The 71863-nt window shown below is 43.8% G+C and overlaps 4 protein-coding genes across 4 annotated transcripts; all 4 read left to right on the top strand.

The window, feature by feature from the left end:
• The first annotated feature begins 12415 nt into the window (after window positions 1–12415).
• LOC138766424 (olfactomedin-4-like) lies at window positions 12416–17881 on the top strand. Its single transcript, XM_069944019.1, has 5 exons — window positions 12416–12502; window positions 14149–14298; window positions 15010–15219; window positions 15542–15698; window positions 17052–17881. Exons 1-5 carry the CDS (start codon window positions 12416–12418, stop codon window positions 17879–17881), a joined length of 1434 nt encoding a protein of 477 aa, XP_069800120.1.
• Window positions 17882–26081: 8200 nt separating this feature from the next.
• On the top strand, window positions 26082–36567 carry LOC138766423 (olfactomedin-like). Its single transcript, XM_069944018.1, has 6 exons — window positions 26082–26092; window positions 30801–30924; window positions 32446–32598; window positions 33996–34211; window positions 34323–34473; window positions 35744–36567. Exons 1-6 carry the CDS (start codon window positions 26082–26084, stop codon window positions 36565–36567), a joined length of 1479 nt encoding a protein of 492 aa, XP_069800119.1.
• Window positions 36568–40620: 4053 nt separating this feature from the next.
• On the top strand, window positions 40621–56186 carry HNRNPUL1 (heterogeneous nuclear ribonucleoprotein U like 1). The gene is made up of 15 exons (XM_069943374.1): window positions 40621–40805; window positions 46017–46160; window positions 47882–48029; window positions 48187–48272; window positions 49795–49934; window positions 50027–50126; window positions 50999–51111; window positions 51548–51814; window positions 51895–52017; window positions 52310–52438; window positions 52527–52695; window positions 53487–53783; window positions 54121–54317; window positions 54412–54894; window positions 55928–56186. The coding sequence occupies exons 1-15, from the start codon at window positions 40730–40732 to the stop codon at window positions 56090–56092; spliced, it is 2637 nt and encodes an 878-aa protein (XP_069799475.1). The 5' UTR covers window positions 40621–40729; the 3' UTR covers window positions 56093–56186.
• Window positions 56187–62031: 5845 nt separating this feature from the next.
• On the top strand, window positions 62032–70249 carry CCDC97 (coiled-coil domain containing 97). Its single transcript, XM_069986737.1, has 5 exons — window positions 62032–62171; window positions 63765–64262; window positions 67778–68029; window positions 69138–69264; window positions 69627–70249. Exons 1-5 carry the CDS (start codon window positions 62081–62083, stop codon window positions 69778–69780), a joined length of 1122 nt encoding a protein of 373 aa, XP_069842838.1. The 5' UTR covers window positions 62032–62080; the 3' UTR covers window positions 69781–70249.
• Window positions 70250–71863: the final 1614 nt, after the last annotated feature.

The following is a 71863-nucleotide window of genomic DNA, read 5'->3' as shown; positions in this document are numbered from 1 at the left end:
CTAGCCAAATCCAACCTCTAAAATCCAAATGGCGCTCCTTCCCTTCGGAGGCTTGCCCTGCACCCACATGGCGCTTTATGTCCAGTGTGGGGTATTTACGGACTCGGGGGAAATTGCTCTACACATTTTGTGTTTTTTTTTCTCTTTTAACCCCTTGTGAAAATGATAAATTCAAGGCTAGACCAACATTATAGTGTAAAAAATTTAATATTTCATTTTCACGCCACATTGTTCCACATTTGTGCCCGTCACCAGTGGGGTCCATATGCTGACTACACCCCTTGTTACATTCCTTGAGGGGTGTAGTTTCCATAATAGGGTCACTTGTGGGGGGTTTAACTGTCTTGGCAACACAGGGGCTTTTTGAATGCAACATGGCCCCTCGAAATCCATTCCATCCAAATCCAGCCTTCAAAATCCAAATGGTGCTCCTTCCCTTTGGAGGCTTACCCTGCACCCGCATGGCGCTTTATGTCCACATGTGGGGTATTTCCGTACTCAGGGGAAATTGCTCTACACATTGTGTTTTTTTTTATCTTTTAACCCCTTGTGAAAATGAAAAAATCAAGACAAGATCAATGATTTAGAGTAAAAATTAAAAAAAAATTACACTAAATGTTGGTCTAGCCTTGATTTTTTTCCATTTCCACAAGGGGTTAAAAAAGAAAATGAACACAAAACGTGTAGGGTAGTTTCCCCTGAGTACGAAAATACCCCACATGTGGACATAATTTGCCATATGGGCACAGGGCAAGTCACCAAAAGGACAGAGCGCCATTTAGAGGCTGGAATGGGGGATGGAGGCCATGTCGCAATTACAAAGCTCCTGTGCTGCCAGAACAGTAGAAACCCCCGACAAGTGACCCAATTCTGGAAACTACACCCCATAAGGAATCTAACAAGGGGTGCAGTGAGCATATGGACCCCACTAGTGATGGGCACATGTGTAGAACATGTGCCGTGAAAATAAAAAATACCATTTTTTTCATTTTCACGTCCCAAATGTGGCCGTCACCAGGGGGCCATATACCCGCTGCCCCACTTTTTAGATTCCTTATGGGGTGTAGTTTCCAGAATGGGGTCACTTGTGGGGGGTTTCTACTGTCCTGGCCGCACAGAGGCTTTGTAATTGCATCATGGTATCCTCTAATGGGAATGGCGGCCATACCTATTTAGCTGGGGAAAAGGGACAATTCTAATTTATTTGGGGGTATTAGGCCAATTATTAGTTTATAAGGCCCCGTTCCCACTGAGCAAAGCTAGCGGAATTCCGCGACGGAATTGTCCGCCGCGGAATGCCGTTAGCCTCCCGCTCATAATGGGAGTCTATGGGAGGCGCGCGCTGCTGCTCTATACGCGCTGAAGAATGAACATGTTCATTCTTCAGCGCGGACAGGGCAGGAGCGCGCGCCTCCCATAGACTCCCATTATGAGCGGGAGGCTAACGGCATTCCGCGGCGGACAATTCCGTCGCGGAATTCCGCTAGCTTTGCTCAGTGGGAACGGGGCCTAAGGTTGGAAATGACAGGTGTCCATCAAATTCAACCTGTGTTGATCCAGACTAAGGCAAAAAACCCTCGTGAGGCAGACGACAGTAGCCTCATCACAGGGGAAAAATTCCTTCCCGACTCCATATTGGCGATCAGAATAATCCCCGGATCAACATGACCCCTGAAATAGGAATAAGGGACAGAATTTAGATAATGTAGAACCCCAGTGACGTGTGGTGCGCCTTGGAGCGATCCAGTATACAGAGGCCGGGGTGATCAGGACTGGTGTCACACTGGAAAATGTTGTCCTTCCTGATCCCCCTGTTACCCCACACTCTGCACTTCTTCTGGGGTCTCCCTTTCTCCAGTGTGGGGGACGTCACCTGGAAAATGTTGTCCTGGTGCGATACGGGGTCCTTCATATCCAGAAGCGCTGGGTCCGCTCCATGGCTGCTAAATATTAGGGCTCTATTACTACTTCTGATATGTTAGGATCGTGCCGCAAGCTACAGTAGCTCGGGCAGCGAGGGACCGGAAGAGGGGGTGCTGGTATAAAAGTTATCCCCGTACAGGTGGTGGTAACCTTTATCCAGCAGTGGGAAGATCAGTTCCCGAACGATCTTCCCACTAACTCCGAGGATGGGGGGGGGGGGCATCTGGGGGCTGGATTCGGGTGTCCCTTCCTTCATACACTCTAAGGGTACGTGCACACTGCGGAATCGCGAAGGATAACCCTTTGTGCATTCCGCAGTTGGCACCCGCCGGCGGACTGATGCAGGCGCACGTCTCCGTCCGTGTCGTAGACTCCATTCTATGCACGGGCGGATTCCGCTCTGCGTCCATCGTGTTGATGGAATGACGGATGATGGAATCCGCCCATGCATAGGATAGAGTCTATGACACGGGCGGAGACGCGCCCCTGCATCAGTCCGCCGGCGGGTGCCAGCTGCGGAATGCACGAAGGGTTATCCTTCGCCATTCCGCAGTGTGCACGTACCCTAAATCTGTAAGTGTACCCTGAGGTACTCTCACAGAGTTTGTAGAATTTCACGCCATACCGTCATCTCTTATTGGGACGGTACTGGCAGAAAAGACGTGTCTGGGGGGCAGCGTACGCTACGCTACTCCCAGACACGTCACTGGATAATGAGGAGGATGAGGATGAATGGAGGAACAAAGGACCCCCCATTCATCCTCACTGGCTGTTTCGGTGTCGGAGGCAATAATAATGTATGCGTCCGATACCGAAAACACCCTGGGGGCCATCTTTATATGGGGATTGGTATATGGGGTATATTGGGGTATGTAGTGGTGTAGTGTAAAACTTTATTCAATGTAGTGTGGTGTAATGTAGTGTTTTTTTACGTGTTTTTTACAGTAAGTATACAAAAAAAACCTACGCCAAAAATGGTGTTGCTGATAAATGCCGCACTTATGTTCGGCACTTATCAGCAGACCGTGTCAGTAGGATATAAAAAAAAACCACCCTACGCCAAAAAGGAGGAGTTGCTGATTAGCAGCGCACTTTCGTGCGATGCTGATCAACACTCAGCGGCGATAGGGTGCGGAAAATAGAAAAAAAAAAAATTGGGAAAAAAATTTTTTTTTTTACTACATTCTGAACATCCCTGTAGTGGCTGATACGTGTATTACACTTATCAGCCGCTAGGGGGCAGCAGAGCGCAAGATCCGAAAATAGACGACGCTGGAGCCGGAAAAATACGAAAAAAGATGACGCTGGAGCCGGAAAAAGCCGATCGGGACTCACGGAAGAAGCCGAAGTCCCGACAAGATGAAGAGGACGCCGGGAACCCGGAACAGGTGAGTAATGTACAAATACCTGCTCCGGACCCCTCAGCTACCTAGCTGAGGGGTCCGGAGCAGGTATTTATTACTTGTGGGGACTTTGATCGCCGTGAACGGCCGGCCGGCTGGCCGGCCGGCCGTTCACGGCGATCGGGACGGTGGTACCGTGACCACCATTACTTTTTACAGTAATGGCGGTCGGTGCCGTCCTCGGACAGCACTGACCGCCATTTTTTTCCGGGTCATCGGGCCACCGATGGCCCGGAAAGGTTCCGATCGCCGCTATGGGCTTATCAGCCAATAGCGGCGATCGTCGGCATGGGGGGGGTTAACAACCCTCCATGCCGACAGGGAGAGATGGCCTGCTATGTATTATAGCAGGCTATCTCCCCCGATCGGGACCCGGCCGGCCGCGGCGCCCGTTTAAAGGGCTGACGTACCGGTACGTCATGGGTCCTTAAGTGACAGTGATCCATGACGTGCCGGTACGTCATGGGTCCTTAAGAGGTTAAAGGGGTATTACCCCCAAAATTATTTTTGCATTAATACGTTAACCACCCGTAGCTTTCCATCTTTCCAATATAAAGTTATTACGGATTCTGCATAGTTTTGCTGTTATCCAGCTGCATTCACCTCCACGGATTGCATAGAATCATAAGACCTCAGTCCAACCCGACACGCTCCCTGCTCCTAGCCCCGACCCTCTGAGACGGCATCAAGTGTCCTCAGTCCCAGCACAGTGAAGTGACTGAGAACACTGATGGGGTGGCTGCTGTTAGAGAGGGAGACAGTGATCAGCTCAGCTGTCTCCCTCTCTAGCAGCAGCCACCCGGTCAACCCCAGCCCAGAGCTCACCCCCTGTGTCCAGAGCTTCCCGGCAGCACTCACCCGCAGCACACAGCCCCCTGGCCCACAACCAACCGACTCCCCCATCACCCGTGGCATCCCTTACTCACCCGAGGCATAGCCGCTGCACTCACCCGCGGAACACCCCCCCCCCCCCCCCGTGACAAGCTCCGCCCCCCGCAATCGCCTACTGCAAGCTCCACCGACCATCGCCCGCGGCAAGCTCCGCCCCCGCGATCGCCCGCGGCAAGCTCCGCCCCCATCGCCTGCGGCAAGCTCCGCCCCCAACAATCGCCCGCGGCAAGCTCCGCCCCCGCGATCGCCCGCGGCAAGCTCCGCCCCCCGCGATCGCCCGCGGCAAGCTCCGCCCCCCGCGAGTGCTTGCGGCAAGCTCCGCCCCCCATCGTCCGCGGCTCTGCTACACCGTCCCCCCCAACTCAGCTCTGCTACACCGTCACCGCCAACTCAGCTTTGCTACGCCGTCACCCCCAGCTCTGCTACACCGTCGCCCCCAACTCAGCTCTGCTACGCCATCACCGCCAACTCAGCTCTGCTACGCCGTCACCGTCAACTCAGCTCTGCTACGCCGTCACCGCCAACTCAGCTCTGCTACGCCGTTTTTTTTTTTAACAACTAACTTTGTGGGTTGCAGCTATACGGGGTTTACAGCACCCACCACAGCAGCAACAACTAGCGTCTCCTCTCAGTCACAGAACGGTAGCTGTTTCTGACTCTTCTCACTTTTCTCTGTCTTTTTTTTTACTTCCTATCTCTGCCTATCTCTCCATTTCTCTACCTCCCTGTAGCTATCTACTTGTTTGCCTATCTATCTATGTGCTTTCCCTCCGTAACTAGCACAGAGCTCCTCTCTCTCTGCAGTCTAGACACACAATGAGAAAGAGCATGGACGCTCAGGCACTTCCTGTTTCTGTAGTGACGTCACACACCTTGATATTTACATAAAAACAGGATACAAAGGATTATAGGAGTAATAATCCCTTGTATCCTGTTCTATTCTCTGATTAAAGTACAGTTTTGCGACGCTGTTGCGATTTTAACGAACTTCGTAACGAACTTTTTGAAAGTTCGGTTCGGTACCGAACTTTTTGCAAAGTTCGTAAAGAATCTGGTTCGTAACGGTTCGGTTCGCTCATCCCTACCCGTGATGTAGCTTTTAATTAACTCTTTGTTGTCCTGTTTTGGTTTCTTATTTTTCTCTCTCCATAGGAAAACAATGAAGACAGGGGAGAGAGCTTCAAACTGCTTTTTCATGATAAAAATGCATTTTTCGGCTAATAAACCCAATTACAAAGTTTCTTAAAATCACCTGTACTATTGATTTCTGCAAAAAAAAAATTCATGACAGTGACCCTTTAATCATTTTCTCTGTCTTTAGAACTGATTATAATTGCCAGGAAGCAGCTTGAGAGTGAACTTCTTGTTGACAGGGAGGGGTATAGTGAGAGTGAAGAGGAATGATCTCTGAAGCTGCTTGCTAGTAGTGATAATCAGTTATATGGACAGAGAAGGTAACTTTGTCCATCTGCACTTTAAGCACCATTCTGGTCTGGTCTCTGGATTAGGCATTGTGCCTCCATGTTAGTACTGCATTAGTTGCCAGAATGTTAAAGAGAAGAATAAAATAAGAACTCAATAACAAGGGGACACAATCAGAGGTTGGGGTAAATCAGGGGTAAATCATAAGCAGGGTCATTTCTGCCATGGGGCGAAATGAGTTCATTGCTCAGGTGGCACATTTTTTGGAGTGGCCATAAATTATACTGTCTGCCACTGACTTCATTGATGCCATGACCTGCAAATAATAGCTGGACACAGACATGAAATGCAAGGAAGTCAGGACTGCAAACACTTTGCAGGTATTGTTACATGTTTCAGACATCACTACACTACAAGCAGGGCTAGTGTTAGGGAGTGGGCAAAGAGGGCAATTCCCTGAGCAATTCCCCCATTCTTGCAAGGGCCCCCTGCAGCTGTTATATTGCCCCTCCCCCCTTTTGTCACGGCCCTTTACCTCAGTCTCTGGCTTCCAGTGTGGTTATCGCTTAATGTCTCATGTCAGGGGGTACAGGGCGGGTAGGAGAACTCTGCAGGCACCATGAGGCCCCCTGACCCCTTCCTGCTACTTACATCAGCCTATTTGTCGATAGATAGATAGATAGATAGATAGATAGATAGATAGATAGATAGATAGATAGAATGCTCAAAAATACGCAGCACTCCAAACCAGTCTTCCAAATCAATTCAGTAGTTTATTCTCCCATGTGCAAAAAAGAGCAACATTTCTGTTTGCTCAATGCAATTTGCAAATGTTTTTACAGATTTTGCATCACATCACCCCAATATGTATTTCATACTAGCTGATGATGTAGCAGAGCTGACGCGCGCCTGGTGTAGCTATGTGCTGCATAACGGGCATCTGTTTACCAGGGGGTGTGGGGTGTAGTATAGGTTTAGATTTCTGCTTGCTGACTGTGAATGAAAACATTCTAGTTTCATCCAGAATCTAAAAACATCTATAACACTTACGATATGCAAAACTGAGACACTGACAGGTACATATGCCTGCATTCACTGACAGCAAGCAGAGATAGAACTATAACTTCTCATATTACAGAAACCTAGGCTCAGGGACACATGTAAGTCTATGGAAGCAGCAAGGGTGCATGGTGATTGTGCAGATTATGTCTCCTGGGGGTCGGACTACCAAGACAATAGACAAGATAACCCGCCCCAGAGAGGAGATCACATGTCCTCAGACCACAAATGGAGAGGGGAAGAGGGAGCTGAGCGTGGTCTGAGTGGACAAAGAGTAGAGGATTTTAGACAACAAGTGTTGATAAGAATGAGGAAAAAAAGGGAAAGGGTGCAAAATAGGCTATAAATTAGACATAGGGTGGTATTGGGAAGAGAGATTGTTTAGAATATTGTTCTTGTTACCCGGATAACCCCTGTAAAGGTATTCACACCAGTAGTTTCAGGATAAAGAAACAGCCTCTACACTCCCCCCCCCCCCCCCATCTATCTCATAAAGAGGGGTTTATCAGGAGGCTTTGTAGAATAACGAATCCCTTAGTACTGATAGTTACGGATACGGGGGATACGGCACCATGGATGTTCGGTTATCCATATGGAGATAAAAAGGGATTCCCATAATCCTGATGACTGTCCCTTTCTAGCCATGAGTTTATTTACACCATCTTCTCAAAGGCACCAAAACATAAACTTCTATAGCATATGTCTCTCCCGATTAAAGGAGCAATATATCCACTACTAACTTGAATATGTGATGATCTGGTGATGTGACCATAGGACAATCCTATCACATTTGGGCACATCTTAGAAATGCTCAATTTTGGTGTGCGGAGTTACTGTAGGTCACTAATGTGGTTTTTCTTTTTTCTTTTTTTGACAATTTTTTAATGTGGCTTAATGGAAGGGCTGGAGAAAGGTTGTTTCGCTGAAACAGATTTTCTTTAATAAAGTGTCTTCATCAGTCGAGTGAATTGCATTGATGACTTTCCTATGTACATTTTGTTCTTGCACAGTTCTATGATTGTATTGATAGTATAGTGTTAATGAATCACTTTTCATGACACATCCGGGTAACTATACCGAGAACATGTACATTCTCTGGGAACAGCAACTTCCCCTCTATTCTGTTTCAGTGCATAAACTTAACAGTCACCAGTGTATAGATAATGTTAAATCATGATTACTCTCTTCTGTAAATCTCTAACTGAACCTCAGTCAAAGGACGCTATAACATGAAAATCAATAGCAATATATTAATATAACTTTTTTTTTTCCAGAGGCGAAACCTGCAGTTCCTGAGCCATAATACAAAATCTGTAATGGGGCCCCACCTACCATGTGCCACTTTTAATACTTGTGTCTTCTTATGTGTCAGGGTGGCCTTTGGGTCCCTTTAAGTACCAGGCCTAAGTGTAAATTTTTGCACCATTTTTGACCTAAGGAGTTGTGTGAGGGCTTGCACTATGATCTGTAGTTTTTATTGGTGTCCCATTTTTTACTTTTTGATAAGCTCTTATCCCATTTTTTCAGTTATCTGATATGATCAAAAATGAAGAATTTCGAACTTTGCCAATTGGGCCACTGTGCCAGCAAGGACATCTGTGAAAACGGTTTGGATGCTGCGTTTGCTATTGTTCACGGCATCCAAACAGTTAAATGTCCAGCATTGGGGTGATCTTGTGGGTTGGAAAAAGGCTGTTGTTCACAGAAATATAGAAATATTTATTATTTATATATTTATAGAAATATAAATCTTACCCAATGGATCATGATAAGACTCAATGATGGCCTAATCTCAAAAACTAAAAGCAGACAAAATATTCCAAGTACAATAAATAAAGCACATAAGTGTGCTATAATGTGTGACCCCTTCCTTGTCACACATTCTGGGCTTAATGCCCTGGTCATTTTTTTAGTTTTTTTTATGATTGCTTCCCAAGAGGTGTAACCTTTCTATTTTGCCATCAACATAGCCATATACAGGTTTATTTTTTGGGGGACATTTTTATCGGTACCATTTTGGGATATGTGTGACTTTTTACCTTTTTTTTGGGAGGGGGGGGGGGTAACAAAATACAGGAATGCTAGCATTTCTTTAGTGATTTTCCTTTTACCATGTTCACAGTTTTGGATAAATCATAAAATTATTTTATTTTATTTTATTTTTATTTTACTGTTTATAGTATGGGTTGATGTTTGATATTTTATTCTTTTTTTAACTTTTTTCATGTCCCACAAGGAGACTTTTACAGTGATGAGCAGATCATTACTGTATGAATTCAGCCTATCAGCAATGTGCTGACAAGCAGTGTACCCGGCCATGGATAAACAGGCATCCATGGCTGCCCTGGGGGCCTTCAAAAGGCTGCCGATGTATAATAACAAATATGAACAGGATATAAATAATAAGTGACTTAAAACTGAAAATGTTGGTTCCCTCAAAAATAATCTGGGTGTAATGTTTGAAGGGAATGAGGTAAAGGCCAATCTACTAAATACATCCCTTTCTACTGTATTCACAGAGGAGAATCCTTTAACAGATTACATACCTAGGGTTAATGTAAATCCTCCCATAAATCTAGCCTGCATAACACAACAAGAAGTTGGCAGACACCTTAAAAACATTAAAAACCATAAAACACCGGGCCCAGAGTGTATCCATCCTAGAGTTTTGCAGGAATTAAGCACTGTGTTACACAGACCCTTATTCCTAATATTTAAAGATTTTATGATGACAGGGACTGTTTCACATGACTGGCGCATAGCTAATGTGGTACCAATATTAAAGAAGGGGTCAAAGAGTGAGCCTGGAAACTATAGGCCTGTAAGTCTAACAGCTATAGTGGGTAAAGTATTTGAGGGATTTGTAAGAGATGCTAAATTAGAGTATGTTAATTAAAATAATTTTGAAACACAGCACCAGCATGGGTTTATGAGGGATCGGTCCTGTCAGACTAATCTGATCGGTTTCTACGAGTAGGTCATTTATACACTGGACGTCGTGTATCTGAACTTTTCAAAGGCATTTGATACTGTGCCGCATGAAAGGTTTGTCTATAAAATGAGGATGCTGGGACTAGGGGAAAACATATGCAAAAGGGAAAGTAACTGGTTGTGTGACAGAAAACAGAGGGTAGTCATTGATGAAACATATTCAGATTGGGTAACAGTTACTAGTGGGGTACGAGAGGGGTAAGTGTTGGGTCCACTTCTTTTTAATATGTTGATTTATGATCTTGTAGAGGGGCTACAGAGTAGAATCTCCATTTTTGCAGATGATACTAAACTGGGTAAAGTAATCAGCACAGAGGATGATAATATCATATTACAAAGGGATTCGTGTGGATAAATGTAAGGTTATACATTTGGGCCATAGAAATATTAAGAACAGTTATGTGCTAAATAATAATAAAACACCGGGTAAAACTGCTTCCGAAAAGAACCTGGGGGTATTGGTGGACAGTAAACTCAAATTTAGTGATCAGTGCCAGGCAGCAGCTGCCAAGGCTAATAAAATAATGGGATGCATCAGAAGAGGTATAGATGCTAAGGATGAGAACATAGTTTTGCCTCTTTATAAATCACTGGTCAGACCACACATGGAATACTGTGTACAGTTTTGGGCATCGGTATATAAGAAACTCACAGCTGAACTGGAGCGGGTAGAGGGGAGGGTTACAGGACCAAGAGAGGTTATCAAGCTTGGGGTTATTTAATTCAGAAAAAAGACGTCTTAGGGGCGATCTGATTACAATATACAAATATATGAACAGACAGTACAGAGATCTTTGTAGTGATCTTTTTTCTCCTAGGTCTGTAACCATGACAAGGGGGCATCCTCTACATCTAGAGGAAAGAAGGTTTCACCATCAGCATCAACGCAGATTCTTTACTGTACGAGCAGTGAGACTGTGGAATTCTCTGCCACATGATGTTGTCATGGCTGATTCATTAAATAAGTTTAAGGGAGGTTTGGATGCTTTTCTTGAACAATATAATATTATAATATAATAAATAATATAATATAAGTTAGGGCCATTAGATTGCTGGTCATACGCTGATCCAGGGATTATTCTGGTTGCCATTGGAGTCGGGAAGGAATTTTCTCCCTGTGATGGGGCAATTGTCATCTGCCTCATATGGGTTTCTGCACTCCTCTGGATCAAGACTGTGGGGTCTCTCAGAGTTTAACCTTATGGACTCTTGTCTTCTTTCAACCTTATTAACTATGTTACTATGAAAGAAGAACTTCTCGTAATTAAATATATATGCACTTTGTATATAAGACCGCCTTCTGCTCCACCAGCTTGGAGACCACCAGGTAGATTACTATGTATCCTAGGTCTCTGTCTCCAGGTCGAGTTCCCTCTGAAAATTCCCCCAAGTGAACGAGCGTTGTCAGTAAGATACGTCGGCACTTACAAGGTTTGTCTTACTGGGGATCAGTCCCTCTTCCTTTCTTCTTGGGGGTGACCCCATGGTTACCACACTTCTGAAGCTTAGCACTACATACTAGTGATCTCCACACTGAACTGAACTCAACTAGGTCGGAACCTAGACTCCAACTCTCCCAAACACACTTACTATGTTAGATACTGTCACATTATGCGGGTAGGGTTTTTTAAATTTTTACATTTAAAAATGTTTTAAATTTTTGTAACGTTAATTTGTTGGTATTTATACATAGGGTAAGAATAAGGACCAAATTATGAATATGTTCAAAATGGTTAACAGTTGGCTTAAATAGTAGTAAAGAGAATAAAGGTCATTCCTTGTTGAGTACCATATTGACATGGGAATCAGTTAGAAATGTAATCAGTCAAAATGTTCTATAGGATTACATTTCAATCACGCTATCTCCTATTTCCCACGTTCCTTCTCTAGGATTTCCCCATAGGTTATTACGTCTTCTCATATCTGTACCTGTACAACTGTTACAATGCAATTCATCAAAATTGATATTTTAACTTAGTTGCTTCTTTCATGTGGACCGCCATTATCAAAAATTTACTACGATATACTATACCAACTTCTAAGTCAACCTAATAGATGAAGAAATTAGAAATAGATTTATATATAAAGTTCCACCAAAAAAATTAATAAAAATTGGTGTATCAATGTCTGTATAGAGTCAACGCATTCGATAGATAGGTTATTATAAACCACCTAGATATGGATCACTCAAAATCTATGGGCTGAATGAATGGGCTCAATAACATGGTAAGATATATTATGAATGTCACAGTGGAACCCCAGACAATCAGGAGGTTATCCATATAGTGTACATAACAAAATATGTCCTCAACATAAGAATTAGTGTATTAAAACATTCTCTTTCCCAAGTCAATAAAATAAATAACCACAAAGGGTGAGACATTTGCCCCCACTGGAGGTCTTTATGTCTGCAAGAAAACTTTTAAATTCTTAAAAATAATTTTACTATATCTTACACTTTGATATTATGTCTGGGAAAAAATGCACATAAAAGGTTTGAATTGTTATCGTAAACCTAAAAAATTGCATACATCCTCCTTAAAACCTATAAATCTGTTATGAGACCAGTCATAAATAATATTGCAAGTACGTACGTCCTTTTTTATCTGCTTCCCAGAGTTTTCAGTACAATCATAAATCACAAAATCATTTATTGCATGTAAGTGGGTCGGGGTGCGGTGGGGTGGAGTACACACATCGGTGTATATATAGTGGGTTACCACAGGATGTTGAGTATAGAAGGCAAGAAGGACACCATGTTCATCTTCGTTATTTTGCTTCTTGGCTTCTGCCAAAACCATGCAGCCAGCCTGGTAAGTTCTACTGGATATTTCAAGATATTACTATTACTCTATATGTACTGTGCGTTCTCTTCACACATCTGATGCTATATTATGCTAATGCTATATAATGCATAAATAATATTGCTTTATCATGCTTAAAATGTATTATGTCCAATATATAATACACACAGTGCCCAAAACATGCTACATTATGACCAAATAATGAAACCATACCATGACATACCATGCTCAAATAATGATTTTGTAATATGCTCAATTATTCTTAGTTAAAGAGTCTATCCAGGCTTATAAAAACATGGCTGCCTCCTTCCAGCACCATTCCTGTCTTAAGTTTGTGTGGGGTTTGCCACTCAGTTTTATCAAAGTTAATAAGCCTAATTGCATACCACACCGAACTGGAGAGAAGCATGGTGTTGTTTCTGGAAGAAAGCGGACATGTTTTTATAACCCTGAATAACCCTTTAAACTTACTTATTCCTATAGGGATAAGCATCAGATCGCAGAGGGTCTGGACACTGAGACCTTCCTCCATGATCTCCAGAAAGGGATGTAATAAAACGGAGATACTTTATGTTAGGTAGGTAAATAAGACACCCTACCAAAATAAGACACCCCAACTACCATACCCTCTAGCCTAAAAAAAAGGCATTCCCCAGAAAATAAGGCACCCCCTACCCTAAACTAGGGCACCTCTCGAAAGTAAGGCCACCTGTTGCCACCCGCCCCCACCCAGGACTCCCCTCATGGGGCTACACTGCCGGAGCCGCAGGCAGCTTGGTCCATGGCCCGCAAGTCCCAACACACGCCTAAGCACACCCCCCGCACGCCCCAATGCACAATGCCGCACGTCACCACCCATGCCACCGCCACGTCCCAGGGAGTCCTGGGAAACATGGATACAGACATATGCAGTGTTCTTAGAATATACTATAAAGGAACATATGGAGATAGAAGAGCAAGATCCTCATGCGTGTGTGTGTGGTGTATGGTGAACATCATAAAGTTTAGGCTTTACTTACTAGCGCAGAGACAACTGAAACTTAGACTTAAAGAGGCTCTGTCACCCCCATGCCGGGGCAGAGCTCGGCCGACCCCCACTAGAGACCCTTATACTTACCCTGTGCACGAAGTCCCGCTCCTGGATCCGCTCCCGTTGCCGAGATATCACCGTCAGAAGCCCAGCGCACGCGCATTAGAGATGAGTCCGACGGCTCCATTCATTCTCTATATGCGTCAGACTCATCTCTGATGCGCGCGGTGGGCTTCCGACGGTAATATCTCGGCAATGGGAGCGGGTCCAGGAGCAGGACTTCTTGCACATGGTAAGTATAAGGGTCCGTAGTGGGGGCTCGGCCGGGCTTTGCCCCGGCATGGGGGGTGACAGGTTCCCTTTAAAGCCTGCAGAGCAGAAATCTGGTGACATGTACATAAATAGCCCAATGTAATATTGCGGTTTTTAATGTTTTAAGTTTTCGGAAATTTTGCAAAAACATTTACGCAAATAACTCAATGTGAAAGAAAACGCTACGATGTAAACCAGCAGAGGACTTTCCTATTTTCTGTTTCTTCAATTATTCTATTACAAAATACTGTGTGCATGCATTTGTATTATACCATAAAGTATTCAAAACACTACCATTGTCCCTTTTCCACAGACTCACACTTTCGAGGGTTCTACGGATGAGCTGGGAATTTGTCATTGCTCTGTTGTGCTCCCAGATTCTACATTCCCAGCAGATCGTTTTGAGATGTTAGAGATCTCCAACCGGAACCTGAGTATCACTGTTCAAAAGGAAATTACAAAGGTAAAGTAAGAAATTTTGGTACTACTCTCACTTTATCCTAATATTATGTCTGTATGGTTGACTACTATGGTTGTACTCCAAACTAGACAATTTATCATACCCCAAAATTATAAATCTTTTTTCTTTCCTTATCCATGTGCCTTACAAGGCTGTATGGTGAGCAAACAGGTTGCCCCCTGGTTTGTATCTCCTCTTCTAGCCATAGTGGCCTTTTAAGAGGGATTAGGTTACATGCTGTTTACACAAGTGTATAGAGAGGAAAGTAGTAAGGGGTAATGGAAGAAGAGTAAGTAGAGAGTGCAAGAAAAAAAAGATTGCTCAAGTATTATATTTCTTAGTGCTGTTCTGTTATGTCCTTCATGCTGCTTCTGTTGCTTCCTGGGGTATATTTTAAAGGACTATAAAGAAATAGAAGTACAGGAAGTGTTCATCCACTGGTCCTAGGGGTATAACCAAACCAGTAGAGCTGATCACTGGCCCATCTTTAATCTATAAAGAGCTTGCTTTTTTCATCAAATTATAATACTGAATGTAATAGGAATTATGTAAAATGTAGCCCTGCATACTTCTTCATTAACAGCGTTTTCGATTGTCCTTTCCTACTTTAGGACTGAACTTTGGCTTTGAACTTATAAGTTTGATATATTGATATATTGTTCCACAAAGTGCTCCCAAAAAATATTCATGACCTTATATAATATTATTCTACAGATCCAGCACTATGAGAGCACATTGATTATTTATATGGAGCAGCTGATTAATCTGACCAAACGTGTAGAGGTGCTGGAGATGGGAGGTAGCTACACCGAGCTGGACTTCGAGCTGGTGAAGTTGGAGATTAAAGAAATGGAGGCTCTTATACTACAGTTAAAGAATTCAATGAACAGTACCAACATTGTAGTGGAAACTCTGTACTTGGAGGTAAGGGAGATGTGGATAGGAGCAAATACATTACTTGAAGCTCCTGGACCACATTATAAAATCTGTAACTTCCACCTACCATGTACCATTTACTCTACTGCTGTCATCTCATACGTCAGTCTTAACTAATTCCCCACCAGCACACAGGCACGTTAGATTTATGTACAGGTAGATCCTAGTACCATGGCCCAACCCCCTCGGACCCCCTTCCTGCCACCTTGGTGAGTATGGCGATTACAATGTCTGGAGCGCTAGTGGTGGCAAGGTAACTACATGCCTTGGTAACAACGTAAGTCTCAGTGTAATGTGTAATCTGTTGCAGATACGTAACATTTCGATCATGGTGAACCAACTGGAGGTCTATGACAAGAACAATGTTCTAGTGATTAGAAGAGAAATTGCAGCACTGAAGAAACGGTTGGAGGATTGTGAAAAGAATGAAACAAGACCACAGCCTCCACTTCCTCCGACCAACTATGGTAAGTTGGAAAAAAAAAAGTTCACATTTGTGTTGGTTTTTGTGCCAGTGCCTTCCCTTATATTAATATTCCCAGTGTCTTCCCTGAAAGATGTACAACAACTGTTTGGCTCACAGTGGATTACCACAAGTAATTTTTATCCCCACTTTGAATTGAGCTACAATGTCCTCCACTATGGGGTACAGGTCCTCTGAATAGATAGTATCTTAGAAGCCATTCGATCTTTAGTTTAAAGGGAATGTGTCATCAGAAAATGACCTACTGTTTAAATACTATTATGTAAAACATATTTTTTTAAAGAATTTTTCTAGTTTTTTTCTAATTTTCCATTTTTTTATCTATATTATAAAATAATCCTGGAATCTTGCAGTTTTTATTCTCAGCACTGGGGTTAAAACTAAGCTGAGACTTTCTGTTGTGTCTGTGGTGATAAGTGGTGATAAGAGAAGGCTGATCTATAGAGCACTGCAGCGACATGTGACACCAGTAGATAAAGGAGATAATAGCAGCTCCCTCTGGAATAACCTCTTCATCACAAGGGGACAGAGTCTATCTATTGCCGTCTATGTCCATGAGTCTTGCTGTAAAGCATGTCAGTAAATGCTGTTAAAAACAGCTCAGGCAAGATGGCAGGCCCAATAACAATGTACAAAAAGGTTTTTTTTTAAATACAGTAAAAAAAAAAAGCAAATTAGAATACAAGAATAACTTCTAGTATCTGACTGTAATCAGTAAAAGAAAATCTAGGAGACACATTCCCTTTAAGCCTGAAGCCTTGAAGGGTCCTAAAATTGCAATGGGGCATGTTTAAAATGCCTCTGCCTGTAACTCCACACTTTTTTCCGCTCTTCCTCCTCTAAGCTAGGCATCTCACAGTTAAAATAAGCCTTCTTTTACTGCTGAGAGAGAGGCAAGTCCCTCCCTCAGACTAGAATGTTCCCAATGTAAGGGTCCACAGTGGAACACTGCATAGGTACTAAGAGATGTAAGGCAAATGGACCTTCACCAGGTCCCTGCTCTCTATTTAAACCTGATCGGCACCCCTCAATCACATCACAGGCAGTCCACCAGTCAGCTAGTGTTGCCCCATCCCGAAGGGTCTTAATGCTTATATGTCAGTCTCTTTATTATAATATATTTTGAGAACCTTGATTTAGCTTTGTCATTATAGGATATTCTGTGTAGATTGATTATAGAATAATGCTGTAACATAATAAAATGCGGAAAAAATAAAAGGGTTTGCATGCTTTCTGAATGCACAGTACACACATCACATTGACGACTCCCAATGCAATTTTGACCATTTTAGTTACTTTTATAAAATATCCCATGTATTTTTGATCCTTTGTGCAGGCAAATGTGACCATGGAGAAATAGTGAATATCAGCAAACCTTTTGTAGTTCAACTGAACTATCTGGGAGGCAGCTACCGAATGGGAGGTTGGGGAAGTGACACACGTCTAGGAGCCGACCAAGGTCGTCACTGGGTGGCTATGATCCAGACTGACAACAGAATGATTTACTCTATACGTATCTTCAACTCCTATGATGATCTCTTGATTTACAAAACTAAAGAGGAAAAGGAACTTAGAACAAGAAATGCCTATGGAGAATATTTTTACACCAACTGTGGGCAAGGAGGTGGCATGGCCGTGTACAACAATTCGCTGTACTATAACTGCTATAACACCCAGAATCTCTGTAAACTGAACATACAGACAGCCACAGTAGATCGTAAGGTTCTCCCTGATGCCGCCTACAACAATCGGTTTACATACTCATCCTCAGCTTGGCAGGATATAGACTTTGCAACTGATGAAGAGAGTCTTTGGGTCCTTTATACTACTGAAGCAGATGGTGGTAATATTCGCATTGGTAAACTTGATGACACTACTCTTGAGTTAGTACAAACATGGGCCACTACCCAGTTCAAACGTGGTGTTACCAATGCATTCATGGTGTGCGGAGTCTTATACGCCACTAGAACACTGAGTACAAGTAAAGAGGAGATCTTCTACATGTACGATACTAAAACAAGCAAAGAAGCCTACCTGAGCGTACCCTATGATAAAGTACAGGAGAATGTTCACAGTCTCAACTACAACCCTAACAATCACAAGCTCTACATGTTCAATGATGGCTACCTTGTCTCATATGATCTTACATTCAAGCCACTTAAATGAAACGGTTCTCAAATTTACTATCAAGAAATTGCTAGAACCGAACAAAATTCAAGAATATTTTGACCTGCTAATGATTATTGCTTAAAGGGATTTTCTAAAATTACAGAAATTGTTTTTTTTAATGCCAGAAATAGTGTTACTTCTTGCTCATAGACGGTGTCTGGTATCGCAGTTTATTCCTACTCTCTTGAATGGAGCTGGGCATCATTTCCAGACACTGACCGAGGAAAGAGTGGCACTGTTTCTGGGGGGAAAAAAAGCAAATTGTACATTCTTGGAGCTGACAGTGGTTGACAAACATAAAATTGCCTTTTTATTTCTCAGCCAAATGTCAAGGAGGTGGGGCCAAAATGCTCAAGTGCCACGGCATAACATACCTCCTTACTTGTCCTGACCCTACAGCTCCTTAGTAAAGAATGTACACATGGAGCTGACACATTCTCCATAAGTATATCATAGTAAAATCAACAATGTTGATCAATTCATATTTGATTCATATTTGCCAGTAACCTTTCGATTTTATTTCATGCAAATAAAGCTTCCTGTTATCCCAGTGTGGTGTGTGATGTTGTTTTCATATACACTAAAATGTATATTACTTAATCAAATGGGTAACTAACAGGAGGACTATAAGTAATTATTCAATTGCTCATACAGATCAGTGTAATGGATATACATAGACTGTACCAGCAGATCAGTAATGGCAGGCACTGAGGCCTAGCAGAGTTGGCGATCAGCCACTGCACCGCCAATGACATCTGTCAAAACTGTTTAGATTCCTGAATGCTACTGCTCACGGCATCTAACAAATAAATGACCAACATCAAAGTGATCTCTTATAGTCATTGCCCACAGGTGTCGGGCACATCATGGGCCCCGAAGGAGATGGAAGATTTGCAACAATGTTTTTATTGCTTCAATGTATCTGAAAGGAAAAATTGCAAATAGCGGTGTCTTTGCAAAACAATGGCCATTATTAATGTTCATGGTCATAAATAAAGCCTGTTGTTTTGCCACAACGGCCATCAATTGCCCATATTTTTAAATAGTGGGAATATAACCTGAAATGGGTTATCTAGGTTAGACAAAAATGTCTACTTTCTTCCAGAAACAGCATCACTCTTGTCCCCAGTTTGTGTGGTGTATTACAGCCCTGTTCCATTGAAGTGAATAGAGTCGAGTGGTAATACTACAGCAGCACGCCTTTTCCCTCTCACCCTGAGGAATACATTGGGATATCTCCCGTATATCCCGTAAATTGTGGTGAGCTAGAAACAGTGTAGGACTTATGATAACCTGAAAGTCTCAATACACATAGCACTTTGGGGCCCAATGGCTCTGGGAATACTAGAGGGCAATGACCTCAATAGACTTCTATATACAAGGAAACTATGGAAGATTGTCTCTTAAAGGTGTTAGTACGGATTGTGCTCACAAAAGGTGTCATGTTTTCCAGTTCATGATATAAACTCCCCGTCCGGCAGTGATTTCCTGCTAAGTGTCTCAATATATCTCAGGTAATCGTTGTTACATAACCACTGAACAATGGGATGTTTGGTCTACAGCTGAGGAATTATGTTACAGAATACATCCAGCTAATGAATCATGGATTGAGGGAATTCGAGGAAGTGAGATAGAGGGGTCGGGGTTTACAGAACTACACAATGACAAAAATAGGAGCCAGGTTATAAACAGAAAGTATTCATAAAAATGTTGCTAAAGAATCTATCATGTTCTAGTGGATTGGGCACAAATAAGGTGCCATCGATTGAAAGGAAGGATATAGCCACCATTGTAATATATCTAAAATCATAATAAAGCACTTTGCTAACAGTCTTGATAAAACATATCCCACAGTTTGTATTGTTCAGCTTGTTGTCTACAGACTATGCTTATTTTCATGCAGTGCAGTTATCTAAAAGCCTTACAATAAATAAAAACTCAGGTGCAAATGCAGATATCCCCATCCACTGCCTAACCTGCAGTTCATAAATTCATAATCTAAGGGTGGTATTACACGGAACGATTATCGCTCGAAAAATCGTTAAATCGTTCGAATTTGAACGATAATCATTTTGTGTATTAGCAGGCAATGATTAAACGACCAACGAGAAATCGTTGATCGTTTAATAGGATCCGGACCTATTTTTATCGTTTGATCGTTCGCTCATCGTTCGCACATCGTTCGCATATCGTTCGGTGGAAAAAGAATTCACAGCTGAAACGTACGCAATAGCGACGACTAAACGACCGCAAGAACGATCATAAATAACGATCATCGTTTCATGTACTTGGGCGAACGATTTCGGGTCGTTTGCCTTAGCAATCGTTTAACATCGTTAATCGTTAGTCGTCGGAAAATTGCTTGGTGTAATAGTACCCTAAGGCTCAGACAAAAAATTTGCACACTGTTTTTGTTTATTTTAGATGCCACAAAACGCCCAAAAAACTGCCAGCAGTTCTTTCCTGTTTTTTCCCCCCTTAATTTTGTGTAAGTTACTATACACGTTTTCATCCCTGACGTTTTAATGGGGTTGTTTTTTCGGCCCAATATGGTGAGCGTAATATTGGAACATGGTTTTAGTGAGAAAAGGAGAAGTCCAGGTAAAATTATTTTTTAACAAGGGCTGGGAAGGGGAAGAAAAAAGAAATAACATGCTCTTACCTCCCCTGCTCCAGTGCTGGTGGCCGCGTATTGCGGCTCCGGTCCCGGACGCTTTCTGGACTGAGCAGGGACCCGGGTCGTGAGGTCCGCTCAGCCAGCCAGTGACTGTAGTAGGGTCCAGCCTCAGCCACTGACTGGCTGAGCAGACCTCTAGGGTCACGACCCGGGTTCCAGAAGAACGCGGCTACCAGTGCTGGAGCAGGGAGGTAAGAGCAAGTTATTTCTTTGATCCTCCCCAGCAGTTAAAAAAATATCTTTGCCTGGACTTCTGCTTTAGCAAGATTATCTAGAATAAGATTTACGAGGCAATGAAGAAATAGGATATGAAGGGTACTGTAAGTTTTGAATGATCTAGTGAAATATCTTTATGACATATCAGAATGATTAGTGGTGGTCAGACCTCCAAGACCCCCACCTATCCTGAGAATTAGCGGACCATACCACAGTACTCTGTGCCCTTCTACATTTTCTCACATGAACAGAGCAACTTGTCTCATTGGTCTGTTTTAAGGTTATATGGAGCATTAAAGGGGTAGTGCGGCGGTAAAGAATTATTCACAGAATAACACACATTACAAAGTTATACAACTTTGTAATGTATGTTATGTCTGTGAATGGCCCCCTTCCCTGTGTTCCACCACCCCCGCCCGTGTACCCGGAAGTGTGGTGCATTATACATTACCTGATCCATGTCGAGGGCTGTCCGCCATTTTGTGCCAAACGTCATCTTCGGACGGACGGCCGAATCCCTGCCGCCGCCCCCCCCCTCCGCCGCGTCACAACTGTGCTCAGCCACGATTGGCTGAGCACAGTTATGCTCAGCCAATCGCGGCTGAGCATCGGGTGACGCTGCAGAGGGCGGCCGGCATTCGGAACAGTCGGAGCTGTTCGCTGGCCGGCCGAAGAAGATGTCACTGAGTGAAGATCGCACGTGACAGGTAATGTATAGCGCACCACACTTTCAGGTACACGGGTGGGGGTGGTGGGAAACGGGGAAGGGGGCCATTCACAGACATAACATACATTACAAAGTTGTATAACTTTGTAATGTGTGTTATTTTGTGAATAATTCTTTACCGCCGCACTACCCCTTTAATACTGTCAGGTGCATAGCCATGTCCATTATAACAAGTAATATAAAGTGGCCCAAATTAAAAATAAATATCAGCAAGCCTAATCCTCAATACGGAAAATAGGAGAATAGGGAAATTTGCAGAACAATGGCCATTGTCAATGATGGGGGTATAATGCAGTTCTTATAAGACCATGACATTATGTGCTATAATCCCTGACACTTGTCACCATACACCTGTAATCCTACTTTCTACAAACAGGTCATTGATACAGGCTTACTACACCCTGTAATCATCCCAAGAACATCTTTTGTGGATCAAGATAACATAGCACTAATAAAGCAGGGGGGTGGTCATCGGAGTGTGCTGGGGGCTCAGCGTCCACCTATATAATCCAGGCATTGTCAATCTAAAGCATTGTCCCTATCTCCTAAATGAAGATGTATCTCTGCCTCTTGACGCTGGTCCTGCTCCACTGTGCTGCTGGATTTGTAAGTATATGGAATCTTATTAAAGAAATGTTGGGCATTCACAAACTAACAATAGTCAGCTAGATATGTATACAGATATATATAGATACATATAGATAATATATGTATAATGTTACAACACATTGTGATGGCTATATATATGGCTATATAACAGAACAACAATATATTACAGAGCTGTTATGGGGCTTAAATAGGGGTGTCTCCATAGTCATATGCATAGGTTAAATAGCAGAATCCATCAGAGCCTTAAAGTGTATCGGTTACTTAAAATAAAATAAAAAATGACATGTTAAAAGTTGTGATTGGTTAGGGTTTGAGTGTTTAGACCCTGACAGATCGCTGAAAAGAGCAATGAGAGAAGCCCATGGCAAAGTACTTCTCTCCCAACTCTCATGTATAACCAGGCTGGTCCCATACACTAACATTGGAAATCCATCTTATGTTTTTATGTCATGCTAAAAAAAATTATAGTGAAAGTAGCCATTTAAAGGGGTACCCGGCGAAAATCTTTTTCTTTCAAATCAACTGGTTTCAGAAAGTTATATAGACTTGTTATTGACTTCTATTTAAAAATCTCCAGTCTTCCAGTACTTTTCGGCTGCTGTATGTCCTGCAGGAAGTGGTGTTTTCTTTTTAGTCTGACACAGTGCTCTGTTCTGTCACCTCTGTCCGAGACAGAAACTGTCCAGAGCAGGAGAGGTTTTCTATGGGGATTTGCTACTACTCTGGACAGTTTCTGGCATGGATATAGGTGGCAGCAGAGAGCACTGTGTCAAACTGGAAAAAATACACCACTTCCTGCAGGACATTCAGAAGCTGATAAGTACTGGAAGACATGATATTTTAATAGAAATAAATTACAAATCTATATACCTTTCTGAAACCAGTTGATTTGAAAAGATTTCCCCCGGAGTACCCCTTTGACAGGATGTATACAACCCACTGGAAATAACTAATTGTCATCTTTAAATTAAAATTGCCATTCTGGTCTCCTCAGTTTAGAATGGGTTAACAGAACACAACTAAACTAAATAGTTCAATTCTGAATTCTCTTCTAGTTAATTTCCTAGATTTTATTTTAGAGCACAGTTAACATATCTAATTCTGGTTATCTACAGCTACTAGGTAGCTTACTACATACTCTTATTATAGTCAAAGCATAGGTAGTATATGGTGAACGCTAAGCCTCGCTAGTGGTGATTTCAGGTGGTCAAAAGTTTATTATTTAAAGATAACCTGCCATTAGTTTCATGCTACCGAATCTGAGTCACTGGGGCAGTGGCTTCTCCCTGTTCGGTATAGGAAGAGATCTATCTATTAAGTGGTCTATAAGAGATCCATCAATGAAAATCAACATGAAAGTGAAGGCAGGTTCCCTATAAAGCGTAACTAAATTGTTACATAAAAAATTATTATAGTGCACCACTGTGCACAATAATCATTTCTCTAAATTACTTTTATTTTTAATTCAGCTTATAAACAGGCGTATAAAGTGTCCATTGTCTATGTTTCCAGATGCTCATAACTATGTATTAGAAGATAGGGTATCCTGCTCTGTCCCCATAGCACCCTGGGCAGAGAGAAGACACAGCACTGTTAAATCACATTCATTTCTATAGCACTGAGTCTGCCACTATGAGTGCTATTGAGATAGGGCAGGGCAAGCTGTCTCCTAATTCATAGCTATGAAAGTCTGTAAGCACAGACAGATTATTTACAAGATTAATTGAAATTGAAAGTAATTTAGAAAAATGATTATTGTGCACAGTGCTGCACTTTAACTATTTTTCATCTAACCTTATAGTTATGTTTTAACACCATAGGGCAAAAATAATGTTGACTATACATGGTTACTGATCACATTGCTAACAGTATACTAATTGATTGTGTTTGGACCATCCCATAATACTACTGACTTTATTAGAAATCCCCAGCAATATATGATACACCTTTAGCCATCTGGGGTTTCCTGAAGTGTGCTGACATACTCAGAACTGCTGTGTATTGTAGCATGTTCATGTAATGTGAGTAGGGAGATGTATATTTAGATACATGGGGGTATACATTGTCAGATATTCTTTGTATCCTACAAGATGTGAAAGTCAATGTACCACATTTGCAATGTTGGAGGACTATCATTTGCTGTTCTTGGACAAAATAAGTTGTATTGTGTTAAAAATCCTTTAAAGTGTCTCTGTCGTTAAATCAATAGTATGGGCGATTTTAAGCAACTTTGTTATTGGGTTTATTAGCCGAAAAATTAATTTTTATCATAAAAAAGCAGTTTGAAGCTCTCCCCCCCCCCCCCTGTCTTTATTGTTTTCCTATAGAGAGAGGGAAAGGATGCACCAAAACAGGACAACAAAGAGTTAATTTACAGCAACATCATAGGCTCTCTCTTCTGACAGTCAGCACTGACCTCTCTGACCTCTAAATAGCACTCTGTATAGCTCCCCGCTGAGTAATCCTTTGTTCTCTGTTCTCTGCTGCCAACATTTCTCCTCCGTCTCTCCTCCCCCCTCCCCTCTCAATAGCTCAGACAGGATCCGACTGATAAAAAAAACTGTCGAGATTTCCTGATTCTGAGCAGTGGATGACAGAAAGGAGGGAGGGGGGACCTAGGGAAAGTCTTTTTGAATGCAAATAATGGCATATTTGCCTAATAAACCCAACTACAAAGTTTCTTAAAATCGCCTGGACTATTGATTTCTGCAAAAAAAATTTAACAACAGTGACTCTTTAACCACTTAAGGACGGAGCCAATTTTCGTTTTTGCGTTTTTGTTTTTTCCTCCTTGTGTTTAAAAGGCCATAGCACTTGCATTTTTTCACCTAGAAACCCACATGAGCCCTTATTTTTTGCGTCACTAATTTTACTTTGCAAAAGCACACTTAATTTTTGCATAAAATATGCTGCGAAACCAGAAAAAAATTATGTGCGCGGTGAAATTGAAAAATAAACGCAATTCTTTTTTTGGACGGTTTTCGTTTTTACGCTGTTTGTCCTATGGAAAAACTGACATGTTATACATGTTCCTCACGTTGGTACAATTAAAACGATTATAACTTTTATATTATTTGATGGCTTTTAAAAAAAATAAAACCTTCTACAGCAAAAAAATGTTCCCTAAAATTACTCTATTCCCAGGCTTATAACGCTTTTATCCTTTGGTCTATGGGGCTGATTGAGGTGTAATTTTTTGCGCCATGATGTGTTCTTTCTATCGGTACCTTGATTGCGTATATGCGACTTTTTGATCGCTTTTCATTACAATGTTTCTGGATTTGCGCAATGTTTGCACTTTGGCGGGTCTTTGCGCTTATGCCGTATACTGTGTGAGATCAGGAATGTGGTACATTAATAGTTCGCGCAATTACGCACGCGACGATTACAAGCATTTTTGTTTGTTTATTTATTTATTTATTTTTATTAATAAAATGGGAAAAGGGGGTTGATTCAAACTTTTATTAGGGGAGGGGGCTTTTTCTTAATGGAAACTCTTTTTTTCTTTTACTTTCACTTTAATTTGAAGTCCCGCTGGGGGACTTCTAATACAGCTATACCGATCTTTCATAGAGATCAGTGTAGCTGTATAACACAGCACCGATCCATGAGATCGGTGCTCTATTGCTTCGGCCTGCTGCAGGCCAATACAATAGAATACCAAGCAGGGATCAGCGTCATTACATCGCTGAGGCCCGGCCCAGTAAGATAAAAGGATCCCCCCTCCGCGATCGCATTGCGGGGGAGGGGGGGATCTGCCACTAGACACCAGGGATGGGCTGCATTTAACAATGTTTGATGCATGTGTCATGTTTGACAGCTGCATCCAACGATGTTAATTAGTAGGAGCGGCGATCGGACTGCTCCCGCTAATAGCCGCGGTCCCGTGCTGCAGATAGCAGTCGGGATCGCGGCAATTCATAGCGGGGTCGCGGCGCAGCCCCCATCTGAACACCTCTTGGGGACATATGACGTACAGGTACGTCATATGTCATTAAGAGCTTAAAGTGTCACTGTCGTTAAAAAATTTTTTGCAGAAATCAATACTACAGACAATTTAAAAAAAATTGGAATTGGGTTTATTAGCCTAAAAATTAATTTTTATCATGAAAAAGCATGTCAGTTATTTGCGGCCCCGTATGGGATCCCGGCCGGAGCGTATACGATGCTTATACGCTCCGGCTGGGATCCCATTGAAAGTAAGGCATTGTTCCACCGCGCAAAAAGTACGACTGATGTTGCCATCGGCAACAACGGCCGTACTTTTACGTAGTGTGTACATAGCCTTAAAGTCTATGGAGCCCAGAGAGGGTGGGTGTCATGGGTGGAGAGAGACAGTGGCAGAGAAAGAGACACAGAGAGAGAGAGAGACAGAGAAAGAGAGAGGTCCCAGCAGCTTGTAGTAAGTGTTATATCTCCCCCACTGCTGAATTTAGAGCTTACACTGCTCAGTACTGCTCTGTTATGTCCTCAATGCTGCTGCTTTCAAGAGTGTGAGAAAGAGATTTAGGCAGGTAGATTCCCTGTGTGCAGATTAGGGGAAACAACTAGTCACCCCCAGATATTCTCTAACCTCCTGCTAGTAGACAACTATGGTATTTGAGTTGTATAGTGGCCAGAAATAGTCCTGAAAAGTGAATGCAGATACTCTTTAACCCAAAGACTTGAAAAGAAGTAGAAGATTAATGAGGTTGGACATTAAATAAAATAATAAAACTGGACATTTGGCAGAACCCTAAGTGGGGTGTGGGGCCCAATTTAGTATTTGCTATAGGACCCTATGATTTCTGTTTATGCCCCTGCTTCTCTAATAAGGGTCAGGATCAGGAGCTGCTCATTTTTAGGCTTTATAAAGGGACATAACTACAAGAGCTCAAGCAGATGGTGTTCATGTTGTATGTTACCATTGTTGACCATTCACTCTTACATAGTGGTTTCCTGCTCTAGTTCTTAGCGTCTCACTATTTATAAGGATCACACTGTTTCTATAAAGAATAATCCTATAAGCAGAGACCATAAAATGTTCTTACCTTATAACGTTGCCGGTGGGGGAGACTGCTGGATCACCATAGCTCCAGCAGCACCATTTATATCCGACAGATCTAGTGTGGTCACAATCAGTTCTACAGCAAGAAATATAACAAGTCAAGGACCTGGAGAAAGAAGAAGCAACCTCACATCTGTCCCCCATAGAGACTTCTATAATATGGCTGCCTGCAGGAAGAAAGAAGGGAAAGTCTATGGTAAGGGCCTATGCTTCCTTTGCTACCAATGAAAATTTTGCAATGCACAGTGATACTGAGTATTTCTGCACACTTCCAGCCATGTGATATGTATCAACAATATATATTTATAATACAATATTGTCAGTAATAATGTTTAATATAATAGATTCCTATAAAGAATATAGAATAAGATGTACCAAATGAAAAATTTCCCCAACTAGGATATGGTTGGAAGTGCTAGGAAATACTCAGGATGGCTATGATGTTAGACTGGCAAAAACTTTCAAAAGACCGCTCAGTATAAGAAGGCATTAAAGCGACCCTGTACCCACAATCTGCCCCCCCCCCCCCCCCCAAACTGCTTGTACCGTCGGATAGCTGCTTTTAATCTAAGATCTGTCCTGGGGTCCGATCGGCAGGTGATGCAGTTATTGTCCTACAAAACAACTTTTAAACTTGCAGCCCTGTATCAAATTGGCGTGGCCTAGAGTGTATGTGCCCTAGGCCTGTAACGCCTCTCTGTCCCTCCTCCCCACCCTCTTCACCCCTCCTTCCTGCCCTCTTCACCATTATAAATGCCTCTAGAAAGATTTCTCTTAATCATTACTTGTCTGAACACTGCACATGGGCCTTAACAATCCAGCACATGTGCACTGTTCAGACAAGTGATGATGAGAAGAAGTCCTGCCCAGGGGCGTTCCTAATGATAAAGAGGGCGGGGAGGAGGGACAGAGAGGTGTAGAGACTCTAGGTCACTCCAATTTGACACAGGGCTGCAAGTTTAAAAGTTGTTTTTTAGGACAATAACTGCATCACCTGCCGAACGGACCCCAGGACAGATCTTAGATTTTAAAGCAGCTATCTGATGGTACAAGTGGTTTGGGGGAGGGGGACAGATTGTGGGTAGAGAGTCGCTTTAAAACTGACACTTATCAGAAAAATGTGACAGTGGTGGTCAGAAAATGACAGGGCAAGGTGCTCCTGCACTCTATGTAGAAAAGTCTACCTTTAATTATAACGTAGCTGGCACAGTAAGACTAATTTTGCACAGATGCCAGCATGGCCAATTTACACACAACAGATATTTAAAGTGCTCGGCCATAAAAAGTATATTGTAAAATTCCAGAAGGAGATGTAACACTACAGTACGGAAATCTTCTTGACCTTATTAAAAGAAAGCGCAAACAAACATGGCGGCCCCACATAACTGACTCCATGTGCATTGTAACAGAACTTCACGAAGTGCTTGAATACACATCACTCCAGCCAGCGTGATGTCAAACCAAGTGCCTAACGTAGAAGTGCACCCTATACAGCCACTTAGACTGCCAATATGTAAAGTACCTCAGCTAGAGAGTGCAGCCTGTACAGTGCACCAGTTAGACTGCCAATATGTAAATTACCTCAACTAGAGAGTGCACCCTATACAGTGCACCAGTTAGATTGCCACTATGTAAAGTACCTCAACTAGAGAGTGCACCCTATACAGTGTACCAGTTAGACTGCCAAAATGTAAAGTACCTCAACTAGAGAGTGCACCCTATACAGTGTACCAGTTAGACTGCCATTATGAAAAGTACCTCAACTAGAGAGTGCACCCTATACAGTGTACCAGTTAGACTGCCAAAATGTAAAGTACCTCAACTAGAGAGTGCACCCTATACAGTGTACCAGTTAGACTGCCATTATGAAAAGTACCTCAACTAGAGAGTGCACCCTATACAGTGTACCAGTTAGACTGCCAAAATGTAAAGTACCTCAACTAGAGAGTGCACCCTATACAGTGTACCAGTTAGACTGCCATTATGAAAAGTACCTCAACTAGAGAGTGCACCCTATACAGTGTACAAGTTAGACTGCCTCTATATAAAGTTTAAAAGTTTAGCTACTAAATGTAGTTGCAGACCTTTAAATGGGTTTCCTTTCTTTTCTCACATACAGAAAATTGGCCATCAGGAACCGACCAACACCCAGCAGTCTGTGAGCTGGAAGATTCCATTCAAAGAACTCCCCTTCAAACTCAGACAAAAGGCTCTAATGTGAACTGAGATATTAATATTTGTCTCTCTTTCTCTTTTGCTTGTAATCTCTCACTATATAGGGCAGATACTGGCAATCTTGTGTTTAGGTTGATGCAGCCATTATTGTACAAGTGACAGCAGGAAGTACAGCCATTTGGTTGTCACTTTAAAAAAATCTTTACAAATTGTTGGTAAAGGGATCACTTTCCTAATTGAAAAAAAAATACTAATAAAATCAGGGTTTAATCTTCCAAAGCTAATTCAGGAGAAACCAGCTATGGCTATGACTATGGCTGCTCATCCATCCTGCTGTCACTTTTGCAAAAAAAAAAATAAAATTAAAATGACTATATCTATAGAAGGAAAATCAACCCCATTTGGCTGCTGATCATCTATATATATTCTCTCTTTATATAATCAGATGTGATATATGACATGTTATGTGCACTACACATTTTAGCCCATGTGATATATGACATGCTTTGTGCACTATGCATATTAGCCCATGTGATATATAGCATGCTTTGTGCACTATATTAGGCCATGTGATATATAGTATGGTTTGTGGACTATATTAGCCCATGTGATATATAGCATGCTTTGTGCACTATGCATATTAGCCCATGTGATATACAGTACAGTATGTTTTGTGCACTATATTATTCCATGTCATATATAGTATGCTTTGTGCACTATCCATATTAGCCCATGTGATATATAGTATGGTATGCTTTGTGCACTATGCATATTAGCCCATGTGATATATAGCATGCTTTGTGCACTACATTAGGCCATGTGATATATAGTATGGTTTGTGGACTATATTAGCCCATGTGATATATAGCATGCTTTGTGCACTATGCATATTAGCCCATGTGATATACAGTACAGTATGTTTTGTGCACTATATTATTCCATGTCATATATAGTATGCTTTGTGCACTATCCATATTAGCCCATGTGATATATAGTATAGTATGCTTTGTGCACTATGCATATTAGCCCATGTGATATATATAGCATGCTTTATGCACTATACATATAAGCCCATGTGATATACAGTATAGTATGCTTTGTGCACTGTATTAGCCCATGTGATATATAGAATGCTTTGTGCACTATACATATAAGCCCATGTGATATACAGTATAGTATGCTTTGTGCACTATGCATATTAGCCCATGTGATATATAGCATGCTTTATGCACTATGCATATAAGCCCATGTTATATACGGTATAGTATGCTTTGTTCACTATATTAGCCTATATGATATATAGCATGCTTTATGCACTATGCATATAAGCCCATGTGATATACAGTATAGTATGCTTTGTGCACTATGCATATTAGCTCATGTAATATATAGCATGCTTTATGTCTTTTATATTAACTCACTATATCCCTCAATCTTTTGCCCTCCATGTTACATCCTTCCACAGACATTACCTGATGAGAAGGTTACACAGAACCAACCACACTGTTCAGAATGTTTCAGATTCTGCACAGGACAGTGAGGAATCCTGGGAAAACAATGAACCAAAAATAATGGATTGCCATTGGCTGGTGAGAAGGTGCCAAATCTAGAATACACAAACAATCAAATAGTCGACCAAGTCATGCGACTTAACTACAGTGTATTACATATTGTGTAATGATCCTTAGGTACAGCATGTATTATGCTCCAGAGCAGCATTCACAATTCTTCTGCATGCAAATGAATTCATGGACTGCGATCTACGAGGCTGCAATGCATTCTGGCTGAGTTTTTAGAGTAGGCTGGGTTCACACTACGTTTTCTTAAATCTATTTTTTTTTTCATCCATTTTTTGAAAAAAAACGATAAGAAAACAGATACATTTTCTTAAACAAAATAGATTAAAACAGATCTGGGTTTTTTTTTTACGGATGATCGACAGGCAGAGAGGCCCACTACTGGTCTCTCTTCCTGTCAATCATTCCCGCGGGCGGCATGTGCCTCGAGCTGCATAGCAGCTTTACAGTGATGTAGGGAACCAAATCTGCCTAATTGGGCTGATTGGTTCTTTTTAAAGAGAACCTTCACAGTCATCCTCACCAGCTTCTCCCTAACCACCGGTGTTGGTTTTTAAATTTCTCCCTACATCCAAACAGTGAGAGACCTATCAATCAAGGCAGATGGGGTGTAGAGAAGCCGTCAGGAAATGCCGACAGGAAGGCAAAAAAAAAGTGATGACAGGTTCCCTTTAAGAAAATTTCTCATTTAACTCTATTGTGGCATGATATTACAAGTGTTATTTCTAGTTTTTCGAACAAAAGATTAGATGACCAATTTGTCTGTGCACAATTTTTGTGTGTGGGATTATGGGGTCGGTCATTTTCAGTGATTCAATTTGTTTTATATAGTAAATGCAGCTGTAATATACTATACCTATGTACAGTGTACGCTGTATTACCAAATGTAAATAAAATTACAATATACTGTACGATGTGTGTGTGGATCTATCTATCCATCTATCTACTATCTTTCAACTATCTATTATTATTTCTATTTTTCTAATCTATTATCAAAATTTTTTTATTTTAACTCTTCATCTAAACGCCTCTAACCCAAACCCAAACCAATGCAGAAACAGGGCTTATAATCAATATTATTTTGAAAATCTTCTTGTTGCCTTCTACATCTTTGCATTATTTTATTAGTGCACTGTATGCATTATGTGAAATTAAACCTTTTTTTTCGCAATTAGTTTTAAGTGCATTTGTTTTAGTTTTCCTTCTGCAGCTTTCATATATTACAATGCACTGCAAGCTGCTGGATTCCTTTCAGTCTCAATCCCAACAACTATGCCTCCTGCCATACACAGGCTGGTAGAGAGTATAACTGGTAACCAATTATCTAACACATAGATGTTAGAAAGCTGAGATCAAATAATATATTAGAATTTTTGCATTGTGAAGGCTCAACATACTGTATGCCAATGGCAGAAAGATCAAGACACCTCTAAGGATGTACTATAGTGAATTTTATTTTATTATTTGTTCTTTAGTATTTCATTATGTTACGGTGTGTGCTTTCATTTATTGTAATCCTCTGTCTTCTTTTAGGTGACCAAAAATTTTACAGGCAAGCTAGGTGGAGATAACCATTGCGTATGTGAGGTCCTCCTGCCAGATAGCTCCTTCCCTGCCAAGAGGGTGGGTGCCCTAGAGGATGCCACTCAACATCTGACCAACCGTGTGGAGGATGAAATGCAGAAGGTGAGTATATCCCCTTTAGTACTAATTTAGGAAGTGTTGCTAGTATAATAATTGGGGTTTGTGGGGGTCAGATCTAAAAATATTGCTGAAACATATTTAAAGGGAACCTGTCACCGGGGACGCAGGCACAGAGCCCGCCCGACCCCCCGGTGCAGCTCCCGGATACTTACCCTTTGCGATGAGTCCCGTTCCTAGGGCCAGTCCCGGAACAAAGATATCAGCGCCCGAAGCCGTGCGTGCGCTGTATGCAAATGAGCAGAGATGAGTCCGATGCCCATAGAGAATGACGGCTCCGTCATTCTCATTGAGCGTCGGACTTATCTCAGCGGCACGCGCGCACGGCTTCAGGCGCTGATATCTTTGTCCCGGGGCTGGCTCCGGGAACGGGACTCATCGCAAAGGGTAAGTATCCGGGAGCTGCACCGGGGGTCGGGCGGGCTCTGTGCCCGCGTCCCCGGTGACAGGTTCTCTTTAAAGGTTTCTATCATGTCACCCCTTTGCTTTCTGTCCGCCAGATACAGATTCCTATATAGATTCAAATCCATAACTCTTTCCTGATATGTTTTATGTCTGACACCCTCCACCATTTTTGTAGCCGTCTTTGGGACCCGTTCTATTTTATAAATATGTTCACACATCCTTTTTTTTTTTAATAAAGAACAGACACTGATTGCAATTGCCTGAGCATCTGTTCTTTACTGCAGGGGCAGCATTGCATTGAAGTCAATTCAAAGCCTCCACTGTGTTCATACATTGTTATTCTAACGCCCGATCTTTAGAACGGGCATTAGAATAATGTGCCTGTCAATCATTTCTGGACGCTGTTCAGCCGTTCAAACAACGCAATGTGCAGCGGCGGCCGCACATTGCATTGAAGTGAATGGCTAATCGATTTGCGGGCACACCCGACGATGCCCGCAAATCAATTGTGAAAAAAGAACATTCCTGCAGCTGAGTGCAGCCCGGCGGCCGACTGTTTAACAGCGTCCGTTGTTAAATGATGTTTGAACATAGCCTAATGCAGATGTGGTCTCACCAGAGCTCTTTACAGCGGGATCACAATCTCCCTCTTCCTACTGGTTATACCTCTAGCTATACAGCCCAGCATGCAATTAAGGCTGTCAGAAATCACTGCCCCTAAATCCTTCTCTTCTGAAGTCTTTGCTAACACAGAACTGATGACATGATACTCGGACAGAGGATCCTTCTCGCTAAGTGCATTATTTTTCATTTGGAAACATTGAACTGCAGTTTCCAATGTTTGGACCACTTATCTAGTAAAGCTAAATCATTTTCCATATTACTGACACCTCCAGGAATATCAACACTATTGCACACTTTAGTGTCATCAGCAAAAAGACAAACCTTACCTACCAAACCTTCTCCTATTTTTGTAGATACAAGAGCAGGACATCAGACTGGATTCCTATGTAGAAAAACTCATCAACTTAACCAAGAGATTAGAAAAGTTGGAGAAGATGCGTCCTGAAGGCCTGGTAGAAATTAACTTTGATGTCCTTAAGAGGGAGATAAGAGAGATGGAGATAGTTGTCATACAGCTCAGAAACAAAGTCAATGGAAGCAATGCTCATGTGGAGAATCTGTATCATGAGGTATGTTCCTGGCTACACCTAACAGTAAACCTTATAGTGGGAACATTGTTCAGTGCATTAGGATAACAATATTGTGTGATAATGGATGCCTTCATGATATAATACCTCTAGGTGAAGAATATATCTAAGACTGTTGAGCAGCTGGAGAGCCTTGACAAGAACAATGTCCTCAGAGCCCAGAGAGAAATGGAGAATCTGAAGAAACGTCTTGTAGATTGTGAGAAAAACATCAAGATGAAAGCTCCTCCTATGGTACCACTAGGTAAGTTGTCATCCCATTCCCAAAATAAGAAGTGTGGGCAAACTACTTAGTGCAGAATTCCCATTTCATGAATATGAAGGCACAAAATTGTCTGTTTAGCCATGTACATGTATCATAGACAGGGCTAGGACAACATTGACAGCCAAAATATTGACAGAGAAGGCATTGTTGACAGGGTTGTCCCACCTGGATCAAGTGGACCCATGGGCGATCACTTGATCTTGAAACTAACATCAGCTCCACGTTTATCCTGCAGTGGCCACTGTAGGTGAATTTTGGTATTACATGTGCCTTTTCAAATGTATGACAAGTTTACCCTCTAGAAGCTATCTGAAGTATCTATTAATGCTGGTCAATAGGCACAAGTCTATTGTTCTGGACAATTGTTGTCCAAAAAGATTAACTTTGTTTCAAGCATAAGGGTCCTATTACACAAAGCGATTCGGCCAATTATTGCTCTGTGTAATGAAGAGAATGATCAGCCGATGAAACGATAATCGGCTGATCTTTCTTTTGGTCTTGACCTAAAATCAGGGGTGGGGGGTGCGCATTGCTATTGCATGTTAGGCCAGTGGCTGATGATTGTATTATAAAATAATAAAGAAATAACTCATCTTACCATGTTCCCTGGTGCCCTCTGAGGCCTTCCCAGTGTCTGCGGCTCTGCATTTTCTGCACTGACAGGCTGCTGACCGCTCAGCCAATCACAGGTCGAGAACGGCCACTAGCCGCTCAGCCAATCACTGGCCAAGACAGGCTTCGGCCTTTGATTGGCTGAGCGTCCAGTGGCTTGTCAGTGCAGAGAAAGCAGAGCTGCAGACACCAGGGAAGGCCTCCAAGGACACCTGGGAACGTGGTAAGGTGAGTTAATACTTTATTATTTTATACTAAAGACAAGGGCTGCACGGACATCGTTAACAAAGTCTGTGCAGTCCTTGCTGCCTGACAGTCGGCCCGTCCAAATGCTCAGTAAACATGCACCGATCTAGCAGATCAGTGCTCTTTTACAGTTTATGATCGAGTTGTCTAATAGGACCCTAAGACTACACTGCATATATAGGAATACTGAATTACGCTTATGTACCCAATGCCTCTTCATGAACTATAATCTACCCCCTTTCCTGCCTTTCCCATTGTCCAGCCTCACATTTTGCCCTTTAAGCGATACCTTGCTAAATCCAGGAACTTAAACAACATGGATATAATATATTGCATTATGGTCGTCTTGTTGCCTACATATCTAATTCCAGTATCCTGTTTCTCTTTGAAGGATCTTGTCAGCACCAAGGCTTGTCTTCCATCAGCAAACCAAACCTTATGCAGCTTAACTGGAAAGGAGTCATGTACAAAGCTGGAGCATGGGGTAAGGATGCAGCATGGAACACCACTAAGAAATCATTGTATTGGGTTGCCCCTCTCAATCCCGATGGCCGAATTATGGAGTCCGTACGTGTCTACCCATCCTTAAATGACTTACTCCTGTACCGGAACTCTATAGACCTGCCCCTCTCTGTGCTCATCAAGAGCAAATGGAATCACACTTTTGCCGGTCAGGGTGCGGGAGTCATCGTCCACAACAACAACCTGTATTACAACTGCTACAATAGTCGTGACATGTGCAGGGTGAGCCTGAGCAATGGGGTCTACCAGAGAAAGCCTCTACCCAATGCCGTATTCAACAACCGGTACTCCTACTCTGGAGTTGTCTTCCAAGACATGGACTTTGCTTCTGATGAGAAAGGTCTTTGGGTGGTATACTCCACTGAAGAAAGTGGTGGAAAAATGATGTTGGGTAAGGTGAACGTTGCCACCCTGACAGTGGATAAGGCCTGGGCCACCGCACAGAGGAAGCCCGATGTCACCAATGCATTCATGATATGCGGAGTCCTCTATGCCACTCGCTCAGTAAGCAAAACCACGGAGGAGATCTTCTACATGTTTGATACGAAGACTGGAAAGGGAGGTCAGATAAGCCTTATGATGGAAAAGATGACCGAAAAGGTGCAAAGTCTCAGCTATAATGCAAATGAACGCAAACTTTACATGTATAATGATGGCTATCTGGTGCATTATGATGTTGGCTTCAAGCCTTGAGCTCTCTAGTATGTCTATTGTCTCCTTTAATAGAGCTCTTATGTTCTCACCTGAATTCTTATCGACTAAATGTAATCAATATCACCCAAAAATCAAGATCTATCATGGCTTTTGAGATACATTCTCCACATTTTCTGTTACATAGGCACAATATAATAAGAGTTTATGGTCTTAATCTGTCACCTAGGTTCTATATAGATCACAATACATAATCCCATATAGTAGGTGCTCCTCTACACCAGTACTGTCAGCAGCATCCATACAGTCAACAGTATAACATACATCCGTCACTTTACCCTTGTCCCTGTCTCTTGTCTCCTCACATTGTTTTTAGAGGATTTCTTAGGAGAAATGTGAAATTAATCACTTTGATGTTTGTGCAAATGATTTATCGTGAATATAAAATCCTACACTGTGGATGATTTTAAGTGAAAAATAAACTATATTAAAAATGTGAATGATGTCTGAGGTTTTACAATGTACTTACAAACACGTATCTACTCATTTGCGTCTGTTGAAAAGCTCCAACTCTGCAGGAAAATCCGATATAAGTCAGGTTACTGTAATATCACAAAGATACCACTAGAGGCCACTCTTGTCCATTATTGCTTTTATCATCACTACTGGCAGAAAATTGTATTGATTTTTGCAAATAAGCTAATTCTTCATAATGTCCAATATCTCTGTTTGCTGTCATTCAATAAAAAAAAAAATTCCCTTTTACATGGACACTATTATGGTGGAGAGTCATATGAAAAGTTTTGTGCATTTCTCCCGACTCTATCCAGCAATTGGTCAGGGGCTGAGTGTGCAAATTCTGACAGGTCGCTGGACAGAGCAGAGAGAAATGCACGCTAAGTGTGTGCTTTTTGTAATACACGACCATGAAAATCTCATAATGCATACTGTCCCACAGACAGTGAGCAGGGAGAGAAGTGCACATCCACATGCTTCTCTCCTCACTCGTTTTGGTGAATGGTGGGAGTCTAAAACTTTCGACTTTTCAACCACTGCCGTGATGTTTTTATCCTCTATGGATCTTATCACTTCCTTGTTTCATTTCTGAACTGTGACTCTTGTATTGCCAGGCAACAGTGCACACAGTTTCCCACAATTCCCCTTGCTTGCACGCTCAGTGGAGACCAACTGCCAGTACTTCCTGGAGATTGCAGTTGAACTCAGCATTCCTGGCCCATCTTAGTGGGCTGTAACCAAAGGCATCATGTTTTAAAAACAATGCTGGCACATGGGGGATTAGATTATCTTTAGATCTCAAACAGTACATTTTCAGAATTGGAAATATTTTTCATTTCAAATAAGGCATCAGTTTAGACCAAGTTTTCTTAAAGGGGAACTCCAGGTAAAGGTTAAATGAAACTTCTGCAGAAGCATAACGCATTACTTACCTATCTATCCCATTTTTAAACTACCAAAAATCCATTTGTTTTGGGGGGTTTTGTTTTGTTTTGTGTTTCCGTACTTCCTGGTTGAGCAGTTCCCAGGATGCAGTACTGGTTCCAGAATGCAATGCTTTCCCTCAGCTGTTCATCACAGTCCACAGTCCTTGCTGCAGCTGCTTCTGACTGGAAAGAGATGGTGAATCACTCAGGGGATTGGGGGATCCAGCCAAGCCTCCTGTGACATCACACCCTGCCCCCTGTCTGCATCATCAGCCTGTGCTCAGCAAACACACACAATGTGAGACAGAGGCATGGGATATTTGTCTCCTAAGGGGGGAGAGCAGTGGGAGCAGGAGACAATGTGGATTGGTATAGAGGACAGTTTTCTGCACTTCCTGGATTTCTATCAGCTACCAGTGTGGCAGAACCGTACAGATACGGAAATACATTGTATAGACACATCTATATAACTTTTAATGGATTTTTAATAGAAAACAAATTTTCCTTATGTGGAGTTCCCCTTTAAAGGAGAAGTCCAGCAAAAAATGTTATTAAAGTGTTGCATTGACCCCCCCCCCCCCAGAGTTATACAAATCCCCAATATACACTTATTACGGGAAATGCACATAAAGTGGTTTTTTTTTTTTCCTGAACTTACTACTGCACCGAGGCTTCACTTTCTGGATAACATGGTGATGTCACTTCCTGGATAACATGGTGATGTCACTTCCTGGATAACATGGTGATGTCACGACCCGACTCCCAGAGCTGTGCGGGCTGTGGCTGCTGGAGAGGATGATGGCAGAGGGACACTGCGGGACACAGGGCACTAGAGAGACACTGAGCATCCTTCTGCCATCATCCTCTCCAGCAGCCACAGCCTGCACAGCTCTGGGAGTCGGGTCGTTACATCACCATTTTATCCAGGAAGTGAAGCCTTGATGTTCCCTTCCCTCTCTTACCACCCTTACCCCTGTCAGAAGAGAAAAAATTTTACACCACATCTGGAAACCAACCAAAAGCAGTTCTGTGGGGCATATATATGAAAACTAACTACAAGACATGAACCCACATGATCAACAGAGATCAACAGTCCACCGAGTGCATGGAGCATTATTATTATTATTATTATTTATTTATTTATTTATTTATTTATAAAGCGTTCTTAATTCCAGAGCGCTATACAAGCGATGGGGGTAACAAACAGGAACAATACAAGATCAAAACACATTACATGAAGGCAAATGGCAGACTGGTACATGGAGGAAGCGGACCCTGCCCGCGAGGGCTTACAATAGAGTAGTGGCATGGGTGCCACTGCTCTATTCATTCTTTTTGGGATTTCCAAACCAAACATTGCTCACTGCTATGTCCATAACTCTCATAAAGAGTAAATGGCACAATGGCCGAACATGTACAGGTCGCTCCATGCTCGTAATTGATGGTCTTAGTAGTAGAAACCCCACTGATCAGCTAGCTATTCCCTATCCTTCGGACAGATAATATGATGCAGTTGGAAAGTCTTGCGGATCCCTTGCCTGTCATTTTCAATCAGATTACATACTCGCAGCGGGACTGACATTCTGCTGCAAGTATGTAAGTGACAGCCCCCTTAAGCTGCTCCTGTGTGCATATGGTCAGTGTCTTGTTGAAAGATGAACCTTTGGCCCAGTCCAGAGCAGTGATATTCCCCTATTTTATGGCTACCTTCACAGCCCCCAAAGAGAATGAATAGAGCGACAACATGCATGTTCATCCCGCTGCTCCATTCTGACCGGGGAGCCCCCACCCCCATATCGTATACTTACCTCTTCCTGTGTATAATGGTACCTGGCACTATGGTGCTAAGTCTTGGATACCTTTCACACTCGTTCTATTCCCTATTAGAAAAGGGTTTGGCATAGAATCTGTCTGACATGGCACATATCCATGGCAAACTCATCTTCGCCAATGACTGGACACCGATCATAGGAAGGCACCATAGTGACAAATTAAAGGGGTTATCCAGCGTTAGAAAAACATGGCCACTTTCTTCCAGAGACAGCACTACTCTTGTCTCCAGTTCAGCTGTGGTTTGCAATTAAGCTCCATTCACTTCAATGTAACTGAGTTACAGAACCTGAACCCAAACTGGAGACAAGAGTGGTGCTGTCTATGGAAGAAAGTGGCCATGTGTTTGTAATAATGGATACTACCACGACCAGTGGCCATAATTTCCGTAAAATTTGGATTTGGGGCCACCATCTTGTATTTACTGTGGTGAGACCAAAGTGGTCATCTAGACCTAACATTAAGTCTATTATTTATAATTCTTACATATGCAATTAGGTTTTTCGTTGTGGGGGGGGGGGACACTATGAATACTATTAATTTACGCCTTCATTATAGCATCGGAATAAAAAAAAATATGGAGAGTACCAAGATGGCTGAAATTCTACAAAGACCTCAGCCTCGGGTGGACTAAGATGGCGGACCCGTCAACCTATTCGTTCCTGGCGTTGTCATAGGAGACGGTATTCGCTATTTTCATTGGTAGATTCCGCTCCCGCCCAATGCAGCGCTAGCCAATTAGAGAATCCCAAGACTGAGGCTTAGGAATCCTATTGGTGGGAATGCGGCAGTGCTGTAATTTGTCACCAGAGGGCGTTGCTTCGCAAGTGGACGGCGAAGAGAGAGCTGGGGAGAGGGGGGAGTCGGGAGCCGCCATTTTGTCCGCCCGCCTGTGATACCCGCGCTTCTAGCATCTGAGCTGAGAGAGGAGGATGGGGGATCACTTCCACCGAGGCGGATACCCACCCGGACCTCCCCGAGATTACCGCAGGGACGGAGAAGGCCGATGTAAGCAGCGGGTAGAGGCGGGGATGGGGCAGGCACAAAGCTATGAATGATGCTTGTGCAGGGCATGTATGCAGGCTGAGGAGGCCGCGGGGGTGCTGGGTGCCGGGGGGGCAATGCTCGGGGAGGGGACCTGCTCATTGTGCAGGATTTATCGTACGGTGCATTGTGGCCCTGGTCACACAGCTACTTGTATGGTGCGGTTCCTGGTGCGATAAAGTAACGTGATGCCAACTTATACTGAAGTAACTCAGGTTATACAGGCCTGTGACCTAGGGATTGTCCATTGCTTAAAGTGATTCATGCATCTTGGAAGGATATTCTCTAGGACAGTGTTCCCCACTCCCACATGGGCGGCTGACCCAATATATATGCCTGGCAGCGGCTTATTACCTTCTTATTAGGAGCGCAGGCACCAGCAGCTATTGAGGGTGTAAGGCGCCTTTAAGAGAGTGGGGGTGCGACCTCCATAGCTTCCTCCCATCCTGGGAAGACCGACAAGGAATTGCAGCCACCCCATACAAGTGGATACTCTGGTGGAAGAGCCCTGATGATGTCATCCTGCCTCCGGTACATTCGCTTTAAGTGTTGCACATGAATAGAATGGTGCCAGTAGTGGAAGCTGGTACCGTGGCCCGGTTCCCACGCACTGCAACAGTCTATTACTGGCCCAGGCTGAAGCACTGGAGGTGGGCCGGCCCTCCCCTCTGTGACGTGGCCGTACCATAGAGCCGTGGGGGTTTCCTTCCCCTGGGGGCGGGCGGCCCACCTCCAATGCTTCAGCCCGGGCCGGTGCTCGGTAATAGACTGTCGCTGTAGATGGTAACCAGCCCGCGGTTAAAAAAAAAAAAAAAAAAAAAAAAAAGACTGCAGCACCAGCTTCCCAGAGCTGGCACTGTTCTATTCATGTGCAACACGCAAATGTACCGATGGCACATTCACTTTAAGGGCGGGTTTAGACTACGGAATTCTCACGGATAAATTCTGTGGAATTCCATCGCCTGTACGCTCTCACGGCCGCGTGCCTTTCTGCCAGCTCCATAGACACCATTCTATGGGCCGGCTGATTCCGCATTCCGCCGAAAGAATTGACACGCGAGAATTCTGTAGTCTGAACCAGCCCTAAGGCTTTGTTCACATCATGACATACCAGATTCCTGCCGGTGGCTGATCTCCCTGAGAACAGAAGGATTGGGCAGTTGTAATGCAGCATGTCTGATCCTTTTCCTCTGACAGGGCTGGTGGATTGTACATCCTGCCACACCCACTTATTGCCAGACTCTGGTATCGGTCAGGAGTGTTGCTAGAAATGATCCTTTGGCCGATAATCGCTCCGTGTAAAAGTGTGAGTGATCAGCCGGGGAGTGGGAAAATGCCTGATCCTCGGCTGATCACACCTTCTGGGCCACCGATAGTAATACATTAGGGTCCTATTCCACGGAGCGATAATCTGCCGATTCGGGCCGACTATCGCTCCGTGGAATAGAGACAACGATCAGCCGATGATCGTGTTATCGGCTGATTAATTAATTTAGACTCAAACCTAAAATCATTGGGCACCGACTGAGCATCTCTGTGTGGAATAGCAATGCGCTGCAGGCGACCGATGATCTCACAAACACCATACATTACCTAAGCATGTTGCAGGTCTTCTCCTGCGCTCCTTCTTTTCCCGGTCCCGCGTGCAGCAGCAGCTTCGGTGAGCCCTGTCTGAGCTGACAGACCGCTCAGTCAATCACTGGCCAGGACCGCCGCACAGTGATTGGCTGAGCACTCTGTCAGCTCAGACAGACCACACCGAAGCTACTGCTGCGTGCGTGACTGGGAGGAAGAAGGAGCGCAGGAGAAGACCTGCAACATGCTTAGGTAATGTATGATGTTTGAACAAGGGCTGCAAGGACATCGGTAACGATGTCCCTGCAGCCCTCGCTAAACGATTATCAGGCTGTGTAATAGGCCCAGTAAACGAGCGCCGATCTAGCAGATTGGCGCTGGTTTACATTATTGATCGGGCCCCCATCGGCCCGTGGAATAGGACCCTAAAAGAGAATGTGTTATCAGAAAATGACATGTTTAAAAATGTTTTTATATTAAACATATTTTTAAGAATTCTTGCTGCCTTTGTTTTTTCCTAATTTTCCATTTTTCTATTTATGTCATAAACTAATCCTGAAATCTTGCAGTTTTTATTCTCAACACTAAACCCAAGATGAGACTTCCTGTTGTGTCTGTGGTGATAAGAGGAGGCTGCTGTAAATTGATCTGTACAGCAATGCAGCATAATGTGACACCAGTAGATAGACAATAGCAGCTCCATATAGAACAGGCATGTCCAAACTTTTTTCGAAGAGTGCCAAATTTGATGAAGTGAACATGTGCGAGGGCCGACCATTTTGCTTGACATTCTTTGGACCATTAAAATGAATGCAAATAAACTTTTTTTTTTTTTACAAAGTTTATTGAAAACGACATACTTTTTATTTTATGACTTGTATGACAAATCTAAACAGGTGTTTAACCCTTTGAGGACCAGGCCCAAAATGACCCAGTGGACCGCGCAAATTTTGATCTTAGTGTTTCCGTTTTTCCCTCCTCCCCTTCTAAGAGCTCTAGCACTTTCAGTTTTTTATCTACAGGCCATGTAAGGGCTTATTTGTTACAGGAATAGTTGTACTTTGTAATGGCGTCTTTCATTTTACCATAACATGTATGATGGAATTCCAAATATATTATTTATGAAGATATAAATTGGTGAAATCGCAAAAAAGAATGCAATATGGTAACGTTTGGGGGGTTCCTGTGTCTACGTAATATACTATATGGTAAAAGCGACATGACACTATTATTCTATAGGTCAGCCTGAACACAACCATATGCAGGTTACACAGATTCTCTAATGTTATATATGTATTTTTTTATGAAATCCTTTTTTTTGGCAATTAATTATAAATAAAATGGGACTATTGTGACGCTTATAACGGTTTTATTTTTTCACCTACGGGGCTGTATGGGGTGTCATTTTTTCCGCCATGATCTCTAGTTTTTATTAATACCATATTTGTGAAGATCGGACGTTTTGATCACTTTTTATTAATTTTTTTATATATATAATGTAACATAAAATCGGTAATCTGCGCACTTTTTCCCCTCTTTTCGTGTACGCCGTTTACCGTTCGCAATGACACTTGTTATATTTTAATAGATCGGACAATTACGCACGCTACGGTATATTATATGTTTATCTATTTATTTATTTTTATATGTTTTATTTATATAATAGGATAGGGGGGTGATTTCAACTTTTATTGGGGGAGGGGTTTTGGGGTAGTGTGTTAGTGTTTTTAACTTTTTTTTTTTTACACATTTGAAGTCCCTTTGGGGGACTTTTACATAGATTAGTCTGATTTCTACACTGATGAATGCTATGCCATAGGCATAGCATTGATCAGTGTTATCGGCGCTCTGCTCATTGAGCCTGCCTGTGCAGGCTTAGAGTAGCAGAGCGCCGATCGGACCGCATGGAGGCAGGTAAGAGACCTCCAGCAGTCCGTTTTACCGATCGGGACCCCCGCAGTCACACTGCGGGGGTCCCGATCGGTAAGTGACAGGGGACTCCCCCTGTCACTTACACCTAAACGCCGCGGTCGCGCCGCGATCGCGGCGTTTAAGGGGTTAATGACACGCGGCAGCGCGATCGCTGCAGTGTGTCATTACCGGTGAGGTCCCGGCTGCTCACTGCAGCCGGCCCCCACCTCCTATGAAGCGCGCTCCGCTCCGGAGCGCGCTTCATAGCGGAAATAACACCCAGGGCGTACAGTTACGCCCTAGGTCGTCTGGGGACAGACTTCCATGGCGTAACTATACGCCCTGGGTCGTCTAAGGGTTAATCAATCTGTCTTAGGCCCCGTTCCCACTGAGCAAAGCTAGCGGAATTCCGCGATGGAATTGTCCGCCGCGGAATGCCGTTAGCCTCCCGCTCATAATGGGAGTCTATGAGAGGCGCCCGCTCCTGCTCTGTACGCGCTGAAGAATGAACATGTTCATTCTTCAGCGCGTACAGAGCAGCAGCGCGCGCCTTCCCTAGACTCCTATTATGAGCGGGAGGCTAACAGCATTCCGTGGCGGACAATTCTGTTGCGGAATTCCACTAGCTTTGCTCAGTGGGAACGGGGCCTACTCTAGTGCACGAAAAAGGAAAGCCGATATCTTGGACATCGCGAGATTTCGGCTTTCCTTTTCCGTGCACTAGATCGGCAGCGGCAAAGGTATCTGCTGCTGGATACCTGGGGGGCCGTAAAAGTTCGGAACGTGGGCCGCAAATGGCCCGCGGGCCGGACTTTGGACATGCCTGATGTAGAATGACCTCTTCAAATGTCAGAGTACACTCAGTAATGTCAAACATATTAGAATGAAAGAACCAGTTTTAGGGCCTTATTACACACAGATTTGTCAGATTTTTGAGACCAAACCCAGGAATGAATCTGAAAAGAAGGGGAATCTCAAGCTGTCCTTTATTACCTGATCTCTGTTTATAGTCTGTTCCTGGCTTTGGCTTCAATAATCTGTCAGATAAATCTGTCTGTGTAATAGGGCCCTTAGTATCTGACTCTAATCAGTAAAAGAAAATCTAGGTGACGTGTTCCTTTTAAATGGCCGCACAAACAATACAGGGATTGTTTGTGTGTCCTGGCTATAAATTCATTGTGCTTTCTAAAGGCGCTGCAAACTAATGCTGACCTCGCTTGCGTCCTTGCATGGCCCTATATCTGGCTGCAGAAAAGGACCCTAGGGGCCAGGTTCACACAAGTCTGATATGGCTGCAGTATCGCCGCCTATCTGCACTCTGGGCATGTTATCTTATTGGTATATTTCTGAGGCTGTATAGTAAATAATATACATCCTGGAGGAAATTTATCAAACATGGTGTAAAGTGAAACTGGTTCAGTTGCCCCTAGCAACCAATCAGATTCCACCTTTCATTCCTCACAGACTCTTTGGAAAATAAAAGGTGGAATCTGGTTGCTAGGGGCAACTGAGCCAGTTTCACTTTACACCATGTTTGATAAATCCCCCCCCCCCCCCGCTCTCATCTATCCACACTTCCCGGGGTCCTCCTGACACATCTTTGAGTTCCCTGCTGAACGATCTGATCGCTACTTTTGATAAAGACTCGTCTCAGCTTACCAATCCGATGTCTGTGTTCTCTTGGTACAGATTTTGGTCACCATGCACCGGATCATTACGGCCCCCCGGGCGGAGGTTACCCACCACCTCACAGACAAGACCCAATCAAACAAGAACGAGACCCATTCTTTGACAGGCGATCCATGGAACCAGCGCCTCCTTTGCTTAATATGGGTAAATTCATTAAACTGAAGCCATGTTATGTATGAATATGAAAATGTGTCAGGCCTACAACTGTAATCCTGCCTGGATGCTGGGAGTTGTAGTTTTGCAACAGATGGAGATCCACAAGTTGGCATCCTCTGCCTTATACAGTGAATCAGGGATATGGAACCTGCGGACCTCCAGCTGTTGCAAAACTACAGTTTCCAGCCTACCTGGACAGGCAAAGCTTTAGCTGTGGTTGTCCAGGCATGATGGAAATTATAGATGGAAATTTGCAACAGCTGGAGGTCCGCCATCACTGCGTTGAATTAGTACTGTGTCCCAAGTAAGGGTATGTGCACACTAAGGAATGATTGAGGATAACTTGCCACGGATTCCGCCGCCTGTGTCTATTGTTTGGGCGGACGGCAGAATCTGCCTGACCATAGAATAGAGTCAATGGGATGGGAAGAGAGTGAATCTGAAGTGTGCGGGGATGAGCAGCGGAATCTGAAAGAAATTCTTTCATGTGCACATACTCTTAGGCCCAGTTCACACTGAGCAAAAACAGTGGTGTTATAAATGGGGATTGGCAAAGTGGGGGTCGTATAATGTGACATGTATAATGTGCGGAATCTGCCCAACAATAAAATGGAGTCAATGGGACAGACGGATAGTCAAGCGGGAGCTCGCGCGGAATCTGCGGCAAGTTATCAGTGTGATTTCCTCGGTGTGTAAGGGCCCTGACTGTAAGAGTTGTGGCTCACCATCTGTGCCGCGCTCTGGTACACCTCACCTGCGCCCTCCTCCCTCTTCTGTGGGCATAATCAATGCTGCTCAGCCTCCTGGATGCACACAGCCTCTTCCATGTTCACTCATACGCCGCTTATGTCAAGGGCAGCAACCCACCCAGAAGCAGTGCAGGCGCTCAACAAGTTTGCTGCACATGTGTGAGCTTGGAAGATGCTGCGTGCAAAAGGCCCAGCAGCAATGATTATGCTATATGACATAGTAGAGGAAGGAGTGGTGAGGTGTGCTAGAGCACAGCATGAACGCTGGGCTACAACTCTTTACAATAAAGTCAAGATTGCAAGAAATCACCAGCACAGATTGCTTACATAGAGATACCAAGATCACTAGGGCACTGTCACCTACAGTACACTATCTGTACATCATATCTGGTCTAAATGCTGACAGATTCCCTTGAACGTGCTGGCAGCAGGTCTGAGCTTTCTTCACACTGATCACTATGGTAGCTTTCACTCGTTTCTGCCTTGTGGTGTTTTTGAGAAATCTGCAATAATAGCAATATAAAACTAAGGGTTCTTTGGTTGTATGAACTGCTACAGCCGCCTCCAGTAAGGATGCCTCCTCGTGTTCATTGCTCTCGCCTGCACCGACATAGCACAGGCCGGCTCAGAAACTTGGCCCTTGTGCAGTAACCTCCCTCCAAATCAATGAAAGGTTTATAAGCTGGTGGGGTTGGGGGCATTCAATATTCATGAGGAGGCATTTTTACTGGAGCTGGCAGGCGGCAGGGCTATAACAAAGGGTCCTGAGTAGCCGCTAGAGGGTCCAGCACTTTAGCAGGTGGCATATGTCACTAGTCAGCAGGAAAAAGGTGTTCAGTTTCTCATGGACGCTCAGCCAAGCGAAGTGTGTATAGAGAGTTAGAAGAAATAAGGGTCAGCTGAATTGTGTGGCTACCTTTGCTGTTCTGATACCGTAATGAATGTATATTATTCCAACAGCGCTGAAAAATGAATTTAAAGCGGAGGAGCCTGAACCTGGTCACAAGGGTCCCAATGCCGGGGGTCCTCTTCAGTCCTTTCAGAATCGCAAACGCGCCTATGAGGACCGAAGTGGCCGGGGCTACTATGAGCATCGAGAGGAGAGAAGGTACGTGGATCTGTCTGTAGACTGAAGTGGCTGGTCCCTACAAGAACTATTCCCCAGTTACATGTTGTGTGACAATCCATTATTATGCACGTCTACATTTGTAGTACTGTTACTTTAATAGTTTTTAGTATTTCTAATATCAGCTTTTCTTGTGCAGAGGAAGGTCACCGCAAGGTCGTGGTGGTATGGGCACCGATGAGGAGGATGAAGTGTTTGATGAAAGCTTTGTTGTCCTTGATAACTGTGAGTAATCAGATGAGTTGTATACATTTCTGAGGTATACATTGTCTATGATCTGTAGTCATCAGTATACAGGCTGCCGATTGTAATCTCTGCTCCTAGAAGTGTCATTTTTGGTAAGGCTTTAAGGGGTTATGCTGGGAAAAATTATTCACCAGTATAGTTCTCGGTAAAATGGAACATGCCCTGTTTTGCGGTTTTGAAGTTTTGTTTCTTTCCCATGTACAAGTACCAGCTCCTTGTGGTCACCTGTCACCTAGTCTTGACCTTTCTCGCGGCACATGTGCATTCTGAAAGGTGGAGAAGGAAGCAGGTCAGACAGGAGGATGCTGAGACTTGTAACCTTTTTGTACACACTATAAGACTCAATTCTGAAGTTAAAGCGAGACAAATCTAACCTGCTGTTAGATCCCTGTTGTGCAAGGGGTGCTGAGGATGAAGGTAAGTCTCTTACCTTCATCCTTGGCTCAGTTTCTGTGCAGTTTGTAGTGAAATCCTGCATCCAGTAAGGCCATTTGGAGCCTTGGGGGCTGGGCTGGTTGTGAAGTTGTTCTTAAAGGAGAAGTCTGGCTGTTTTCAAAATCTGGCAGGGGGGAATTTGATAAGTTTGAACTTGCCTGTACCCATTCCCATGGTGAGTGGTGAGACTGGCCTCAGGACCCCTGCCAGGCTCCCTGATCTCGCTGTGTAAACGTCATGACCTGGCTGATGGACTGACCGCTCAGCTGCGGCTCCAGTCACCGATTGGCTGAGCAGCCAGCCCATCAGCCAGGACGGGAGCAACGCCATCACAACTTGGGGGAAAATGCCTTCTGGCGGAGTCCCAAGGCCGCACCCCCCCCCCCACTCACCGCAGGCACGGGGAAAGCAAGTGGGTCCTCATTATCAAATTTCCCCATTGCTGGGTTTTCAAAACAGCCGGACTTAACCTTTAAGACCCTATTACATAGTCTGATTATCTGTGAAATCAGGCTGATATCAGCCGACAGACATGTACACGCTCGCTCTTTGGCCATTTGCTTATTTCTGATATGAAAAATCTGCTGTTAACGGCAAATCTTTGTGTGTAAATACGGGTCGGCTGATTAAAGCGAAGGGGCTCACAAACTAGCTACTGTTTGTGCAGGCTTGGCTAGACAGTCATTGAGCCATGTAATAGGCTCTGTAAGCTAGTGCCGATCTAGAAGATTGCCGCTCAATAATATGGCCTTTAGCAGCCTAAGTAGCATGTTACAGAACAATAGGAAAGCCTCCGTCTTGATTTATTGTCTTACTCTCTTAAGGCCTTATTACACAGATTCTAAATGAACGATCAGTCAAGTATCGGGTGTTTTCCCCATCCTCAGCTGATCGCTGTCACTTCTACACCGGCCGATTATCAGCCACAGGAGCGTTTCTAGCAAAGCTTCTGGACGATAATCGTCCCATGTAAAAGGCCCTATAGTGAGCACCGATCTAGCAGATCTAATTCGGCCTTTACATATTGATAGTAGTAGTCCTTTGCTAAATCCGAATCGTTTTCCAGATAACAGCGACCTGCACTTCAAGCTGAGCAAAGACCGCACTGTAGGTTTCCCACTCACCATGGAGGGATTTGCTTATCTCTGGTCCGGAGCCCGAGCGACACATGGGGTGAACAGGGGACGGGTGTGCTTTGAGATAAAGGTGAGACTAGTTGGCAAAATCCCTCCCGAATCTCCACCTGTCTCAGGCTGAGCTATAACATTCATAGTAATAGTGTTCTTTGTCCTCTTCAGATAAAGGAAGAAATTGCTGTGGGCCACCTCCCTGCCAGCGAGCCAGATCCTCACGTTGTCCGTGTTGGTTGGTCCCTGGATTCTTGTAGCACACAGTTAGGTAAGTGAGGATGGAAGCTGAGTTTACTAGACTATGCTTGCATGTAGATTATGGCTGGGTTGGAGCTGCTCTGAGGCTTCTATAACATTAGTTTGTGTACTTGCACTTCCTTAAAGGATCCCTCTATGAAAAGCTGACACTCTTGTGCCTAATGCAGGACTGTGTATAACATGGCCATCCACAGCACAGAGAGCTCTTTTCTTTCCAGCTCTCCCCTCGCTGCTCTATAACGGGAACCTGTCACCAAGACAATGCTATCTAATCTACCGACATCATGTTCTAGAGCAGAAAGAACTGATCGGATTGAATATATATATCATAGCTTGTAACTTGATTGGAATCCCTGATCATACTGTGATAAGGAGTCCAGTGGGCGGTGTCACGCAAAGGACTGGACTCCTTATCATGGGAACAGCAGAGATTTTAATCAGTAAATTATAAGTTAGACCATGTTCACACAGTGTGCGAAAATCGCCCGTTGCACCGAAAATTGCATTAATATCGGTGCAGTATGGCCGGAAATAATTGACATGAAATGTTGACTTCAAAGCAACACGTTTTTTTTTTTATTACCTCAACAGCCGTTTTAATTGAAAACAATGGCCGTTCTTGTCATAAAAAATAAGCTGTGTGAACATAGCCTTATACTGAATCTTTTCCCATATCCATATCAATCTGCTAAGCTCCTTCTGCTCTATAACACGGCGCCAATATCTTATATAGCATCTTTAGGTTAAGCACTTCCTAGCTGCTTATGCACAACAGGTGGTTCACCCATAAAGGTCAGAGCTGGGGTCTCCAGTCATTAGATAACTATGTAAAAGGTATTTTGCATTTATGGCTTCCTAACCTTTTACTTTCTAAATTTCCAGGAGAAGAAATGTATTCTTACGGCTATGGGGGCACAGCAAAGAAATCCACTAACAGCAAGTTTGAGACTTACGGGGAGACCTTTGCAGAGAATGATGTCATCGGCTGCTTTGTTGTATGTTTGTTGTGAAATTCTCATCATAGTTCTTGCATGCTACATAGATAGAATTGCATCATTGTCTTCAGTGGGGTCTAATATGAGACGCACCTAAAATTGTATTAGATATCAGTTATGTCATGTACATAGTGCATCATTCAGGATTGCATTACATACGTTGGTACATATAGTAGACTTAGACTATAGTGGTATATTATATATGTGCCATACATTTATAGAATATGGAACCTTGAAGGAGAAATGTTACATACATGGTGTTAAACCAATGGAAAGAATTACAGACTGAAGATGGGCAAACAAGTGATTCATAATGACTGTGCTAGAGCAGTGGCCTGGTCTGCTTGCCATATGGAGACATTATCCCCCATCCTTATCCTGATGCTATTAATACTTGACTGGTTTGCTTACTTTTGCTTTGTGCTTTTCTTGGCAGGACTTTGAAGCTCGCGGTGACATAGAGCTATCATTCTCCAAGAACGGGCGTTATTTGGGTACAGCCTTCCGTGTCGGCAGGGGCACTGTGGGTAACCAGGCCTTCTTCCCTCATGTGTTAGTAAAGAACTGCTGTGTTGAATTTAACTTTGGCCAAAGAGCCGAACCTTTCTGCAACATTCCACCAGGGTTTACGTTTATACAGCATGTGCCCCACTTTGAAAGGATTCGAGGAACAGAACCCCCCAAGAACAAAGGGGAATGCGAGGTGTGTAGATTACTGGATGACTTAGGTTCTCAAAGACTCTCATTGTGGAATAATAACTCTGGATATGTCTGTATTCCTAGATTTTGATGATGATGGGACTGCCCGGAGCAGGCAAGACGACTTGGGCAATGAAGCACGCTGCAGCAAATCCAGGAAAGAAATATAACATTCTTGGAACCAATGCTATTATGGAGAAGATGAGGGTAAGCTAGCTGAAGCTTTCAGATGTTGCCTTTCTTTTGGCTCTGTCTGTCCACATTAGAGACAGAGCTTTCCAGCTGCTTCTTCATAGTTCCAGCACAAGACCCAGTGTAATATAAGTCTAGGTCTAGCACTAGCTCTAACTGGAGAGGCAGCAGGAAGTCTGTCTTATAAGGTTTAGCTGTATGTGGAAGGGAGAAGAGGGAAGCTCATTCTGGCACCAAGTTCAAAATAGATTGAATGTAATGTAACAAGTTACATGGCCGTTTTGAAGATTACTGTTTGTTCTTGCAGGTAATGGGCCTTCGGAGGCAGCGCAATTATGCTGGACGTTGGGACGTCCTCATTCAGCAAGCAACAAAATGTTTAAACCAGCTGATCCAGATCGCTGCCCGTAGGAAACGCAACTACATCCTAGATCAGGTAAGGAATAAGCAATTCATGTAGGATCACGGTGAACATCTAAGAACCTGATTCACAAATATCCACGTTTCTCACCCTTCTTCACTAGACAAATGTCTATGCCACAGCCCAGCGCAGGAAGATGCGACCGTTTGAAGGCTTTCGTCGTAAGGCTGTTATAATCTGTCCCACAGATGATGATCTCCGGGACCGTATCGTAAAGCGCACAGATGAGGAAGGAAAGGATGTGCCTGATCATGCTGTGCTAGAGATGAAAGGTAAATTATTGATGTACTACATAATGGTCTAAGAACTGGGCCCTGGCTCCAACCATATCGCCACATTAAAGCGTTACCTCACACTAAAACAAATTTTTGACACACCAAATAGCAGGGTCCAACAGCACCAGTGGAGTAGGTTTCAGTTAACTGGTAGTTCACATGGATGCACGCCAGGGGGTCAGCAATCACAGTAGCTGACCGTTGGAACGTCAGTGGCAGACACAGTCCGACAGCATCCAAAGTTCAAAGCTTTATTGGCAAATTAGGTGCATGTAGCGACATTCGTCCAAGCGGTCTTTATGTATTTCTTGGTGGAAACATCGCTATAGGTACCTGATGTGCTTTGAACTTTACTGTTGGATTCTGCTTGACATTGATGTCATCAGATACGTCAAAAGATTTTGGTTAGAGCGGGTCTCACTGCTGAGACCTGCTCAGATTAGAAGATATAGCACTATCCCCGTCCAGCCCTGCAGTCCATCATTATCCCCCTTAGTAGTCTATGAGAAATTGACAGACTGCGTGGTCAGCTGCTGCAACCTTTTCCCTGATCAGACCAGGTGTCAGAAGTGACACCCACTCTGATCAATAATTTTTGACATTTCTGATGACATGTCGAAGTTAGTGCCCATTTAAAAATTGATAGAGCAAAGCCTGTTTTGTAAATCACCTGAAATCACCCGGATTCTATAGAGTTCTAGTGATAGTTAAGACTTCATCGCAGCAGTATTTTACATCAGAGCTTGTGAATCCCCCTTACTGTAATTCCTCCCGCTATCTCTCTGCAGCAAATTTTAGTCTGCCAGAACCAGGGGACTTCTTGGAAGAGGTAATCTTCATAGAGTTGCAGAAAGAGGAGGCAGAGAAGCTGATCCAAGAGTACAATGATGAAGGAAAGAAGGCAGGACAACCCCCAGAGAAGAAATTCCGAGGCCGTGGTGGAGGACCTGGAGGTGGCGTCGGCCGAGGAGATGCAGCACGCAGTGAATTTCAGCGATTTGATAACCGGGGTCCTCCTGGTGGTGGAGGTCGAGGAGGGTTTCCAGGTCGAGGTGGAAACTCTGGAGGTGGATACAGCAGAGCAGGTGAGTATTGTGCTTGTTGCCTTTTGGAAAATCTGGAAAAGGTGTTAGTGGTATTTGGTCACTTTTGTTTTATAGCAAACCTTAACTAGTAATGCATCTGCAGTGATTCAAAGGGGTATGCACACAGAGTGCAGGGAATATCAGTTGTCAGAAATGAAAAGCATGGTAGTTTGCACTATTGTATCTAGCAAACCTCAACCTACTTATCCCAAACAGAGACCAAAATCGCTAAGATACTGGTCTTCTAAGAGACTTGTGAAGTTCTTATTTTCATTAGGTTCTTTGTTTTACAAGGATGTGCATAAAGTTTTGCTGTTCTTGTCCATTCGTAATGCAGCTTTTAATCGTGGAGGCGGCAACTCACAAAGCCGGTGGTCTGGGAGCTCACAGGATAACGGTTCAGAACGAGGCGGCTTTGGTTCTGATAGTCAATCACACAACTACAGTCCTGCAAGTAACCGCGGTGGTGGTTATGGTGGTGCAGCATCAAATCCTTCTCCTCACAGTGCACCCAGCAGCTACAGTCAGGGACCGGTATGTATACAGACCTCTGCTAATATCCTGCAAATGTGTGCTGTAATGCTTGCTGCAGGCCTTGTAGTTATGGTTTTTCTTTGTTTCTCAACAGTCAAACCCTGGACAAGGAAGTTACGGAGGTGCTGGAGGATATAGCCAGGGTGGAAGTTATGGACAGGGTGGAGGAGGCGGGGGTAGCTATAACCAGGGAGGAGGAGGTAGCGGTGGCTATAGCCAAGGTGGAGGAAGTGGTGGTGGCTACAGCCAAGGAGGAGGAAGTGGAGGTGGCTATAGCCAAGGTGGAGGAAGCAGCTACAGCCAGGGAGGTGCAGGTGGCTATAGTCAAGGTGGCAGTGGAAGCAGTAGTTACAGCCAGGGACCAGGAAGCGGCGGTGGCTACAGCCAAGGAAGTGGAGGATACAGCCAAGGTGGTGCTGGAGGTGGATACAGCGGTCAAAGCTACAATAACAATCAAAGCTACAGTGGGGGAGCGCCAAGCTACAGTCAAGGATATAGCCAGCCTCCGCCTCAGAGCTCATCATCCTCTCAATCATCTTATAGTCAGGGTGGCTATGGTCAGCAGTACCAGCAACCAGTAAGTATATCAACCATTACATATTCTGATTTAAGACTGTAAAGGTTTCTGTCCGATAAATAGGGATTTGTTAGATATGCTTTATCCAGTACAAAAGGGAGTGGGATTATTAGACGTCATAGAAGTGAATGAAGAGGGGTGCAGGAAGAAGGCTAGTACAAGATACACAGCTATAAGGGTATGGCACAAATTCTCTGTCAAGATCTGTGTTTTTATATGAGGAGATTGTCAAGGATTCTCTCTGCATTGCAAATCCGCAGAGAATTGATTTTAAATCCACACAGATCAATTCCACATGGAGTTTTTTCTGCAGTGTGGATGAGATTTGTTTCAGCTTCCTTTATCTCAGGGCTGGGGAACCTTGGCTCTCCAGCTGTTGCAAAACTACAACTCCCAGCATGCCTGGACAGCCAAAGCTTTAGCTTTGGCTGTCCAAGCATGATGGGAGTTGTAGTTTTGCAACAGCTGGAGAGCCAAGGTTCCCTACCCCTGGTTTATCTCGCCCACTTTGCTGAAACTGAGTTTTCACCTAGACTGAAAATCTACAGCATTTCCCACTATGTGCAGACAATACGCTTCATGCACTGGGGGTGTCTGCATGGCAGCAACCTGCACCTCCATACTAGAGAAGTCTATATTCCTCTGAATGGATGAGTTTGTCTTTCTAGAAACCATGCCTTTGCACAATAATCAGTCTGTAGGATGACACTTCCTACTTAACAGGCCGTGTGGATTATAAAATGCAGAATTCAAGGGGTACTCCAGGCTGGGAGCTTATTTTTATTGTATGGCCGGGGAAGGGGTGGAAATAGAGCCCGTCCTACTGCCGCTTCCTGGTCTGAGTTGCGGCTTGAGACATGAACGGGGCGGCGCGATCTGGGACCCAGCACTGAAACCCGGGGAGGTAAGTGACCGGCGACACCTATATCCACCCATTCCCCGGTCATACAATAAGAATAACCCCAGCTTGGAGTACCCTTTAAAGGAATTCCATTGTAAATGAATTGAACAGCTAATGCTTTTATTTTCCTAGTATGGAAATCAACCATGGAACCAGTATCAAGGCCAAGGACAGGCACCAAACCCAAGTCCTGGCCAACCACAGGGTGCAGGTCAGTGGAGCCAGTGGAACTACGGAGCCGGTGGCGGCAGCAGCAGCGGATATGACCAGCCTGGTAGATACGGAGGGGCCCCGTGAGATTCTACGGAAAAATGACATTTGTTTTGGTTTCACACCAGGACTGATCGAGATCCTCAACCACATTGGATTTAACTTCCTACTTTTCTGATTTCTGAAACCAGTTTGCAGACACGTTTGCCAGGTCTAAGAAACACTGGTTTGTTAGCACCAAGTACTATATACATGTATATTACTTTACTGTGTCTGAAGAAGAAGCTGACCTAAAGTGAATATTCCCCCGTTAGCTAGATATTGTCCATTTGAAAGTCGTTGCTCTGGGAAAAAAATGACATTAGACGGCCCCCCTCTTTCCAGCTTGCATTCCATGCAACGTAACCATGCAGCTGCCCATATACTTCTGACTGCTCCCCTTTTATGTTTTTAATATGTCTATTTTTTTTTTTTTTTTTTTTTACCCTTTTATTTCATGGTATGCTTACCTCCTCCTGTCTGCATGGATCCCTAACAGATGACTGTACTATAGGCTCTGACAGTTTTTTCTTTTTTTCCATTGTTAAAATCCTACCTGTCTGTTATTTTATTGTAGAATATTAATGTTTTATGGATTTCATTGAGTTTCTTTGCATAGTGGCTGAACCTGCCGCCTTCCTTTCTGTCTGAGTTACATTGCACATTACTGTGTTGAAGACATATGTATTTTTTTTTTTATTTGGATGGGAGTGAGTATTGAATTTTGAAGAAAAAAAAAAAAAAATCTTGGTTTTCTGTTTCTGTTTTCCCCCCCTTCATTTCTTCATGCATTTAGTTTGGAGGGGAGCAGCACTGATCAGCCTTTAAGCTAGTGATCAGAAAATCACATTATACATATAGGAGTCACATGTCGCTCTTGACCTTATAGTGAATGTACTATCAGGTACATTCGCTTTAAAGGGGTAGTGCGGTGTAAGACATTTCTTACAACATTGTAATGTGTGTTTAAGCGAATGCACATTGGACCTGTGGACCTGGAAGCTGATAATGCGCTGGAGGGGGGCAGTCATGAGGGAGGACTGGAGTCAGGCCAGCTTCCTGAAGATGACTTGATCATCCCAAGATGGTGGCCAGCGTCAACAGAGTATACTTACGGAATCACTATCACACTTCCGGGTCCACGACCGGGGGGGGGTGTATAACTCTAATGTGTGTCGTTTAGTGAAAAAATGTCTTACACCGCACTACCCTTTTAAGTGTTGCACATAACGCATAATAGAATGCAGTGCGGGGAAGCCGTTGCCGCGGCCCTTTTTTTGAACTGTGGTCTGTTTCCTGCACTTGGCGCCGGTCTATTACTGAGCACCAGCTGGGGCTGAAGCACTGGAACCGGGCCAGCCTGCCCCCAGTAGGAGGAAACCCCTGCCATCTATGACGCGGCTCCATTGATTTTAATGGAACCGCGTCACACTGGGGGCAGGCCGGCCCGCTTCCAGTGCTTCAGCCCGGGCTGGTAATTGGTAATAGACTGGCACCAGGAAGCGATTCAAAAAAACTCTGCAGCACCGGCTTCCCTGAGCTGACGTGGTTCTGTTGCTAGCCCTTCATAGGTGCCAGGCTAATTTTATCAGTGCTGCTGATACTGAATAGGGAGGGGTTTTGCAGGGTAGAGGGACCCAGTGGTTGGACCCCCACATGAAAAATGTTTTAGACAAGAATGCCTCCCATTGTCACACACAAAGATATATAAAGTGCCGCTTTATACAACCATAACCCATATGTGCTTCTCAATGATCCGATCAGCTGCTTGAAGGGGCCTCGGTAGCCTTTCTGTGTACTTTCACTCATCTCTGCAATCTATACTTTTAGTAGCAGTTATGCAAGGAACTGCATTATTATCCAATTTAAAGGGGTTATCCATGATGATAAACACAGCTTTCTTGCAAAAACAGGACCACCTCTGTCCTCAGATTGTGCCCGCTATTAAAACTGAGCTGCATTTCTAAGCCTGGATAATGCTTTTACACATACCTGCTGTAATGTAGATTATTCCTGATGAGTGTGCAGATGCTGCGGCCACTGGAGGATCTGGTTACCATACATTCATCCATGCCAGGTGCGTTCTGTGCACAATCCCTGAGTCAGTAAGACTTGCACATGGATGCACCCAGCAGTGCTGTATCTGCGGTAACCCGACCTGCTGGTGGAAGCAGCGTCTGCATGCTGATCGGGGAAGATCTGCACAATGCTGCGGCTCCTTGCACCACTGTTCCTAGAAGTACAGCAGCTGCAAAGATGAGAGCAAGTAAACGCCACTGGTGCTATGCTTCACACTACCCACCCAATTTAATACCCATGGCCTAGGCGGATAGGCTGTGTGTGTTTTCAGGCTGGATAACTTCAGTGGGGGATCTGATAACTGGCACCTCTGTTTTTCAAATGATTCCAGAGAGTGCTACATCCCTGTGAAGGAAGTGGGCATGCCTGGTATGAAAGGGTTATTCCACTCAAACATAACTTTTGATATGTTGCTGCCCATGGTGAGACTAAAAATACATTCCATACTTATTATCTGTTTAGTCTCCTTCCACCAATCCTGATCTGCTGCTTTCTGCTGAAGACACAAATCTGTGTGTGAGCTGTTCTCTCTGTCTACCCCATCTCAGTTCTGAGATGGCTGATGTAAATCAGTACCTGGCAGGCTTTATCTGCAACCTTGTAGCTTCTTTGTAATGCCAGGAGGGTTAATCTAAGGGCAAGCTGCTATTGAACTTACTGTGATTATCCTTCCTGCCATTACAAAGAAGCTACAATGTTGCAGATAAGGCCTGCCAGGGACTTCGTTACATCAGCTGTCTCAGAAGGGAGGAGGGAGACAGAGAGAAAGGCTCACACACAGAATATTGTGTCTTCAGCAGAAAGGAGCAGCTCAGAACTGGAAGATGGAGACTGAATAGATTATAATAGGTATGGAAGGAATTCACTATGCGTAGCACAAAGTTATGTTTGAGTTGAAATATCCCTTTTGATTATTGGACTGGCCTGTACCACCTGGCTTGCTTGGGCCCCTGCTCACTAGAGCCCCATGATCCTGCGCCTGTCGTCAGTTCTCCATCACCCTGATAATAATGGTCTATCCTAAGCACTACCAGTCACTCCAATAGTATGAGCCGCAGTACCAGGCCCAGACATTGGTACAGATGACCTACTACACGTCTAAACAATTAAAGGGGTTATCCAGCGCTACAGAAATATGGCCACATTCAGAGACGACACGACTCTTGTCTCCAGTTCAGGTGCGGTTTGCAATTAAGCTCCATTCACTTCAATGGAACTGAGCAGCAAAACCCCACCCAAGCTGGAGACAATAGTGCTGTCTCTGGAAGAAAGTGGCCATGTGTTTGTAGCGCTGGATAACCCCTTTTAGTGTTGCTTGCAAGAGTTATTTGGCCTTCACTGTGTTATTAACTAAATGATATGGTACAGGTGTCAAACTCTCCAGCTGTTACAAAATTCAATTCCCATCATGCCTGGACAGCCAAGTTAAAGCTTTGACTATCCAGGCATGATGGGAACTGTAGTTTTGCAACAGCTGGAGGGTTTGACACCCTTGCATTAATAAAGGGTTATACATGACTTTGGGTCCATTTACACAGAAAGATTATCTGCCTGAGATTTCGCCTCTTTTCAAATCCATTCCTGGCTTTGGCTTCATATCTTTGGTAGATAATCGGTAAAATAATCTTTCTGTGTAAATGGACCCTAAGGGCCCTTTTACACAGAAAGATTATCTGCCAAAGATTTGAAGCCAAAACCAGGAACAGGCTATAAACAGAGATCAGGCCATAAAGGAAAGCCTGAGATTTCTCCTCTTTTCAAATCCACTCCTGGCTTTGGCTTCAAATCTTTGGCAGATAATCTGTCAGATAATCTTTCTGTGTAAATGGACCCTTAGTGACTGCCTACCTCAGAATTGGCTGTCAGTATTAGATTGGCATGATTCAGACTCCAATCACTCCATCCAATCTGTGTAAGGGCCCTGTTCCACCGGACGGTTATTGTTCAGATTATCGTTAAATCGTTTGTATCTAAACGATAATTGTTCGTTTGAATAGTAGTTAACGATTAACAACTGAACGATAAATCGTTGATCGCTTTATAAGACCTGGACCTATTTTTATCGTTGCTCCTTCGCAAAACGTTCGCATTGAATAAGACGTCGTTCCCAGTAGATACGAAAGAAATAGTAAAGAAAAAACTATTGCAAATACGATCATAAGTAACGATTATCGTTCCATGGAAATGAGTGAACGTTTTCAGGTCTTTCGCAATAGCGGTCGTTTGAGATCGTTTAACGATTATGCGAACGATAATCGTCCGGTGGAATAGGGCCCAAAGTGTTGCAAACTCTTCAGTGTCTACCTTGACTCCAATTCTGTTTATACCAGTGAGCGCTTTACCATGAGGGAGCAGAGCTCATTCAGACTATGCTGCAGAACATTGCTGTTACAGACACTTCAGCATCTGCAGATACATACAGACTTGGATGACGCTACTGTATGTGAAGTGCTGTGCTATATAAAGTACAGCAATTATTATGATGATGTGAACGTGGCCCATGCCGAGATGCCCTTTATGGATGAGCCCTTTAACATAGGAGTAAGATTGGAGTACATCTTCCATCTTATAAGACAATTGAGGCTGAAATAAAAACAAACATTATGTCCATGTAATGTACTGGATGGTCCATACACCCATGTGACTGCGGCAGCCAATCCCTTGTGTTGTATGTGCTAGCATCGTGCTGGGGCCAATGTGGGGATTTGCTTATTAAATTCTTACTCGTCTATATTAAACGGAAAGTAACCTGCCGATGTGGCCCTATAGTGAGTTACATTTTTATGCTAATTAGGTGTTTTGGTGCCCTGAGGGCGGGACTATTGCTCCCAATGCACAGACCCGCTCCCGGCCAGCCCCTCCTCCTTATTGATGGGTGGGCCAGATCGGTGCACTGAAGCAGTAGTCCCGCCCCCAATACTCCAAAATACCTAATTAGCATAAGGATTAAAATAATAGCGCAAAGGATGAAGAAACGTATCCTTATTCAATAGGGATATATCAGCAGGCTAGATTCTAGAAAACGTCAGTGTTTCCTGAGGTTAAAGGGAACCCGTCATCAGGGTGGTCCTTGAGCTTAAAGGGGTTGTCTGACATAAATTAAGAATACTTACCTGTCCTGCTCCACCACAGTTGCAGGTTCCTTAGGGTGCGTTCACATGTTCACAGAACTTCCTGTGGATTCCGCCGCTTGCCCCCGCTTGAATTTCCGCCTGTGCTATAGACTCCATTCTATACTTAGGCGGATTCCCGCCCAATAAGTGACTTGTCAATTCTTTGGGTGGACGGCGGAATCTGAGCATAGAGTGGAGTCTATGGCACAGGCGGAAATTCAAGCGGGGGCGAGCGGCGGAATCCACAGGAAGTTCTCTGCACGGATTCCATAGTGTGAACGCACCCTTATACCTTAGGGTATGTTCACACTGAATTCCGCCTGCCTCAGTGTGTCAGTGGGATGCCTTGCGCACTGCCGCTTTCCCCATATGAGCTGATGTAAATACATTGATTGAGTCCCGGATGGATAACAATGGTAAGGGGCATTTTACCACAAAGAGAACTCCTATATAGCCGAAAACAGAGAGAAGAAACCTGTCAGTTTGCTTCATGCACATCACCTCACACGGTACTGCTGCTCTGTTGCTCGGTCCTATACAATTGAATGGGGACTGAGCTGCAATACCGGGCATGACCGCACGGCGCTGCGCCATCACAACAAAGATCGAGAAGCCGCACCCCTTTCCATCCACTGAAGGGCGTGGCTTATACCTTATATGGTTTGCGGCTCTAAAATGAGACGAAAACAGGACGTGATCCACAACGCAAACATCGCCGCCTGCTTGTACCGCAAGAAACGGGAGCAGTAAGGTGGCGCAGGATTGGTAAAGCATTTCGTGGGTGTAGGAAGATGGCGGCTGTCGGGCTTCCGGTTGGCTTAATTCAACATCCGGGTGGAGCAAAATGGCGGCCTCCAGTCTGGATTGTCAGGAGTTGCCTGGGAAATTGGAATCAGAAGCAGAAGATGAGGAGGAGGAGAAGAAGAATGGAGGCGGTAAGTTCTGGGCTCGGGGAGAAGACGTCTTGTGGGGTCCTGGAAGCAGCAGAGACTGCCGGGTCTATATTCTCACAGTTATTGCAGGCTGGAGGTCTCCCGAGCTGCTGCACAGCTACAACTCCCAGTGTGGCTGTCAGGGCATGCTGGGAGTTGTTGTTCATCCTCACCCTATACTGTACTGTGTCTTTTAATGCCATTGGTAGCAAGCACCCATAGGGGGCACTGTGCATAGTGTCACCTCCCATTCACTTTTCTAGCAGCTACCATGTGGGCGCACAGGGTCCTGTATTGACTTTGTGGCTGGGATAAAAGTTATGTTATAACTTAGTTATAACAGAGCCGGTATTCCAGTTATGTAAAATACATGTTGAATCATCCCCCGTCCTGTGGATTACCAGTTCCTTCCATACTTGTTATCTATTCAGTCTCCTTCCCTCAGTTCTGAGCTGCTGCTTTTTGCTAAAAACAAAAAAAAACTGTGTGTGAGCTGTTCTCTCAGTCTCCCCCTTCCTGTCCCTCCCTGTCCCTCTCCCCCTGGTCTCTAATTCCAGAGGGTTAAAAGAAAACTCCGGTGATACCATAAAACAAAGAACAAAACAGACACACATTTTATACTCACCATCCCTCCAGTGACGATCGCCACTTGAGTCTCCCATCGGCCGCGTCCCCGTCATCTCCGTCCGGCAGCCTTTTCCTCTCCCATTCACTTTAATGAAAGATGCCGGGGAGGAAGTTATATAACTTTGTAATGTGTGTAAATTAAGCCAGAGTTTTCCTTTAATATGAGGTCATTACTTGTGACCTTACTGTGATTAAGGGCCCTATTCCACCGGACGATTATCGTTCGCATTATCGTTAACGATCTCAAACGACCACTATTGCAAAAGACCTGAAAACGTTCGCTCATTTCCATGGAACGATAATCGTTACTTATCGTATTTGCGATCGTTTTTTCTTCGCTATTGCGTTCGTATCTGCTGCGAACGACCGAACGACATCCTATTCAATGCCAACGAGCAACGATAAAAATAGGTCCAGGTCTTCTAAAGCGATCAACGATTTCTCGTTCGGTCGTTAATCGTTAACTGCTATTCAACCGAACGATTATCGTTTAGATTCAAATGATTTAACGATAATCTGAACGATAATCATCCGGTGGAATAGGGCCCTAACCCTGCCGGCCCCTGAGTACAGGGACAGCCAGCCAGGGGCAATGTTTACATGTGCAGACTCAGGAGGGAGAGGGGAAGAACAGCTCACATGCCGTTTTCTGTGTCTTCAGCACATAGTAGTAGTTTCAGAACTGAGGGAAGGAGACGGATAAGATTATAACAAGTATAGAACAAATTGTTAGTGTCAATAAGGGGGTGATTCCACGTGTATTTTATCTGACCAGATAACCCCTTTCAATCTCCTAATCTGTGCAGAACACTTAGGGGCATTATGTGATTTGTGAACACACCCCACACAACACATCACAAGTAGTGTTGACTACAAAAAAAAAAATCGACCAGGTACAACCAAGTATCCACCCCTATGCTTTCTCTAACAGTTATTTGAAAGTATGTATATTTTTTTTCTTTTATGAAGGAGATGAATCAGAACCTGCTGCAGTGGTCCTGGAGGAGAAGACAGAAGATGAGAAACCCCTATGTGATGATGAGATGGACACCAGTGTAGACGATGGCAAAGTGCTAGCTAAAGCCCTTAGAGTGGCCAGGCATTTGGGGAGCCGAGAAGACCCCATAAGTCAGGACCCGGCCCTTGTCAGTGGTCCTCTCTTGGGGATGTTCACCAATATCTGTGCAAGCCAGGTGCCCATTCGCAGCCAGCAGATAGGAGAGCCCGAGTTTAGTCATGAGCAGAAGATGGCAATTCTTCTGGACCTGTACAAGACTAAGCCAATCGTCTTCCTGGAACGTTTCCGGAAGGTTCTTAGAGAAGAACATCTTGAATGCTTTAGCCACTTATCTGGGGACTACACTGCAGATTTCTACTTTAAGGAGATCCGCAAAGCCTCACTCAAAAAAGATCATCATACGAGAGTCCGGAACAAGAGGTACGCTGCCCTCCAGCAGCTGATCTCAGGTATGTCCTTTCTGTTTACATGGACTCGCCAGCACACGCTTTTCTGATGTATAATAAAGCTAGTAAGACATATGAGAAGTTCTTATCCAGACTCTCTTTAAGAAGTACTCCTGCCATATACATTGTTTGCTATATTGCTGGGGCACCAGAGAAAATAATCACACTTTACCGGATCCGCAGCTGATTTTCTGCTGTGGGTCCGCAGCAGATCCGCAGCAGATTTCATTTAAATAACTGAACACAGCATCAAATCTGCTGCGGATCCTGTAGGTGTGAACGCACCCTAAAGAGGTACTTTGGCCATTTTATACCCATGAAAATAATCTTGTAGACATGTAGACTTACATTTATGCAAATAAGTCGGTGTTCTGACCCCCCAGAGATTGTGGTGTTTATTTCTTTTGGTCTTTTGCTGACATTGCATACATGGCATTCAGCGGCATGCATTGCTGCAGGGCTTACAGGTATGTCAGTTCCAGGACAAGTAGAAGTAAGCTCTACCTTTAGTCTTCTAGCATACTGTGTATGCGACATTTGAGGTACGGCCCATCTCTTCTTACATTACATCTGACATGCCTGTACACCATAATGTGTTCTGAATGTAATGTACAAAACTCAAGAGAAATAAACACAGAAATATCATAATCATGTGACTCCCGGTAAAACAAACAGGACGTGTTTTGAAATGTTAGTCTATTAAGAAATGACTTCCTTTAATATAATGCAATGAAATGGTAATTTTGAAAATAGCGTACAGATATATAAGCTCCAATGTAAGTAGAAATTATCCATACCTTGATCATCTTACATAGCTGAATTGAAGTAGGGTCCATTTACTTCTGCTGGAGCTGCTGTACCTGTATGCTGGGCTGCAGTGCATGGTGGCTGCAATGTCAGTGGAAGATCAAAAGAAATGAAGATTGCAGGAAAATTTAGTAATAAAGGGAACCTTCCCCATTTCCCTCTGCTCATTTGGGGCCAAGTAACCATGTGGGCGGCCTAATCTGTAACTGATCAGCACACATATACACAACCGTCAGTCACTAAGTAGGACCATCCACATGACTACTTAATTTCCATTTTTAAATTACTGGTTACCTTGTTGTAACTTTCCCACAATACTATATATCAATCCGCTTTGCTCCTCCTGCTGTATAACATGATGCCTGCAGATTGGACTTTCCGTGTGATAGATTCCTCTTAAAATGTCACTGTCGTTTAATTTTTTTTTTTTTTTTTGCAGAAATCAATAGTACAGGCGATTTTAAGAAACTTTGTAATTGGGTTTATTAGGCGAAAAATGCTTTTTTTTTATCATGGAAAAGCAGTTTGAAGCTCTCCCCCCCCCCCCCCCCCCCCCCTATCTTCATGATTGCCTATGGAGAAGGGAGGGATGGAGGGAGATGAGGCACCAAAACAGGACAACAAAGAGTTAACTTACAGCTACATCACTGGGCTATCTCCTCAGAAGTTAGCACTGACCTCTCTGACTTCTGAATACCGGCTTTCACACAGTTCCTGCTGTGTAATCCTTTGTTCTCTGCTCGCTGCTGCCGACTAATCTCCCTCCTCCCCCCCCCTTCATAGATTAGACAGAGCTCGACTGATGTAAACTAGTCAAGATTTCCTGATAAAGAACAGTGAATGAGAGAGAGGAGGAGGGACCTGGGGAAAGGCTTTTTGAATGCAGATAATGGTATATTTGCCTAATAAACCCAATTACAAAGCTTCTTAAAATCGCCTGTACTATTGATTTCTGCGCCCCCCCAAAAAAAAAAAAAAAAAAACAGTGACACTTTAAAGCGAATGTACCACATGAATGCATATAAAGTTTTCCATAAACTTTATTAGCGCTGCAGCACTGATTCCGCTGTCTGTGTTGCCCCGGCTTCTGTGTCAGCTTTGGCCAGAGGGGACACAGAAACGGGGCTGGGAGAACACAGAAGAATGCTATATATATATATATATATATATATATATATACACACACACACTCGCTGGCCACTTTATTAGGTACACCTGTCCAACTGCACGTTACCACTTAATTTCTAATCAGCCAATCACATGGCGGCAACTCAGTGCATTTAGGCATGTAGACATGGTCAAGACAATCTCCTGCAGTTCAAACCGAGCATCAGTATGGGGAAGAAAGGTGATTTGAGGGCCTTTGAACGTGGCATGGTTGTTGGTGCCAGAAGGGCTGGTCTGAGTATTTCAGAAACTGCTGATCTACTGGGATTCTCACGCACAACCATCTCTAGGGTTTACAGAGAATGGTCCGAAAAAGAAAAAACATCCAGTGAGCGGCAGTTCTGTGGGCGGAAATGCCTTGTTGATGCCAGAGGTCAGAGGAGAATGGGCAGACTGGTTTGAGCTGATAGAAAGGCAACAGTGACTCAACCGTTACAACCAAGGTAGGCAGAAGAGCATCTCTGAACGCACAGTACGTCCAACTTTGAGGAAGATGGGCTACAGCAGCAGAAGACCACAGCGGGTGCCACTCCTTTCAGCTAAGAACAGGAAACTGAGGCTACAATTTGCACAAGCTCATCGAAATTGGACAGAAGATTGGAAAAAACGTTGCCTGGTCTGATGAGTCTCGATTTCTGCTGCGACATTCGGATGGTAGGGTCAGAATTTGGCGTCAACAACATGAAAGCATGGATCCATCCTGCCTTGTATCAATGGTTCAGGCTGGTGGTGGTGGTGTCATGGTGTGGGGAATATTTTCTTGGCACTCTTTGGGCCCCTTGGTACCAATTGAGCATCGTTGCAACGCCACCGCCTACCTGAGTATTGTTGCTGACCATGTCCATCCCTTTATGACCACAATGTACCCAACATCTGTTGGCTACTTTCAGCAGGATAATGCGCCATGTCATGAAGCTAGAATCATCTCAGACTGGTTTCTTGAACATGACAATGAGTTCACTGGCCTCCAATGGCCTCCACAGTCACCAGATCTCAATCCAATAGAGCATCTTTGGGATGTGGTGGAACGGGAGATTCGCATCATGGATGTGCAGCCGACAAATCTGCGGCAACTGTGTGATGCCATCATGTCAATATGGACCAAAATCTCTGAGGAATGCTCCCAGCACCTTGTTGTATCTATGCCACGAAGAATTGAGGCAGTTCTGAAGGCAAAAGGGGGTCCAACCCGTTACTAGCATGGTGTACCTAATAAAGGGGCCTGTGTGTGTGTGTGTGTGTGTGTGTGTGTGTATATATATATATTATACACTGTTAAAATCCAGCCACCAGCATGTTTGTTCGAGCGCTTGCCAAAGACTAAATTGATTGGTGCTGCCGGATTAATTCCGTCCTTTGCGCGCACCTGAACAGCCGTGTAGGCAGCTGGATTTTACCAGTGTATCCCATTGCCAGCAAGAAATGATAATGAAAGTGTAACTATCTGCCTTACGCCTACTTTGCCCACTTCTCTGGTGAAGAGGCTGCCAGATCTTCTGCTTTATCTGGACTCTCATGCTTTTATATATTCCTTCTGTAAATAGACGGTGAATACTTCAGTGATGAGCAGATGCGAGCTCGGGACCCTCTCATGTATGAGCACTATGTGGGGCAGTACCAGAGCGAGGAGGAGATCATGTCACAGAACAGTCGGGACATGGCTCAGGCGACTTCTCTATCAGACGTTCTCCTCAATTCGTGCGAAGAGCAGTCCCTGCAGAGGAGGCTCGAAGCCCAACGGGAGCTGGAGCAGAACTGTGAGGAGGAGGAAGAGGAGGATGACACTGATGAGGAAGGTGAGTCACATAGACCTCCTAAGCTGGCCTCTATTCATATCCACATGCTGTAGACTGTCATGGGAAATAGCTTAGGACTTAGATTTAGAATGAGAGTTGGTCAAAGGTCTCAGCACACGCTGTATTTACTGTATATGTTCTTGGGCCCCTATGAGTGTACACTACTGTATGCTTATAAAGTAGCATCAGGTATATGTCTGGAAGAAGGTTTCAGCTCATAGCCCATATACTGTAATACTACCCCATGTGGACAACAACAGGGGTGAAGGGGCACTGTGTTGAGCGCTGCTGCACCTTCTTTATAGTGATCAAAGGGGTCTCCGTATTTGGAGCTTCACTGATTCAACCTTGTTACATATCAACCTTATAAGTTTATAGGAGTTTCTTTTAAAGTACTTTGTACGTGAGAAGGTGTATGTGGGGCTGTATAGACTTGAATGCATGCTAAGTTAGTTATCTGACTATAGGAACTTGTAAAATTAATCTCCTATAGTTAGTATTTGTTGGTGTAATGGTACCATGATGTCCATCCTTAGTGATCCTGTGGATAGCTCATCAGTCTGTTTTGCCCAGAAAACCCCTTTAAAGAGTCACGGTCGTGAAAAAGAGGTTTGAAGCTCTCCCCCCTGTCTTTTTGATTTTCTATGGAGAGGGGAGGGGTGGAGGGAGATGAGGAACCAAAACAGGACAACAAAGAGTTAATTTACAACTACATCACCGGGCTATCTCCTCTGAAGTCAGCATTGACCTCTCTGACCTCTGAATAGAGGCTTTCATGCAGCTCCTGCTGTGTAATCCTTTGTTCACTGCTGGCGACTAATCTCCCTCCTCCCCCCTCCCCTCTCCATAGATTAGACAGGACTCAACTGATGTAAGAGTCGAGATTTCCTGATAATGAGCAGTGAATGAGAGAGGAGGGAGGGACCTGGAGAAAGCCTTTTTGAATGCAGATAATGGCAGATTTGCCTAATAAACCCAATTACAAAGTTTCTTGAAATCGCCTGGACTATTGATTTATGCAAAAAAATTAAAACATTATTTACACTTTAAGCCCCACTGCGTCTACTTTGGATTTTGTGCATTGCTTACAGTGTCCTTTATCCTACAGAGACTGAACTAAAATCTGATGATGAGCCAGAGGTGAACAGCAAGGAGCGGGCACTGATGAGGGAGGAGTTCATCAGCCGCATGCATCAGAGATTCTTGGATGGAAAAGATCGAGATTTTGACTACAGGTAAATGAGGTTTCATGTTCTGTAAAGTCACTGGTTGTTACGGAGGGATTTATCATCACCGTTAAGTGAATGAGTTACTTGTTATCTGTATTAGATGTTGTGAGTTGACAGAGCGCCCACTGCTGGAATTGTTGAGTAATAGTACCCAGCTGTTTCTGTATGTTCAATAGAGTTGACTGTAACAGTAGTGCACACGCTCGGCCATCCAGTTTCTCCCCAGAGTGGTCTTGCTTGGTGGAGGGATGGGGCGCTGGTGTCATATTTTACTGCAGTCAGACCCTGAGTAGGTGATACATGTTCATAATGTATACAATAATCTACCCCCCTTTTATCAATCCATTGTTTGCGCTCTGTTTCTCTAGTGAAGTAGATGACAACCCAGACTTTGATAATTTGGACATTGTCAATCGGGATGAAGAAGAACGTTACTTTGATGATGACGATGAGGGTATAGATGAGATGGAAGCAGAAGAGGATCACAAGGAAAATGGAGTGGAAAGGGACAGCAGCAAGTGATTTATACCATACATCCCTTATTAAACATATTGTATCCTCATATATCTGTGGACCTAAGCCGCTGTGCAATACACCGGGGCGGCCATTAGATGGCAGCAGATATCAAGTTATGTCTATTGGCACAAGATGAAGCAATTCTCTCAATGTCGGACTTTCCATTAAAAGCATAAGATGTTTTTGTTATGTGCAAAAGAGTTCCTAAAGACAATGATGAACTGAATCTGAATGTTTTCATGAGAAAAAAAAAAATCAGCTGACAACATGGACACATGGTTCTTTTTTATGTGTATTGTGCTTTTCTATGTTCCTGGATGTTCTAAGCAATACCAGTGATGGTGGACAAATATACACAAGCTGTTGTACTTGTAGATAGCAGGGAAGAATCTGTTATTCGGTTGCCTCTTTTGATAGAAATTTCTACTTTATGGGAAGCAAAGGAGCAAATAAAATTTCAGTCTGGTAAGTGTTACTTAAAGCTCACTCTCCATGTCTAGTAGTTTGGGAAAGCTGGGTGACAACCCACATGGCCACCAGTACACCACCATTGTAGATATACAACAGTATTGGAGGAGGTGGCACTGTATATTAGCAGAACGAGAGTAAGGAGCAAGAGCCAAATGGTGATTCTAGAGGACTGGGTCAGAATATCTCCAGATCAGCAGGTGTTGTGGTGGTGTTCCCAGTATATAGTGGTTAGCCCTTACCAGAAGTGTTTTATGCAAGTTCTCGAAAACATGGATACAGCCATGCACAAGTCACACTCATCTCTGTGTAGCAGCAGAGCAGTCAGAGTGCCCATGCTGACTGCCATCCACTGCTGACATTGCCTACGATAGTCATGGTCTGGTGAATCATGTTTTCTTTTACTTCATGTGGAAATCTGGTTGCATGTTTTGGTGAAGCGATAGCACTGAGTTGCTCTCTAGGGAGAAGACCAAGCTGGCAGTGTGATTGGCAGTCTTTTGCTGGGAAACCATGGGTCCTGGCATCATGTGGATGTTACTGCGATATACCATCTACCTGAACACTGTTGCAGACATCTACTCCTTCTTGGCAGCAGTATTCCCTAATGGCAGTGGCCTCTTCCAGCAGGATGCTCCATACACCCAGCGCACATTCTGCAATGCTTTTAGGAAATTGACAAATATATCATGGTGGCTCAGCTTCCACATTCTTCCAACCGAATACTCGATCTGGCTGATGGATTGCCTGCTCATCCAGTCAGTGACTGCAGCGGTGTCCTTTCCCATTCACTGACTGGCTGATTGAGCAATCCATCATCCGAGTCATGACATCACTGGGTGGCAAGGGGAGAGGTAAGTCGGGATTTTTCATTATGTCCCTCCCTGTCTGCATGAAAATTTTTATTTACACCAGACTTCTCGTTTAAAACTGACATCTCGAAAACTAGGACATGTTTCCAGGGTTATGCTTCCTGATATTCCATAGAGGGAGCTATACTGACTAGGACCATTGTCATTCATCACAGTAGAGACAGATCTTCTATCCTCAAGTGGTGACTGATCCTGAATCTGTGCTCACACATTAATAACAGGTGCCAGGAGGTTCCTGGATGCAGAACCATTACAATATGGGTGCGGACTGCTGCATGGTGATGTCTGGAAAGCATTCCAGTGACTGCTGTTACATGACTAGCAGTATCCCAAGGATTAGATGTCCTGGCATCCAATGGCTCAGCAATTCCTGTTTCCAATTACTCTCACTTATATAACACTGGTCAGCTGCGGGTCTGAGGAAAGGGAGCGGACAACAGGGCACACGATATATGTAAAAAATGTTTTCACTTTTTTACGTTCATTAGCTTTAGTAAATACCCCGCTCCCCTTTTGCATTTTAGCATCATTTATGTTGTACATCTTATGGTGCCTTTACACAGGCAGATTTATCTGACAGATTTTTGAAGCCAAAGCCAGGAACATATCATAAACAGGGAATGGGTCATAAAGGAAAGACTGAGATTTCTCCTTTTCAAATCCATTCCTGGCTTTGGCTTCCAAAATCTGTCAGATAAATCTGCCTGTGTAAACGCACCATTACTGAACCTCTTTTCTCTATTAGGGTA

Source organism: Dendropsophus ebraccatus, chromosome 10 (genome assembly GCF_027789765.1).
Source record: "Dendropsophus ebraccatus isolate aDenEbr1 chromosome 10, aDenEbr1.pat, whole genome shotgun sequence".
NCBI lineage: Eukaryota > Metazoa > Chordata > Amphibia > Anura > Hylidae > Dendropsophus > Dendropsophus ebraccatus.
The sequence above is the reverse complement of the archived record's forward strand: the minus strand, read 5'-3'. Positions and strand labels throughout refer to the sequence as shown.

Bases quoted from the DNA above. Each gene is read 5' to 3' on its own strand.
- LOC138766424 (XM_069944019.1), top strand. From the start codon at position 12,416: ATGTTGAGTATAGAAGGCAAGAAGGACACCATGTTCATCTTCGTTATT. The intron at 12,503-14,148 runs GTAAGTTCTACT...CCTTTTCCACAG, and splicing joins AAAACCATGCAGCCAGCCTG to ACTCACACTTTCGAGGGTTC. The intron at 14,299-15,009 runs GTAAAGTAAGAA...ATTATTCTACAG, and splicing joins TTCAAAAGGAAATTACAAAG to ATCCAGCACTATGAGAGCAC.
- LOC138766423 (XM_069944018.1), top strand. The intron at 30,925-32,445 runs GTGAGAAGGTGC...GTCTTCTTTTAG, and splicing joins TAATGGATTGCCATTGGCTG to GTGACCAAAAATTTTACAGG. The intron at 34,474-35,743 runs GTAAGTTGTCAT...TTCTCTTTGAAG, and splicing joins TCCTCCTATGGTACCACTAG to GATCTTGTCAGCACCAAGGC.
- HNRNPUL1 (XM_069943374.1), top strand. From the start codon at position 40,730: ATGGGGGATCACTTCCACCGAGGCGGATACCCACCCGGACCTCCCCGA. The intron at 46,161-47,881 runs GTAAATTCATTA...TTATTCCAACAG, and splicing joins GCCTCCTTTGCTTAATATGG to CGCTGAAAAATGAATTTAAA. The intron at 49,935-50,026 runs GTGAGACTAGTT...TGTCCTCTTCAG, and splicing joins GGGTGTGCTTTGAGATAAAG to ATAAAGGAAGAAATTGCTGT.
- CCDC97 (XM_069986737.1), top strand. From the start codon at position 62,081: ATGGCGGCCTCCAGTCTGGATTGTCAGGAGTTGCCTGGGAAATTGGAA. The intron at 68,030-69,137 runs GTGAGTCACATA...TTTATCCTACAG, and splicing joins GGATGACACTGATGAGGAAG to AGACTGAACTAAAATCTGAT. The intron at 69,265-69,626 runs GTAAATGAGGTT...CTGTTTCTCTAG, and splicing joins GATCGAGATTTTGACTACAG to TGAAGTAGATGACAACCCAG.